General features: G+C 44.4%; 1 long non-coding RNA gene and 2 other non-coding genes across 5 annotated transcripts; 1 reads left to right on the forward strand and 2 right to left on the reverse strand.

Moving 5' to 3' along the window:
- Positions 1 to 2,539: 2,539 nt before the first annotated feature.
- On the forward strand, positions 2,540 to 2,621 carry trnas-acu (transfer RNA serine (anticodon ACU)). The gene has a single exon. It is a non-coding gene; the product is annotated as a tRNA-Ser (tRNA).
- An 11,937-nt stretch (positions 2,622 to 14,558) lies between these two features.
- trnah-gug (transfer RNA histidin (anticodon GUG)) lies at positions 14,559 to 14,630 on the reverse strand. The gene has a single exon. It is a non-coding gene; the product is annotated as a tRNA-His (tRNA).
- Positions 14,631 to 26,389: 11,759 nt separating this feature from the next.
- On the reverse strand, positions 26,390 to 59,414 carry LOC132809166 (uncharacterized). 3 transcript variants are annotated; one of them, XR_009642236.1, is made up of 6 exons: positions 59,385 to 59,414; positions 48,810 to 48,916; positions 40,093 to 40,201; positions 36,066 to 36,171; positions 27,142 to 27,270; positions 26,390 to 26,646 (listed from the first exon to the last, which is right to left on the reverse strand). It is a non-coding gene; the product is annotated as an uncharacterized LOC132809166 (long non-coding RNA). The 3 variants fall into 3 exon arrangements; XR_009642235.1 differs by lacking the exon at positions 59,385 to 59,414 and adding an exon at positions 53,840 to 53,919; XR_009642237.1 differs by lacking the exons at positions 48,810 to 48,916; positions 59,385 to 59,414 and adding an exon at positions 42,241 to 42,421.
- Between the last annotated feature and the right edge of the window lie 10,697 nt (positions 59,415 to 70,111).

Below are 70,111 nucleotides of genomic sequence, written 5' to 3' on the forward strand. Positions count from 1 at the left end.
TTCATGAACTGGATAGATAATAATTTACCTTATTGGAGGTTATTACAGAGAGGCGTCATATTAAAAAGCAAAGAGTTCATAGTGTAACTGTGAAATCTGTAGGTCACCCTCGTGGGAACATTGTGTGTATTCCTTGTCCTCATGCTCCACCAAAAACATGTACAGAGGCACAGACTCTGTTTCCTGGATAGCAAGATATTAGAACGCCAATGACGTTGTTTACTGAGACATAAGGATTCAGAAGAATACAAATGGATGATAAAAGAATGAAGGAGTTTATTCACAAGATTTGGAAATGCTGGTGCAGAAACACGCAGTGTTGAGGTAAACAAATGAGATTTTCACAAAATGTGAGGGTTGAATGACTAAATCGGGGAAACCCCTTCTTTCGTGTGTGAATCAATAACTTCAGTTAGGTCTTAAAAACCATGAGTGTGAATGTTTGGATGAGAGTTTCTTCCACTCAATAGAGTTAGTCAAATTGCGAACGACTTTCCAGAAATAAAGTGTAGAATCTGATTTCACAGTGTTTTAAAAGATACCTGAAAAAACATACAAGGAGAAAGTCTTACATTGAGAGAAATTCAGTGTGGTTGCGTAAAAATTTCGAATTTGGTTGAGTTCAGACACAAAGACATTTCATGAACAGTACAACTGAATAAGATTGAGTATAAAAAGTTAATGGATTGATAAGGTGTGGCGTATTATTCAAGGTGAAACTCTGTAAATGGAGCTGATGTCCTAAAGTAACTGCAGACAGAAGTTATAACCTAATGATAGGAATTGAATCGTCACTTGGACTTTAAAGATTTGACCACATTCACATGACGTTACGTATATTTCCTACATTCTTAACTCAACCTAAGAAATGCACCAAGAAGATTCTGTCCTTTTGTGTTGTTAACCCGCTGTACTTCTCTGCAGCACGCTATTGAAGATAAAATCTGCTCAAACCAACATTCAATTCAATACGAAATTCGAACGGTCCTATGTGTGTTTTTTTCTTTTGATTATTGCAATAACCTTTGTGAGTTTGTAACAAACTGCATAACATGAAACCAGTTCAGCATCTATTTTCCCGGAATTTAACGCAGTGCACATGCCAAACGTTATTCATCTGCTGAAAAATCAACTTTGCCTCTCTCTCCACACCTGTCTCTTCACGTTTTAAATACTTGTTTGTTGATCAAGGAGTCATTATCCAGAAAGGGACGTTTGCCAATCCACAAACACGGGTATTTTCCCATAAACTTGGCTTTGCTCAATATCATCTTCCATCCGTACCCCTCAAGACAATGAATAATTGAAGCTGCTCCATGTGAGGCTCAAATTTAAAACTTCGGAGGGCACAGCCCATTATACTGGCACAGAGATACTGTGCACTGCCCACCTGCAGCACAGGAGCAACACATTAATGCTTACCTCCACATTCCTGGTTGTACCTTAACGTTTGGGAAACTGAGTTTCTCTGATTCCATGGCTAGTAACGATCATCTTCACCAGTGGTTCTGTACCTGAGTGAGGAAAGTGGTGAGCTGCTCATTGCAAAGATGGGTAGATTGTTGAAATATACAATGTCAACATTTGCCTTCACTAACCAATGTACATTTTATTTTGTTTTTTATCTGTAAAAATCTTAAAAATTTCATCTTTAACAGACTCAATGACAGGTCTCCATTGTGACTCTGGCATCAAATTCCAATTTGTAAACCCCCTCTGAATTCTTCCACCACAGTCCGTTGTTTGGGAAGTGTTCCTCTTGTGGGAAATGCACTTCCCCGTGTGTCAACTGCTGCTCCCAGCATTCTCTCTGGTACTGCACTCATTTTCCTTCTGACACTTGCTCACTGTGTTGCTGTGATCATACAGTGACTTGTTGTAGCATGGCCCAGGAAAATGACACAGATCAAGGTTTTTGCATTGTTGAATTCAATTGTCAGTTTAACCTCATTTAGGATTTTGAAGTTGTCTGTTCTGTACACAGGTGCGTGTCAAAAATATCTGAGCAGAAGAAAGGTGTTCCAAATAATGACATTGAGCACTATGCACTCTCCTCCAGTCCGGAAAACAATTCCTTACAGGCAATTTAATCGACAATAGACAATAGGTGCAGGAGTAGGCCATTCTACCCTTCCAGCCAGCACTACCATTCATTATGATTATGGATGATCATTCTCAATTAGTATCCTGTTCCTGCCTTATCCGCATAACACTTGATTACACTACCCTTATGAGCTCTATCCAACTCTTTCTTGAAAGAACACCTCCTGCTTTTTCAGGTTCTTCATTCCGTTGACTTCACATATTCACAGATTTCAACAGACTTTGTTACATAGTCTTTTCTTCATTTTTGTTCAGATCACTGTGAGCAGAGTGTCACAGTGGGAATGCCGTTGCCCCACAACCCAGAGGTCAGACCATAGTCTTGGGACCGTACTGTGCTATTTAGCATTTCACTGGACCAGGGAGAAATATCTACTGTTCAGCATAATTTACGCAATTCACTTATTCATAAGTTCATACACATGCCAGCATATGTGACGAGGTGGCCGAGAGGTTAAGGTGATGGACTACTAATCCATTGCGCTCTGCGCGCGTGGGTTAGAATTCCACTCTCGTCGCTGTTTTCAATGTTGCTATTTTTGTATGTTGACACCTGTCTTATTGAAATTGGAACTCCAATGGTCAATTTATATGCATCGACGCTATCATAAAATCTCAAAGAATAATTTGAGTCAGTTGCCTAAACTGCATTGAAACGTAGATCACATCGGGATAATGAAAAGCAACGCGATTTTCTTTTTCAAGTCGAGCAGCTGGGACCTTTTATCGTATGAAAGAGATCCAGGAAAACCAAAATACAAGAGATGTGAAGGGCGTGTTTATGTAATGGGATTCTTAATGACTGTTTTGTCAAATGAAATCTGGAACAGGTTGAGTAGAAGTGATTCATCTTGGTGAGAAGAGCACAGAAAAACTGCACAAAATAATGGAAATATTTCAAAAGGGGCAGGGCGTGGGTGTTGGGGCACCGAGAACTGACTATAAATGCACAGTAGAGAATTGCAGATGTGGGTGCCATGCATAAGTACGGAAAGACTTACACATTGGTCTCTTCCTCGCCCGTTGCTCTCGCCATTGATGAAGGCTGGGAACAAGGCACAGATAAACACAAGATGTGGGAATCAAGCTCCAAAACGTTATGCACACACTGGATGCATCACATTGAACTATGAACAACTGGAGAAGTCAGCATGTTGACTGTAGGGACTGAACCTAAACTGTGGATCAATAATCGCAAATTCATGCAGAATTAGCACGAAAAATGATTTAATGTGCCTTTATATGCATGTCATTAATAGACGTTTCTTTCTAATACCCGTGTGGTTGAAAGAAGAGGACACCACATGTCAAGATGGATGACAACGTAGTTCACCCATGAATGCCCTCTGACTCAGTTCACGGTGAATTAAGAATGAATAACAGATCCTCTTCAGACCAATGATTACAATCCCTGGGAGAATAAGGAAGAATAAAAATACATGGATAATGCGGAAAATGGGAATCGTGCCTTTGTGGACTCGAATTCAATTGATTATCAAACTAAACAGACACAAGAATACCCGCAGTACCAAGCAGTCAGGGCCATGGGGTGTCTGCAGGAAGGGATTCAATTACCTGCTCATGTTAAAAGTCACTTGCTCAGTCACAATACACACAGGTCATTCACCACTCTCATACGTGAGAAGTGATCACTCTGGAGACCAACTGACGGAGTCACTAGCAAGTTTACAAATGACAGCAGGAATTAAATTCTACTGTAATTGCAGCTGTTAATCCCAACCAGCAATGAACCCTGTTTGGATGGGTGTTTCCAGTGGAGTTCCACAGTTTTCTGATGTAGACCAAATATTTAGACTTAGTTATAGGAGCCATGGTTCAGAGGTTTGCTGACGATGCAACAATTGGTCGCGTAGTTGACTATTATGAAGAATGTCAGAGAATGCAGGGATGCATCCATCAGGTGGAAAGGAAAAAAGTCGAACAGAATTGAATCCAGACCAATGAGTGTTAAAGAAATTTGGGAGAAGGAACAATAACAGTGAGTATCCTATGTGGTGTAGACAGACAAAGAGATCTTGGAATGGACATTCATGATCACTGAAGATCAATGGACAGGGGAATCAGTTGTACTGAAGTGCGTACTGTAGATGCTGGAGATCAGAGTCAAGATTAGAGTGGTGCTGAAGAAGCACAGCAGGTCAGGCAGCATCCGAGTTGCAGAAAGAAATGACGTTTTGGGCAAAAGCCTTCATCAGGAATAAGGCTGGGAGCCTCGAGGTTGGAGAGATAAATGGGAGGGCTGGGGTTTGGGAGAATTTGGCTGACAGTGCAATAGGTGGATGGAGGAGGGGATAAGAGTGTTAGGTCGGAGAAGAAGGTGGAGCGGATAGGTGGGAATGAAAATAGACAGGTGAGACAGGTCAGCAGGACGGTGCCAAGCTGGAAGGTTGGAACTAAGGAAAGGTGAGGGAGAGGAAATGAGGAAACTGGAGAAATCCACATTGATGCAATGGGGTTGAAGTGTCATAAGGCAGAAGATGAGACATTCTTCCACCAGGCGTCGGGTGGTGAGGGAGTGGTGGTGGAGGATGCCCAGGACCTGCATGTCCTCGGGAGAGTGGCGGGGGAGTTGAAATGTTCAGTCACGGGCATTGGGGTTGATTGTTGCCGGTGTCCTGGAGATGTTCTCTGAAGCGCTCTGTGAGAAGGTGTCTGGCGGCCCCACTCTAGAGGAAACTGCATCGATAACAACGAATGCAATAAATGACATGTGTGGAAGTGCAGGTGAAATTTTGATGGATGTGGAAGGCTTCTTTGGGGCATTTGGCGGAGGTGGAGGGTGCGTGGGCTCAGGGTTTGCAATTCTTGTGGTGACAGAGGAAGGTGTTGGGAGGGAGGTTGGGTCATTAAAGGGCGTGGACTTGACTAGGTAGTCGTGGAGGGAACTGTCTTGTCGGAAAGTGGATGGGGTGAGGAGGGAAAAATATCTTTGGAGGTCAGTGTTACTGATTTCTTTTGCAAAGCCACTGACTCCCACAGCTATCTGGATTACACCACCTCCCAAACCACCTACTGCATAAATACTATCCTGTGTTCAGAACTCCTCCACCGCAACCGTATCTGCTCCCAGAAGACCAGTTCCAACCTAGAACACACCTGATGGCCTCCTTCTTTAAGGAGCGGAACGTCCCCTCCCATGTGTTTGAAGATGTTCTCTAACGCATCCCAGCCATGCCCTGCACCTCCATCCATGAACCCCACACCTCAAAACACGGCCAGGACAGAACAAGGACAGAGGAAGGGCCTCACCTTCCATTCCACCAACCTCCGCATAAATCAATTATCGCCCGATATTTTCACCACCTCTAAATTGACCCCACCAGCCGGGATATATTTCCCTTCCCCAAACCTATCCACTTTCCTCAAAGACCTTTCCAATGGACGACCATTTCCTCCCGGCACCTTTCTCTGCCACCGCGGGAATGCAAAACCTGAGTCCACATCTTGCCCCTCACCTCTGTCCAAGGCTCCAATGGAGACTTCCACATCCATCAAAAGTTCACCTGTACTTCCACACATATCACTCGTTACACCTGCTGCTCCAGATGCGGTCTCCTCTAAATTGGGTAGAGCGATGTCTTCTAACAGAGCACTTCAGAGAACATCTGCAGAACACCTGCAAGAATCAATTCCACTGCCCCATGGTCAAACATTTCAACTCCCCCTCCCTCTCCCCTGAGGACTCGCAGATCCTGGACCACCTCCATCGCCATTCCCTCACCACCTGACACCTGGTGGAAGAACGCCTCATCTTCTTCCTCGGGATCCTTCAACCCCATGGCATCAATGTGGACTTCATCATTTTCCTCAATTCCTCTCACCCATCTTACCCCAGTTCTAAACTTCTAGATCAGCACCGTCCTCCTGACCTGTCCCACCTGTGTATCTTCATTCTTATCTATCCGCTCTACCCTCCTCTCTGACATATCACCTTCACCTACTCCCCTATCTACCTACTGCACTCTCAGCGACCTTCTCCCCAGACCTAGGCCCTCCCATTTATCTCTCCACCCCTAGGCTCACAGTCTTGTTCCTGATGAAGGGCATCTGCCTGAAACATTGAATTTTCCTCAGATGCTGCTGGACCTGTTGGACATCTCCAGCACCACTTTCATCTTGAGGAGAATCAGTTGAATGAGATGTTTTTTGGATATTTTCGATGGTTGACCACAGGTTGAGGACGATAGTAGAATTTAGCACACACCAGTATAGCGAATAGCTGAAGGACTGAGCACAAGTCTGGTCACTGCGTTAATCAACATTTATTAAATTTTAAGATAAAAGATGGAGGTCTGAAGTATGCAACTTTGCCCATCAAGACTGCTTTACTATTCAATGACTTTATCACTGATTTCTATCCAAGTCAGGGTGCTATGGGCCTTGGAGGGGAACTTTCAAATGGTAGTGTTTCGTTGCATCTTCCAACCTTGTCCTTCGAGTCAGTACTGTTGTTGAGCTTTGAAGGTTCTGTCAAAAATGCCCGGATGACTTACGCCAGTGCATTGTGTAGTTGGTGCATTCTCTGCAATTGTGCCTTAGCGGTGAAAGGACTAAATATTCAGGTATTGAAGAGGGTACAATCAAGTGACTGCATTGTCGTGGATGGTGCCTAGTACCTTAAGTGTTATTGAAGTTACACCCATCTAGGCAAATAGAGAGAGTTATGTTCCACATCTCATTTGTGCCTTATAAACGATGTAGGATTCATGGAGCAATGAGTTAGAACGTAGAGCATAGAACAAGGAACAATACAGCACAGAACAGGCCCTTCGGCACACGATGTTGTGCCGAACAATTGTCTTAGCGTAAGCATCTATCCATGTACCTATCCAATTGCCGCTTAACGGTCACCAGTAATGCTGACTTGGCCACTCTCACAGGCAGGGCATTCCATGCCCCCATCACTCTCTGGGTAAAGAAACTACCCCTGACATCTCCCCATACCTTCAACCCTTCACCTTAAATATATGTCCCCTTGTTACACTCTATTGTACCCGGGAAAAAAAGTCTCTGACTGTCTACTCTATCTATTTCCCTGATCATCTTATAAACCTCTATCAAGTCATTCCTCATCCTTCGCCGTTCCAATGAGAAAAAGCCTAGCACTCTCACCTATCCTCGTACAACCTATTCTCCATCCCAGGCAACATATTGTTAAATCTCCTCTGCACCCTCTCTAAAGCTTCCACATCTTTCCGAAAGTGAGGCGACGATAACTGCACACAGTACTCCAAGTGTGGCCTTACTAAGGTCCTGTACAGCTGCAGCATCACCTCACGACTCTTGAATTCAATCCCTCTGCTAATGAACGCTAATACACCATAGGCCTTCTTACAAACTCTATCCACTTGAGTGGCAACTTTCAAAAAGCTATGAACATAGACCCCAAGATCCCTCTGCTCCTCCACCTTACTAAGAACCCTACTGTTAACCCTGTATTCTGCATTCTTATTTGTCCTTCCAAAATGGACAACCTCACACTTGACAGGGTTGCACTCCATCTGCCTCTCCTCAGCCCAGCTCTGCATCATATCTAAGTCTCTTTCAAGCCGACAACAGCCCTACTCACTATCCACAACTCCACCAATCTTCGTATCGTCTGCAAATTTATTGACCCACCCTTCGACTCCCTCTTCCAAGTCATTAATAAAAATTACAAACAGCAGAGGACCCATAACTGAACCCTTCGGAACTCCACTTGTAACTGGGCCTCAGGCTGAATATTTACCATCTACCACCACTCTGACTTCGACTGGTTAGCCAGTTCTCTATCCAACTGGCCAAATTTCCCACTCTCCTCGGCCTCCTGACTTTCCACAAGCCACCATAGGGAACCTTATTAAATGCCTTATTAAAATCCATGTACACTACATCCACTGCTCTACCCTCATCCACATGCTTGCTCACCTCCTCAAAAAAATCAATAAGTTGAGTTTATAATCAAAAACTGGCTATCAACGAACATGTTTTTTGGTGACAGAGTGTTTATGTGGAGTAATAGAGTCATAGAGATGTACAGCATGGAAACATACCCTTCGGTCCAATCCATCCATGCCAAACAGATATCCCTAACCAATTTAATTACACCTGCCTGCACCCAGCCCATATCGCTCCAAACCCTTCCTATTCATATACCCATCCAAATGCCTCTGAAAGTTGCAATTGTCCCAGCCTCCACCACATCGTCCGGCAGAGCACTCCATAAACATCCTACCCTCTGCGTGAAAACGTTGCCCCTTAGGTCTCTTTTATATCTTTCCCCCCACCCTAAACCTATGCCCTCTAGTTCTGGATTCCCCAACACGAGGGGAAAAACCTTGTCTTTTTATCTTATCCATGCCCCACATAATTGTGTAAACCTCTATAAGGTCCCCCCCCCGTTAGCTCTGACGCTCCAGGGAAAACATCCCCAGCCTGTTCAGCCCTCCCTGTAGCTCAAATCCTCCAACCCTGGCAACATCCTTGCAAATCTTTTCTGAACCCTTTCAAGTTTCACAACATCTTTCAGATAGGAAGGAGACAAGGAATGCACGCAATATTCCAACAGTGGCCTAACCAATGTCCTGTGCAGCCGCAACATGACCTTGCAACTCCTGTACTCAGTACTCTGACCAATAAAGAAAGCATACCAAACGCCTTCTTCACTATCGTATCTACCGGCGATTCCACTTTCAAGGAGCTATGAACCTGCACTCCAAAGTCTCTTTGTTATGCAACACTCCCTAGGACCTTACCATTAAGTGTATAAGTCCTGCTAAGATTTGCTTTCCCAAAATGCAGCACCTCACATTTATCTGAATGAAACTCCATCTGCCACTTCTCAGCCCATTGACCCATCTGGCCCAGATCCTATTGTAATCTGAGGTAACCCTCTTCACTGTCCACGACACCTCCAATTTTGGTTACATCTGAAAACTTTCTATCTGTACCTCTGATGCTCGCATAAAAATCATTTATGTAAATGACAAAACATAGAGGATCCAGCACCCATGCTTGTGGCACTCCACTGGTCACAGGCCTCCAGTCTGAAAAACAACCCTCCACCACCACCCTCTGTCTTCAACCTTTGAGGCAGTTCTGTATCCAAGTGGCTAGTTCTCTCTGTATTCTGTGAGATCTAACCTTGCTAATCAGTCTCCATGCGGACTCTAGTCGAACGCCTTACTGAAGTCCATATAGATCACATCTACTGCTCAGCCCTCATCAATATTCTTTGTTAATTAGTCAAAAAACTGAATCAAGTTTGTGAAACATGATTTCCCACGCACAAAGCTATGTTGACTATCCCAAATCAGTCCTTACCTTTCCAAATACATGTATATCCTGTCCCTCAGGATTCCCTCCAACAACTTGCCCACCATCGAGGTTAGGCTAATAGCCAGTCTCAATCTCTTTTTCCTAAATACTAGCTCCGTGGACGATTACTCAGGGGAACTGGGTTACAGTAAAACCATTGAGTGCCAATGGGATACGATTAGGTTCTCATTTGTCAGAGTTATCATTACTCTATTTCATCCTTGTGTGGACAAATCTGATTCCAATCGCTGTCTGATTTCAATTTCCAACTCCCTCTGTGCTTGAAATTTCAACCGTTGCCTTACATAACTGTCTCCACCTGCCTTAATAATATATAAGGCAGCTGCAGGGGACAGCAGAGATTTACGAGGATGTTGTCAACACCGGAGAAAATGGAGCTCAGTGGAATTTTTTTTAAGGCTGGGATTATTCTCCTTGAAGCAAAGGAGGCGGAGGGGAGCTCTATAAACACATAATTACGTTTATAAACATTCAATATTCGTGGGACCTTGACAGGGTAGATATGGGCAGGTGGTTAACCCTCAGGTATGAAGCGCACCAGAGGACATGAATTCAGAATTAGTTATTGCCTATTTAGTTCAGAAATGAGGATTAATTTCTTTGCTCAGGGGCCAGTGAATCATTGGAACTCCTAACCAAAAACTGTTGTTGAGGCTGAGTTTTCTGTATTTCCAAACTGTACCAGACTGATATTTAACCAGAAAGACGATGAAGCTCTGTCGAGGTAAGGCAGGAGAATGGAGTTGAGGATTATCAGATCAGCCATGAATTCATTGAATGGTGGAGCAGACTCGATGGGCTCAATGGCCGACTTGCAATTCTACATCATTTTGTCTAACACATTATTTAGTGATAAGTTTAGAATTCTGTAGTGATGGGATGTAGTGATAGAAAAGTTTTCTCAAACTGATCAGACAGATCAGCAACGAGGCTCATAAGCTGATGAACAAGAAATGTGCTGTCGCCTGGAAACAACAAATGGCATTGTGCACACCACAGATGGATATGTGCAGAAGGTGTGATTGCTGATAAAATTGGGGGAATCTAATGTTGTTGGCAAGATGGTGATCATGCTGGATGATGGATCGCGGTATGAATCACACAGCAATAGTTTGTGAAAGAATGTAAAATTTGTTTCATTAAAGAAGTTTTCTGCAGTTCCAATTCCACTTGACTGTTTAAAATACTGATCAGACCTTTATGTGGAATGTTACATCAAAATATTCATTCACAACACCACTGGATAAACTATTGATCTAATCTCTCCTTATTTGTTTCATTTGATGTAAATTCAGAGAAAGTCAAGATGGAATGAAAGGATGAACGGAATGTTGCACTCAATTTTATTATCCCAATTTAACTTACAACAGAAATAAATTGCTTTATTTCGACTTTGATGTGGTATAGATTTATCACAAATCTCCGGTGCAATGAAGGGCAAGAGCAAATTTCTCCATCCAATGTCTACTAAAGATGCGAGGCACGGAGGGAAACCACAGCTGCGTTTGATAGAAGTAACAGCCAGAGTAGGATTCAAATCCACACATGCATAAAAAAATGCAACCATCGCTTTAACCTTTGGGCCACTTTAGCCCGTGGCAAAGGGCGAATCCACATCATTATGCTTCTGCTTTCAGCGGGACAATAGTACCAGCAAAATCCAATGAATTTACATCGTCCTTGGAAGGAATACCTGTCCTTGATTCATTCCGATTCGGAATTGTCTCAGAATGAACCAGCGAACAAGAAATTCCCGTCACATTCACACGCACATTTAGTCTTGACTCATAATTTCTTCACATAGTTTCTCTCTCACGTGAAGAAGTATATATGGAGAGAGAAGTGAAGGTGATGTATTAGCTCGATAGTCTTTCTCATATGACTGAACCCGGACTGGGTAAAATTCCCAGAAAAGCAGTTTTGTTCATTTCATTTTATTAATTTTGCTGCAACCTCACTCTGTTCATTGCAATGATCGGAAGTGAATTGGATTTCTATCATTGGAACGTTTAATGTTGTATTCAATTTTGCTCCGAAAATATTTCAGTTTAAATGAAATACTGATGAGAAAAACAGAAGGTTGAACTACAAGAAAAGATATCAGTTTTGATGCTTAATTACTTTGGCAGATTTCAGTGGGTATCAAATGAACCCAACATCACGGCGAATATCCTCCATTTAAGGCATATGATTAAAGCAGGAAATCGATATTCAAGAGACGAGTCACTTCCTGTTCATTATTGAAGATCTTCCCTTGACAATATACCAAATCGGCTCTGTTGCATTTATAATACTTCATGGGGAATATTAATTTAAATCTTTCAAAACTCTTAATTTTTTTGCTGAATCTTTTTTAGCTGCATACGTTTCCGATTTTTCTTTACATCTAAAGTTATCCAAAGTAGACTTTGTTTCCTCGCACCTTCCATCCTCCACACCCCTCTTTTACACTTTTACCTGGCCACAGGCTGTCTCTCTCTCCTGGTGAAACTCACTGCTTGTGTGTCTCGAAATATGCCTTTCCAAATATTTTGGAAACGGATTCTCAGAGTGACAGAAATTCTATTCCCATCATTTCTTTGTCCTACATCGATATTCTTGAAAGAGTGACGTTCAGATATTTACCGAATTGAAATAGAGAATTTACCACCTATTTCCTCTCTCCAAACCTCACATACTCTGGAAAACTTACATTCGGTTTTATTTTGTTCAGTTTCAAATTTTCAAACACACAAATAAATAAAATTCTATCCCCACTAAACGCTGTCAGCATAATATCTAATGTCTTTGTACCCCAGTAAGCGCTGGCATTGTCCTCTCTCTGATAGAATCACGGATTCCCTACAATGAAGAAAGTACAATTCAGCCAATCGAGTCTGTAAGGACACTCTGAAGAAAATCTCAACCAGACCTAGCTCCAGTCTCTATCCCCGCATACCTCTGGCTTGTTATTTCAAATAAACCTACTGAAATAAAAACCTGGCATCGTGTGACTTTATCACTGCGTTCCCTATGACTAATTCACTTAACTTATTGAATTCACTCCCTGGACACATCAGCGCAATTTAACATGGCCAATCCACCTAACCTACAGACTTAACAGCAGAGTGAAATACTGAGCAAAGGTACCATCACATTGAACACTATCTGTATCATGTTTAATGGCTTTACACACTGGTAACTCAGCCTAGTGAAAGCAAGCTGCGCCCATCGACCCGAATTCAATGCATCCAAACGCGGTTCTACGCTGTACAACCTCATTAGTGCTGCTGGAAATGATTCTGCACTCAGATCTGAATGGGTTTACTCTGTTTTCTTCCTCAGATTCCTGCTTTAAATAAACATATCAGTCAGGAACAACTCTATATAATGGTTTTCATTGCAGCACAAACACAATGTGCAGTTTGCAGAAGTTACGTGTTAGCACTTTCACTGACACACTCTCTCCCAGGAGCTGCAGTCCTTCCCCAGCTGATTCTGACAGCACTGTCCTTCCTGTGACACGTCCCACCGAGAATGGAAGGCCAGGCATTAATAACCTTCACTGGATAACAGAGTGACAGATTTAAAACATTTTCGATGCCCCCAGCGGAGAATTGAGTCCTGAGACAGGAGGGGACACTAACCACGATACTGTGGAGGACAACAACATCGAAGGAAGCCCTTCAGCCTGTTGTGCCCGCACTTGTCCAACACAACTGCTCAACGACCTCAATCAAGTTTTCCATCGTTTCGCCCATAGACTTACATTCCTTGTCATCACAAATTCACATCTGAATTTTTTTCAGGTTAAAAATGTTTCCGCCTCTCTGACCCTTTCCGCACATATAATCAAACCTTTCTGCCTTTTCCCGAAATCTCTTGGCCCCAGTGTTCGATCCCTCCTTTAACAGCAAACGCTTCTTTCAGTCTATCCTATCCATATCCGTCATTATTTTGTACATCTCAGTTATGTCTTCTCCAATCTCCTCTGCTCGGCGACAAACAACCCCAGTCTGTCCAATCTCTCCTCATAAGTGAAACTCTTCTGCCCAGACAATATCCCATTGAATCTTTCCTGCAACGTTCGCAGTGACATCACATCATTGCTATACTGTGAGTTGCAGAACTGCACACAGGAATCTAGCGAGAGCTAAATTAACTTTTTCCTATTCTGTTACAGAATGAGGGCGTGACTGTCTCGGGAGTATTGATTACGATCCCTAATTGCACAGCGGGTAGTCGAGACTCAACCGTATAGCAGTGAGTCTGGAGTCACATCGAGGCCTGACCAGGTAAGAATAGCAGGTTCCTTCCTCAAAGGACGTCAGTGAACACGATGGTTTTGTTTTTTTCAACAATTGGCCATGTATTTATAGGTGTTATTAGATTCGTAATTCCAGATAAGTATTGTATCCCAATTCTAACACCTGGCATGGTTGGAGTCAAACCCGGGTCTCTGGTCCATTTGCTCTGTATCTGAGTTAACAGTTCCGTGGTAACAGTGCTCGGCCATTGCGGAAAAGCCGTGAAACTAATCTGTCTGAAAGAAGTCGCTTTTCCTCGATATTGTCCTGTGTCATTTTCCTGAGCTTGACCGCCCATAATCGCAAGTCCATATCAGTAAAAGCTGCTACCTGAGGATTGGCCACACAACAGCCGTAACCAAATGGATCAGTTGATCTGCAGGTCCCGATGGTGGGGTTGGGGCACGTTCACCCAGCAACGGTGACCGCAGCAGCACAGACTGAACACTATCAATGTGAGAGTCTGTGTTCGATTCTGCAATGCCTTAATGAAATAGGAAATGACTCCGCAACCACATGATGAAAGAGCAGTGCTCCGAAAACTAGTGCTCAGTTAAACCTGTTAGACTCCAACCTGGCGTTGTATGGTTTTTAACTTTTTACACCATAGTCCAACACCGGCATCTCTAAATTAATGTAATGGGGCTGTGGGATGAAAAGTTCAGTTAGTGATGGTAGGAGGGAGTGAAATCTCTGAGAACGGGTGGATTTGAATTCTGACATATGAAATACAGAGATGTGAGCGAGCAGAATTTGAAGGGAAAAAATTACCTTACCCAAACAACTGATTCCTTGGTGTTGCCCAAGAGCTGCAGCAGATAGAGGAATTACTGCCGTGACTCGGATTCGAACCGAGGTTGCTGCGGCCACAACGCAGAGTACTAACCACTATACGATCACAGCACCCCACAGATGAGAGCGCTGATAGCGTGCAATAAATACAGTCTCATAGGACATATTAGGCAGCGCAAATAATGCACAATATTAGTGCTAAGCGAACAGTGGCAGATATGTGGGAACTCAGAATGGGCTGACCGTTTAATATCGGTTCCCCCAGAGGCTGTGGTGATTCCATCATTAATATGCTGAAGGCTGAGATAAGTAGATTTCTCCAAAACATCAAAAACTCCGGGGACAGTACAGGTGTTGTTGAAATGTATGCTTCAATAGTAATGCAGTTTAACATTGGCTACTTCACCAGTTTCCCCCCACAAGGCAGTAACCACTGCTGCCACATAGTCCCAATTCCCAGCCACAGATTCAGAGGAACTGAGTAGCGCAGTCGCGAAGATGTACAAAAAAGCTTTATCAGCCAGTGGGTGGTTGGAATTTGGAATATACTATCTGCATTGTTCAGAGCGACAGAAACCCTTACAACCTGAATAAATATTCAGATGTGAGCTTGTGATGCCAAGACATATAAGTCTGTGGAGTAAGAATTGTGAAATGTGATTCAGTTCATTAGGCAGTTGTATTTGAGAAGTGTGGCCACATTTGGTTGAAGGGCCTCCTTTGACACTCTTGTTCTCGGTAGTATAGTAGTTAGTATCCCCGCCTGTCACTGGGCTCAATTCTCCACTGGGGACAGTGTAAATATTTTAAAACTGTCGCTCCATTCCCAAGTGTGGGTATTGATACCTGTCCTTCTATTCTAGATGGGGCATGTCACAGGAAGGACAGTGCTGCCTGAATAAAGGTGGGGAAGGACTGCAGCTCTCAGGAAGGCTGTGTGTCAGTGAACGGCCAAACACGTGCCTTCTGCAAACTTCACCTTGTGACTGTGTTGGAATGAAAAGTATTTGACAGACTTCTTCCGGATTCAAGTGTTTACTAGAAGCAGGAAGCTGAGGAAGAAACAACGTAAACACATTCAAATATGAGTGCAGAAGCATTTCCCGCAGCACGAATGAAATTGTAAAGGACAGAGTACCGTTTCGATACATTGAATTTGGGTTCATTTATTCTGATGAGGCTGTTACCAGGGTATAAAACCATTACAAAATGATACAGCATTTAATCAGTATGATGGAACATTGTCTCAGTAATTCGCACTGGTGTTCAGAGGGAGGGTTGGGTTGATTGGCAAGTTGCCCTCTCCTGTCCAGGGAGTGAATTAAGTAAGTTAAGTGAATTAGCCATGGGAAATGTGGGGATAAGGTCAGAAATCACAGGACGTCAGATTATACTCCAAAAGGTTTATTTGAAATCATAAGGGGGGAGGGATTCCCCTTCTTCAGGTGAAATATATGGAAATAGGGAGGGGAGGTGGGACTAGGTGAGATGCTCTTCAGAGAGTCGATACCGGCCCGATTAACTGAAATGCTCTTTACGCACTGTAGGGTTCTGTGATTCCATGAATTGATAATGACGGGGTTTACTGGGGTGTAAAGCCATTAGAGAAGATGCTGATGGGGGTGTACTGAAGATGAGATTTTATTCACTTGTCTTCTTGGAAAACTGAGAACAGTTATCCTTTAATCAAGGAAGACTTAATGTTTTTTTTGTAGGTTATGAAATGTTTGGTCAGAGTAAATAGGTGGAAAATTCCATCTTTCAAGTAAGTAAACATCTAGATATCAGGTGTTCAATGCCTTTAATCAAACCTTTGAAGGAGAAAGAAATGATGAGAACAGAATCGCTGTCACTCCGAGAATCTGGTTTTCAAAATATTTTGAAAGGCACATTTGTTGATATGCAAGGAATAAATTTCACAAGGAGAGACACAGCGTGTGGGTAGGTAAAGGTGTAGGGATGGGGTGTAGTCGGTCGGAAGTTGCAGGGAAACAATGTCTAAATTAGTTGACTTTAAATGTAAAGAAATTCTTTTAATGTGTGCAGCTGAATAAGATTCGGTTCCAAAAGTCTGCATTTTGAAAGATTTGGCTTAATATTCCACCTAAAGCATTGTAAATTGAACTGAGTGAATTTTTATTTATTGTGAAGGGAAGATATTACATAATGAATAGGAAGTGACCAGTTGCTTGGAGAACGACTTCCTGCTTTCATCACATGCGTTCACATACTACAGATCGGGAGCACAGGTTTATCCAGTTGGGTTGTTCATGAGTATTTTAACCTAACACTTCACGCAAAGATCTGATCAGTATTTCAAACAGTCAGTCGGCATTTGAGCCACAGAAAATTTCTCCAATGAAACAAACATTTCATTCTTTCAGAAATTTCTGCTGTCTGTGAATTATACAACGATCCAACATCCAGCGTGATCACTGACTTGCCAACTGTAAAAGATCTAGCAACTTCCTTCAGCAATCACAGCTTCTGTACACAGCCGCCTGTGCTGTGCCCAGTGTCATTTGTTGCCCCCAGGTCACAGCACATTTCTTCTTCCTGAGTTTATGAGCCTTGTTCCTGCTCTGTCTGATCGGTTTAATGAACCTTTTCTGTCACTTCATCCCATCCCCTCACAATTCTGAACTTATGAATAAAATAAGGCGTTAGACGAAATGTTAAACCAAGTGGAAGTATGCTATTCAGCGCAAGGAGTCTGCAAACCATTCAACGAACTCATGGTTGATCTGATTTGGAAATGCTGGTGTTGGAGTCGGGTGTACAAAGTTAAAAATCTCACAACACCAGGTTATAGTCCAACAGGTTTAATTGGAAACACACTAGTTTTCGGAGCGACGCTCCTTCATCAGGTTGCTCATACGTAATAATCATTCAATCCAGTATTTGCTGTAAATGTGGAATTTCCTCTTATTTTACCCAAAGAAACATAGTTGAATGCAAACATTTATTGTACTTCTAATCACAATAAAATTTAAGTATTTTTCATGCAACAAAATCATGTAAAATTCACGCGTTTTGATAAGTCAAATGAAAAAGAGTTAACATGTCTGTATTGTTTCTTTAAACAATGCATTTTGAATTTTTCGAAGTTGAGCATTTTTGCAAAGAAGGGATGTTGTCTTCAGCTGAATAATCACATTGAATGAATAATTCACAGAATCTGCTGTTTATTCGCTTCGAGTTCCCAAGTAACCAAATTAACTAATTTTACTGGTTCTAAATTCCTGGAAAGTATTTGATCATGTTTGAGTCTTAAAGATGAAAAAAAAACAATGTGATTGTACTGATTTCTTTTGATAGAAAGAACTTAATTCAAACATTTCAGGCACATAAATCCTATTCTACAGTGTTACAAAGATGAAAAGCAAGGCAATTTCTTCATCAGTGAAATAAACAAATGTCAATTCCCGTTATTCATTAGTTAGCTCATTCCAAATTTGTAATTAAACAATGCAATTGACCTGAATATTGTTGTGTCCTTTGATCATATTAATTTTCTAATTATTGTTCATTCGTGATTCGTTAGAGCTTTTTATTTTTTGTTTTGCACGTCTCTTACATATTTCACTTCTTGCAAGGGGGCTGGGCATTAGAACAGAGGATCCGTGGTTAGCACTTGTGTCTTACAGTGTTATGCAAATGTGTTTGATTCCATTCTCGGCCACATGTTTGTGTGGAGTTTGCATGTTCTGGTTTTCTCCCACAATTCAAAGATGTGCAGATTAGGTAAATTGGCCATGCTAAGCTGCACAATCTGTTCAGGGATGTGTAGGTTGGGTGCATTAGTCAGGGGTAAATGTCCAGTAATCTGAGAGCAGAATGGTGCTGAGTGGAGTATTCTTTGGAACGTCAGTGTAGACTTGTTGGGCCAAATGGCCTGTTTCCACACAGTAGGAAATCCGTATAAATAGAATTGTGTTTTGCTAAACAAAACTGACATTTAAAAAAATGTTGCCTTTAAAACTTATCTTTAACCGTCAATTGTCAATCTTGTAAAATATCTCAATGTTACTGAAATCAATGTTCAAACAGAACACTGCACATGAAGCCACACAAAGATGTTCATGACCATCTAATTGCTGTTCAGTGGAATAATCACAATAAATATCTTTTTGTTTCTGAGATTAATCACCACTATCACCGAAAGGATCTGGTTATCATTCCCTCCAATAAATGCAATCGTTGTCCTCTGGTATTTCAGTTCAGTCGTTATACACCACACTGGTTGTTCAAAGCATGGTTATTCTTTATTATGAATGGCCAAGGGTTCCAACGGCAAGAGTGTTGTTGGATCTGATTTGTTGCATGTTCTCAAACAGGTTTTCTCTATAAATATTGCAAAAAATGTGTTAACTTGGTCTTGTTCAAGTGCTGATGCTAACCTTTTCAGTTCATGTTCATTAAACATATTTGGAGAAAGTGAGGAAAGCTGAAGCTGAAGATCAGAGCCAAGAGTGTGGCATTGGACAAGGGCAGGCACGTCCAAAGAGCAGAAGGATCGACACTTTGGGCTTTAGGCCATAATCAGAAAATATTCCTGATGAAGGGCTTATGCCCAAAACGTTGATTCTGCTTCTCCTCGAATGCTGCCTGACCTGCTGCACTTTTCTGGCACCACGCTCTTGACATTAGAAAAATTTGACTGAATATTCAGAGATTATACTAAAAGCTGCCTCTGTCAATTTAATTTCCTTTGCTTTCTATTCACTAAAGTTTTCATGTTAATTGTTTCTCCTTTTCTTCTTAAATCGGATACAAATCTCAAAATACAGAACACATTAAAATTCACATGAACTACAAATCTGCATTCTCGACAAGAAAACCAATGGAAGGCGAGATAGAATTCTTGAACAGTTTACACATTCAAATGAAAAAGCAATTCCTTCCAAAAAAATGTTTGCCCGTCTGTATCTCTCTTTCAATTCAATAATCCTGCAAATAGTTTATAATTGTTAATTGATCTCTCTGAATGAGAACCTAATCAATGTCAATGTAACCAGCTGAAACATTAACAACAGATTGATAACTGGGTGTTACAGATTTTATTTGAAGTCAACAAATGTTTGGAATTTACTCGAATTCCACCAGGAAACATTCTTGAATCATAATACAAGAAATGAGATATGTGAGAGACGTGCAAACCTTATTTTTAAATGAACAAACCCCAATATTTTCAAAACATTTCAATCTATCGGTCAAAATGAACAGGTGAATGGAAAAATAAAAACAAGTTTCTGACAATTCATAAACCGAACAAATACAAGTTCACTTTGATAAAAGGACAGAGTAATATTGAGATGAATCACAACATTTAGTTACAAAGTAGGTAACCAGCTGGCTGACATCTAATTAGTGGTTGCATTTGTTAGTTTACTGAAGAAGGTATCAACTTTATTTCAAATTTATATCATGAGAGAATAATGTTTAATGTGTTTCAATTGTTTGGACTTGCCTCTTTGTAACAAAAAAAGATCGATCACATTACTTAGACATCGTTATCTTTAATTCTGCAACATTTTCAAATTTCTCCAGGAACTTATAAGTAACAGAATTAGATACAGGTATCCCCACTATCCGAAAGTAGAGCGTTATTATGAAACCTTACAGAAGCTGAAAAGGGGCAAATCGAAGAAGCATTAATTTAAATGGGAACCATCTCCCCTTTTTTTCGTAAAAGTGAAAATCCTCTTCAGATTTCTTTCAGTTAGAGAAAACAGGGACAGATGTAAGTCTTTTGTAAAAGCAATGTGGCTAAAGTGAAGTTTCCAACACATATTTCTTGATAACCTGACACAAATAAGTATCAGATTTTGTGATTATTGATGTAATAGATAAAAGCAGATCTAATGTTGAATTGAAAAGCAGTTCAGTCTGTGCTTAGGTGCTCTCTAATCACCATTCTTGATATATTTCTGGTGAAGGTGTGATTTGAAACCTTCCCTCGAGTCCAGTAATATAGACACTGCCACAGCTCCACAAGCTCCTTTCATAATGTTCCCACCCAGGACGGGCAGGATTGTAATATTATGTTTAATGTGGTTACACAAATGAAAACTAATCAGCTGTCTATTGCAGTATTCGAATGGGAATTAATTAGGTAGTTTCTGTGTGTAATGGACTGGAAATTAAATAATATTTTACAATAACATTACAATGGTGGTCTTAAATAAAGAGGAATCTCATGACAATTCTTTGAAAGACAGATTGATAAAACTGCATGATCATTGTACTTTGATTTAAAAATGCAATTTCCCTTCCTTTCAACAATGTATAACTTCCACAAATTCAAAATGAACAGTCATCGATAAAGAAAGGAACAAACAGATGTTAATTCTATTTTCTGTACATAAACGTGCGAGGAATTTTAAGTAAGTTATATATATGTAAAAAGAAAGCTCTTATTGTGCTTCGAAATACAATAAATGTTAGCGTGAAATGAAATATAATCAAATCAATTCAACTGTGTTTTCTCAGTTAAAATACAGCTCAATATTCAAAGTAATCGAGTGATTGTACACTGCAATATCTTTACATTAATTCAGTGCTGAGACATAATTCCACATTTATACCCCATATAGTGAAGCAAACTTGTGCTAGGAGTCAGAGGGGATAGGGGATGTCCTTAATGAGTACTTGGCTTCAGTATTCACGAGTGAGTGGGACCTTGTTCCTGTGAGGACAGCGTGAAACAGGCTGATATGGTGGAACAGGTCGATGCTAAGGCGGAGAATGTGCTGAGCATATTGAAAAATCACAGGGATAGATGTCCCCTGGGCCAGAAAGGATATAACTTAGGTTGTTATGGCAAGGGAGGCAAATGATTACTGTGTTTTGGCAATGATCTTTGCATCCTCACTGTCCACTGGAGTCATACCAGATGATTGGAGGGTGGCAAACATTACTCCCTTATTCAAGAAAAGCAATTGAGATAATCCTGGGAATCATCAATGAGTCAGTCTTACATCAGTTGTGGGAAAATTATTGGAGAGGATTCTGAAAGACAGAATTTATGATTATTTGGAAAAGTATTGATTGATTAGAGATGGTCAGCATGGCTTTGCGAGTGGCAGGTTATACCTCACAAACCTTACTGAATTATTTGAGGATGTGACAAACACATTGATGAAGACAGAGTAGTGGATGTGGTGTATATTGATTTTAGCAAGGTGTTTGATTAGGTTCCCCATGGTAGGCTCATTTAGAAAGTAATGAAGCATGGGATACAGGAAAACCTGCCTAGTTAGAAAATAAATTGGATGGCCCATAGAAGACAGGGTGAGATTACATGGATAGTTTTCAGCTTGGAGCACGGTGACCAGTAGTATTCTGAAGGGATTAGTTCTGGGACCTCTGCTTTTTGTGATTTTTATAAATGACTTGGATGAGGAAGTGGAAGGGTGGGTTAGGAAGTTTGCCAATGACACGAGGGTTGGTGGAGTTGTCGATAGTGTGGAGGGCTTTTGTAGGCTGCTAGAGGACATTGGCAGAGCTGGGCTGAGAAGTGGCAGATGGAGTTCAACCTGGGAAAGTGTGAAGTTATTCATTTTGGAATTTCAAATTTGAGTGCATATTTTCGGATTAAATGCAGGATTCATGACAATGTGGAGGAACAGAGGGATCGTGGGGTGCACGTCCATACATCCCTCATGGCTGACATCCAAGGTGATAGGTTTATTGAGACGGTATATGCTGTGTTGGCTTTCATTCGCAGGAAAATTGAGTTTAAGAGACACGAGGTTATGCTGCAGCTCTATGGATCCCTGGTGAGACTACACTTGGAATATTGTGTTCAGTTCTGATCACCTCATTTTACATAGAATGAGGAAGCTTTAGAAAAGGTGCAGATGAGATTTACCAAGATGCTGCCTGGACTAGAAGGCTTGTCTTATGAAAAAAAAGGTTGAGGGAGCTGGGGCTTTGGTCATTGAGGTGAAAGAGGGTGAGAGTTTGCTTGATAGATTTTTATAAGATGATGAGGCATAGATAGAGTAGATAATGAAAGAGTTTTCCCCACAAAGTGGCATAATTTTAAGGTGAATGGGGGAAGTTGTGGGGAGATGTCAGAGATAGTTTCTTTATAGATAGTGGCGGGTGCGTGGAATGCCCTGCCAGTGGTGGCAGTAGATTCAGATCCATCAGCGACTCTTGGATAGGCACATGGATGATAGGAAATGAAGGGCGTGTTGGTTAGTTTGATCTTAGAGTAGGTTATTCAACTCAGATACATATGCTTCCTTTATGGTTCTGTGGGTGCTCACTCACTCCTTCCCTTCAGTTTTACATCAATTTCACACTGACTGTGAGGGTGGGAATGAATTTGTAAATATAAATACTCCAACCGAAACCCCTCACAGGTCAGGAACTGTTTTTGCTACTTTCATCACTCACAAGGAACAGGAAAATAAAGGTTCAGTCACAAATCTTACAGGAACATAGCGGTTATAATCACCAGGAAAGGCTGAACAGCTCAAAACGCTTTTCTCAAGGAAAGAGGAGGCTCAGAGAAAACGAGTAGAAAGCTTTGTGTCTGTGTTTTCAGAGATTTGAGGTTGAAATCATTGGGTTGAAAGCATGCTTCATTGTCCCAGATCATCAAAGGTGCGATCTAAATGTGCATCTTGCTTACTATCTGTCTGAGTTAACAATCAGACGAACAGGTCAGTGTCTGTGTGTTTTTCCAAATCCCTGATTGAATCTGTCTCCCCCAACAAACTCAGGTGCCTCACCACACTCTGTGTTACGGAGAAACTCTGCCATTACAATGAGAACTATCTTTGCTGTCACCTCTCCTCGGGATTCCGCCTAATCCCCACTTCCCTTCATTAAATCCCAGCTGCCTCTAGTCCACCCACATGGACATGTTGAAGAGCTTAACAGGAGATTGGATTGAAACCGAGAGTTCAATCGACACAATGAAAGAGGAAGAAGGAAATAAACGGTGATTGTGAATCCCAGCGGATACAGACTCCAGGATTAATCCTTGTCGGCATTCCTGCAGTAATATGAGACAGCACTCGATGATGAGAGTTAAACCCGGGTGGCAGGAGAGGGAGCCACTGAGCATTAGCAGGTTTAGTTCAAACACAGGAGGTTTGTTCAGTCAGTAACAGTGTGTTCGATATGAGGGTAAAGTGAGCAGTGAGGGGAAATGTTGCCGAAAGCCGCAGATGGACAACTTTCATTGGAACAGGAGGAGGCCATTCAGCCCCTCAACTTTGCTCTGCCATTCAGGATGATCATAGCTGATGTGTGACCTAACGTACAATTTTTGAAACCCTTTAATTTCATCTGCAACAGGCAAGATGAGCATTGGAAAACTAAACATCTGCAAATGTTGGGAAATCAGAAATAAAAACAGAAATTGCTGGAAAAATTCAGTAGGTCTGGCAGCATCTGTGGAGAGTGAACCTGTCGTGTCCAGTGACCGGTCAGGTGACCAACTGCAGCTGACCATTCTGCCTGTTCTGGAACCCTCTCTGGAACAGGTTCTGGTGCGGGAGGAATGAGATTGTCAATGACAACTGAGACAAACAGTAGGATGCACTCAATTAGAATTAGGAATTTACTTACCCCTCCCAATGGGACACTCACCGACACAGTCACACTGCGGAGAGGCTGTTCACCTGCCCCACGTATGGGGAGGGATTTACTCGATCTCACAATCTGCTGAGGCACCAGAGATGGCACAGTGGGTTTAGACCCTTCACCTGTTCCATGTGTGAGAAAGGATTCATTCAAATCTCTCACCAGCAGAGACATCAGTGCATTCTCACTGGGGAGAGGCCATTCACCTGCTCAGTGTGTGGGAAAGCATTCACTCTGTCCTCTGACCTGCTTAAACACCAGCGAGCTCACTCTGGGGAAAGATCATTCACTTGTTCCCAGTGTGTGGGGAGATTCACTCAAATGCAGCACCTGCGGAGTCCCCAGTGAACCCACACAGGGGAGAGGCCATTCAGATGCTGTGTGAGAGAAGTGATTCAGTGATTCATCCTGCCCCCGAGACCCCAGCGGGTTCACACTGGGTAGGAGCTGTTCACCCCTCTGTGTGACAATGGATTTGCTGCGTCTTCAACACGATTGAGAGCCCAGTGAGTGCTCACAGGGAAGTGGTCATCCACCTGCTCCGCGTGGACTGCAGGACTCTGATTCTGATGTTACTGTTCATCAGACTCAGGAGCGGCCCTTGTACATGATGACACTGTTGCAGTATTGATGTTGTTGTTGTTAACCACATTAACTGGGCTGGGGTTGACTGAACTTACATTGCCACTGTCTAAACCTCAGGATGTCCCTCTGGGCAGGATGTCTCTACAAACAGCAATGGGACAATGAGCAGGGATCATCTGTTTTATTTTAAATTGTGATAATAGCACTCCTGCTTCACAGCACTAGTTACAAGGTTGGAGTCCCCACATTCTCCCCATGATAGTGTGGGTCCCCTCCAGGTGCTCTGGTTTCCTCCCACAGTCCAAAGATGTGCAGGTTAGGTGGATCGGTCGTGCTACCTTGTCCACAGTATCCAGGATTGTGCAGACTAGGTGGACCAGCCATGGGAAATGCAGTGTTACAGGGATGGAGTGCTCTGGGCGTGATGTTCTTCGGATGGTCGGTGGGGTTTGATGGGCCAATGCTCTCCTTCCACACTGTCGGGATTCTATTCCATGATTGAGGATAAAGGCTACACAGCCGGGTGTCCTTGGAGAAGGAGCATGTGGTGTGTATCAATGCTCTTGATGCCTTTAGATAGAGGTGGGTTCCGCAGGGGATACAGTGCTTTATCTCCACCGCTGCCCCCTCCCCACAACTCTACTTTGATTTCGTCCTTTTCTCACTCTGTCACTTGTAATGGTTTGCTTGGCCCGTAATGGGCTTTGTTTGGAAATATTCAATTGGTTACACAAATGGTTTACTGCAGATGATTATATGTCTAGATTAGAGTGACGTTGGAAAATCACAGCAGGTCAGGAGCCGGAAAATCAACATTGTGGCAAAAGCCCTTTTCCAGCACCACTCTAATCTAGGCTCTGGTTTCCAGCATCTGCAGCCCTCACTTTTGCACTGCTGGTGATTATATGTTAATCAAAAGCAAAATGGCGTAATGATGATTTTGATGGTGGGAAGGTTGCTGTGATAATATTTCTGGTCAGAGAAATGGGGAAAAAGAACGCTTCACAGCTCACAGAATGAGAACTGAAAAGCAGTTAAATCAAACCAAAGGTTCAGACAGGGAGGGAATATTTCCCTGGAGCTTGAGTAGCTGGAAAGTGGTGGTGTCCAGGAATAGACAGGATTTTGTTTTACAGAGGTTGAAAGTTTTAAAACTGTTATATTCAGACAAATTATTTTCTTTAATTTTATTTGCTGTTCAAAAAACTTTCACAACATTTTAAAACCAAAATTTATCTTTAACACAAGGTTTGTAAATGTTAAATAAAATCCATCAAACCATCGCTCACTAAAACCTGTTGTGGAAGTGCAATCTCTTGGAGAATCCCTGCGCACTCCTTCCTTCCCGGGCTCCATGGCTATATACATACCTGGGAGATAGCAGCAGGAGGCCATTCGGCCTTTCAATCCTGCTCCACCATTCAATGGGAAACAGCTGACCATCCAGCTCAGTCTCCTGTTCCTGCTGTGTTCCAATCCCCTTTCATGACTCTACCTCAAGAACGATATCTAAGTCCTCCTTTGGTTTTACTGCCTTTTGTTCCAGTGACGTTGTGGTGTTACTGTGTGGGTGTAGGCAGGGGTAATGTGATGGTGCTGCCTCCTGGAGGATGCACTCAGCGTCCCTCATCATCCTGCAGTAACATCAACTGGGGTTCAGCAACTAGAGATAGAACCATTTCCAGGATATGGGCATCACTGGCTCAGCCAGCATTTATTCCCCATCTCTAGTTACCCTTGAGAAGATGGTAGTGAGCTGCTGTCTTGTACCATTCACAGTCCATTTGGTGCAGAGAGACCGACAATGCTGGGAGGGAGAGTGTTGCAGGATTTTGGTGGAGTGATTCTCTATCTTTGGTTCTTCAAATGCTGGTTAACTTAATCACAATCTGCACATGACTTTGAGATTTCAGTCTGCAAATCTTCACCATCTAGCACCCTATATAAAGGAATATGTACAGATTAGAAATTCAGAACAGACAATTCTAGTTTCTCTGGAATATCTTTTACCCCTTTCTTCCCCCGAAGCTGTAACCCGCCAACCCACTTTCTCTCTCCCACCATTCTGACTCTGCTACCCCCTAATGTACACCCTCCCCATTCTCATGGAGTTACTGATAAACAGATCCATTCCACCACTTCCCGTCCCTGGTTAGACTACACCCTTTCTGGGTTCACTTCCTTTCCCTTCAGTTGCTGCAAGTCAATAATGTAACAGCAGAATGAAACAAAAGTAAACAGAAAGGGAGGTGGCAGATCCTAGACAGAAGAGGAACCTTCAGTCTGGGAGAATGGGTCAGATCCTTCCTTGTTTCCCATTGGTCGATGCCCAGTGTTATGACGAGTTGAGGATGGCCTTTGGCCCCACATGGGTGTAATGACACTTTGACCTCCTGCCCCCCAACCGATATGTTCATCCTCAAAGTATACTTACCCAAAGCACATGTTCCAAAACCCGCTCACATTCTGCACATGTAGCGTGCAGGGTTTCCCCACACACGTGCGGTCCCTGCCACAGGTACTGTGGGAGTTGTAGCCCCCATGAAGTCACTGGAGCCTGTCTCTGGAATGTGAATGAAAAGTATAGGCTGGAGGATGTTGTGTATAGGATCCCCATTCAGACAGACAGGACCTGTGGGCTGTCACTGGGTTTTACTGAGACACCTGCTTCCACAACCTGATTTTCTGATGTAAGGAATATAGATTCAGCCAACTGGGGCGTGGGAAGTGAATAGGAGGAGCAGATTTTAAGCAGAGGTGGTTCAATGGTTAGCATTGCTGACTCTCAGCGTCAGGGACCTGGATTTGATTCCAGCCTTCGGTGACTGTGTGGAGTTTACACGTTCTCCCCGTGTCTGTGCGAGTTTCCTCTGGCTGCTCCAGTTTCATCCCACAGTCCAAAGATGTGCAGGTTAAGTGGATCGGCTATGCTACATTGCCCACAGTATCCATGCATGTGCAGGTTAAACTGTTAACCATGGGAAATACAGGGAATGGGTGAGTCTGAATGGGATGCTCATTAGAGTATTGGTGTGGACTCCATGGATGATTATCTCGATGTGTTGTGAATCTGTGGAATTCCCTATTCAAAATGCGGTGGATGCCAGGACAATGAGCAGATTTAATGAAGAGATACAGATGTTGAATTTGCAATGAGATGAAGGGTGAGAGAGAGCAGGTGGGAAAACCCAGCTGAGACCGAGGTGAGCTCAATCATCACCGTATTAAATGGTGGGGCTGGTTCGAAGGGCTGCATTGCCTCTCCTGTGCCCAGTGCTCATCTTCTTACGGTAATAACTGGAAAGCTGCATCCAAAACTCACCACCTTCATCTTTTGGAAAAAGCAGGATAGTCAGGTGGATTAGCGTTCCAAACTTAGATAGTGAGGAAGCGTGTAGGAGATAATGATTTTGCAATTTTAAACTGAGGGGAGACAGTGATTTATGGTTTTAGACTGTGAGGACATTCACACCGTCCAGAATACTCTGTTGTGAACATCCATCCTGTACTTTAATACAAAGCCAAGGTCTTCGACAATGGAACACAAAACACCCAGGAAACATTGCCTCACCTCGTAATCTGATAAAAGACTTCTGATAAATCTGGTTGAACTTAGAACACAGCTGGAAAGCTGGAAGATTAAATCTAATCCAAGATCCAGTGCTTAAACAAAGGAAACTACAATAGGATGAGGCAGGAGTTGGCTAATGTAGACTGGAAGCAAAGACTTTACCGTGGGAAAGTTGACGGACAACGGGGGAATTTTTCGAAGTGCTCAGCAAAAGTATCTATCAGGGAAAAGGAAGGACTGTAGGAAAAGGAGTAATCTGCCATGAGTGGCTCAGGAAATAAGGGAGTCTATCAAATTGAAATAGAAGGCATACAAATTGGCAATAACCAAGGAGAAACTAGGAGATTAGAAAAAAACTTTAAAGACCAACAGAAAGCTAGATGGGATTGGGGGAGAAAAGTGATGAGTAGCTGTCCCCAGGGCCGGAATAGCAGTTTACACTGGTAAAGGGGAACCTATTGTGTGGGGAAATGTGGCGTCTCATTGTTGAAGCACTTAACTGTTACCATAGAGATAATCCTGATCATGTTACAAATCACAGCACACTCCAAAAGCTTGTACTTCCAAATAAACCTGTTGGACTATAACCTAGTGTTGTGTGATTTATAAGTTTGTCCACCCCATCCCAACACCAGCTCCTCCATATCTGAATCCTGATAGACAGCCCCACTGAAACTGAAGTGCTTGTCAGATACTTGAGGGAGCCACAGGGGTGTATGTTTTAACCACAAAGTGCGAAACTGAAGTAGACTTTCTAACTGACTGTTGCCGTGGAGATAATACTGAGAGACAGAATCTATTCAAAGTCCCAAACCACAAAAGGTATAAGAATGGGAGCTTTACACCAGACAGGTGGGGCTTTACCTGTTGCTGCCTGGTGGTGTTCTGCATGTACACTATCCAGGTAACTGCCATGTCTCATCAATAAAGACTCTAAGAAGACCTCTCAGAGTTCTGTGCCTAGTTATTCCTATCCAGCAGGGTTCAGGAATATGAGGACACCGCAGTCAGTCTTCACAGTGGAGGATACTAAGAACATGCCAGTAATTGATAAGGAAACTGAGGAAGGTGAGGACCTAGAAACAACCATTATCATGAAAGAGTTAGAGCTGGGCAAGCTAATGGAGCTAAAGGTAGATAAGTCTCCTTGCCCTGATGGAATACATCCCAGGATACCAACAGTGTTAGTGGGAGAAATAGCATCCTGCAGCAGAGACAGGCCCTTTGGCCCAAACTGGCCCATGCCGACCAGAATGTCCATCCACACTAACCCCATTTCCCTGCACTTGGCCCATCTGCTTCTGACCCTTTGCTATCCATGTATTTGTCCAAATGTCTTTTACCTGTTGTTAATGTACCCGCCTCAACCACTTCCACTGGCAGCTCTGTCCATATACATACCACCCTTTGTGTAAAACAGGTGTCTCACAGCTTCCCTTTTATTCTTTCCCCTCTAACCTCCAACTGATGCCCTCCAGTCCTGGATTCCCTGGGAAAAAGACTGAATGCATTCACCTTATCCATGCCCCTCATGGTCTTATACACTTCTCGAACAGTACCCACTCAGTTTCCTCTGCTCTAAACAAAACAATCCTCGCTTGTCCAACCTCTCCCTATAACTCAGACCCCTGAGCCCTGAGAACATCCTTTTTAAATTGTTCTGCACTTCTTACAGTTTAATAACTGAAACCTACACTGCATTCATCATATTTCCAGTGCTTCCCCACGGCACTGGAACCAACGTGACAACGCCAATGGATTACAATCCATGATCGAGAATGAACTCCTTTACAACAATCCAGTTTTCATAGTATTTCCCATGGTGCAGGTATCCTTGTGTCTTTCTGGTTGTATGGTTAATTAAAGACTTGTCCTTCTACAAAGAAAAGCTATGGCTTAATTGTTCCTGGGAAACATGCCATGATTTTTCAGACTTTCAAAAACAAATGAACTCACTCTCCACAATCACCACCCTAACATGGACTTGGCTGTACCTCAGTATTTTTTTCCAGTCACACTGAGATTTGGAATATTCACCCACGGACAGAATACACACCTTTCCTTCCACATGAAAAGGCCAATGAATATTCAGATCGGCACGGATCAAGTAACTATCAGATCTGAACATGAAGTTCAATTTGAATTTCTCATCCACAAATCCACCCTTTCAGTACCCTACACCTGAGAACACAACTCACCATATTAATACTGGATGGATCTTTATAAGACAATTATAGTATTAAATTGTAGTTTCATCTTTTCCAAAGTTTTAACTTTCAGTCTAACAATTGCTTTCATCTGTGAACTGAAATCCAAACCAACCTCCTCACTCCTTCCCTCCACACCCAGTTCTCACACTCTCTCTCCTCTCTTTGAATTCAGTTTCCTAGCTCTTGTCTGCGGACGAAGAACCAAATCAATGAGTCTGATTCTGAGTCCACCAGGGTGGGGTGGGGGGGGGGGGGGGGGGGGGGCGTTGTTGGTGAATCCTCTGACGACAACCACCCTGCATACACTGCTTCCTGCACACTCTGGCCGAAACCCGTCTTACTGAAATGAACCAAATTGGGACTCTAATTGCAGGCCCATCCTGGTCACTTTCCATAAAAACCCTGAATCTTCACAAAAGAGTTCTGATAACTTTCTGCAAAACGCTGCACCACTGATAGTCTGATCACAGTGTCGGGGGGGGGGGGGGGGGGAAGGGGCCATTCCCCTGGGTCCTGCTCCCAGAGGGAGGAAGCTGCCAATGAAGCTGCCAAGTCCATACTGACCCTCCAAACAGTAACTTACGCAGACCCATTCCCCTACCCTATATTTACCCCTGACTAATGTAACTAATACTATAGGCAATTTAGAATGGCCAATTCACCTGTCCTGCACATCTTTGGATTGGGGGAGGAAACCCGCTCAGACACGGGGAGAATGTACAAACTGCACACAGACAGTTGCCAGAGGCTGGAATCGAAACCGAGTACCTGATGCTGTGAGGCAGCAGGGCTAACCTTCCCGTCTTCTTCTCTATAGACGGGAAGGAGTGGGGCTGGAGAACTGGGGTAATGTGATTGCAAACAATGAATGAATGTGGAGGACACTGGGGGATGGACAGGTCAGTGAGGGACACGAGCAATGCAGCAGCAGAACGGGATCCTGGACAAACTGAGCAATGGGAGAGTCTGACAGGAGAGAAATTACAGGAAGGTTCTGTTTAGAGGCTGAGGCAGGGACAGCTGGGAGACAGTATGGCCTGGTGGCTTGGGCAGGTTTTCTAATCATCCTCTTCAAAGATGCTGTTCCTCAACTCTGAGCCCGATCCTCCTGGTCCAGAGGTAAAGACACTGCCACCATTTCCTGGTGGGCAAGGGATACGGGGACTACCGTTCAAAAGGAACTCAACTGTGTTGGTAACATTAACAAGACTCAATACATAGTCACTGACAAAATGCTGGTGTACTTGAACTTCATCCCGAATATTAACACCTATAACTGGGCAACGCAGACCCCGATGTACAGAGTTAAATCCTGGATATTAATAACAGTTTTGTGCATGGGAAATCATGTCTCATGAATCTGACTCAGGTTTTTTGAAGAAGTAACAAAGAGGATTGATGAGGGCAGAGCATGGACATGATCTACATGGACTTCAGTCAGGCGTTTGACAAGGTTCCTCATGGGAGACTGGTCAGCAAGGTTAGATCGTATGGAGTACAGAACTGGCCCGAAGGTAGAAGGCAGAGGGTGCTTTTCAGGCTGGAGGCCTGTGACCAGTGGAGTGTCACAAGGATCGGTGCTGGATCCATTACGTTTCGCCATTTACATACATGATTTGGATGTGAACATAAGAGGTATTGTAAATAAGTGTGCGGATGATACCAAAATGGGAGGTGTGGTAGACAGGGAAAAAGATTACCTCAGAGTACAAGAGGATCTGGATCAGATGGGTAATGGGCTGAGGAGTTCAGTTTAGAAAAATGCGAGCTGCTGCATTTTGGAAAAACAAACTTTTGCAGGACTTACAGTTTACAGTAAGTTCCAGGGTAGTGCTGCTAAACAAAGAGTCCTTGGAGTGCAGGTTCATAGTTCCTTAAAAGTAGAGCAGCAAGTAGATAGAATAGTGAAGGTGGCAGTTGGTCTGCTTGCCTTTATTGGTCAGAGCATTGAGTATAGGGGTTGGGAGGGCATATTGCGGCTGTACAGGACATTGATTCGGCAACTTTTGTAATATTCCATGCAATTCTGGTCTCCTTCCTATCAGATGGATGTTCTCAAACTTGAAAGGGGTCAGAAAAGAATTGTAGGATGTTGCCAGGGCTGGATAGGCTGTTTTCCCTGGAGCATCAGAGGCTGAACGGTGAGTGGAAAGAATTTTTTAAAATCAGGCCGGGCATGGATAGGGTAAATAGACAAGATATTTTCCCTGCGGAGGGGGGAGTACAGAACTAGGGGAATGGGAGGGGAGGGTAGACAGAGAGGGGGTGGATCGAGAGGGTTGGGACAGAAATGGGTGGGGGCAGAGAGGGGGATAGAGAGGGGAGGCACAGAAATGGATGAGGGCAGAAAGCGGGATTAGAGGGGAGGGGAACAGACGGGGGCTACAGAGGGGGCGACCGACGGTTGGGGGGGGACAGACGGAGGGGGAAAAGAGATGTGCGATCGACAGGGGGGCGACTGACAGAGGGGGGGAAAGACCAACAGTTTGTGGGACAGACCAACAGGGTAGTGCGACCGACGAGGTGGGGGAGGCGCGACAAAGGACTGACCGCCGGGGGTGGGGGAGGGGAAACCAGACAGAGTGTGGGGAGACGGGGGGGAACAGAGAGGGGGAAGATGCAGAGTTATTTTATTGATCTACAACTCAACCCTGTTCCTGTTTTCTCCTCCTCGCATTAATTCCCTCTGAAGGGCTCAGAACAACTGCATAGTTCCTGGAAAGTGGGGTTTCAGGGAGATCAGGTGCTGAATGCGGCATTTGGGACACTGACCTTTAATGGAATGCGCTGGTCAATAAATGGACTCTGGTTCGACTCCACTGTCTGTGTGGTGTTTGCACATTCTCCCTGTGTGTCTGGGTGGGCTTCCTCTTGGTGTTCTTAATTTCCTCCCACAAATCCGAAGACGTGCAGGTTAGCTGGATTAGCTTTGGGTAATGATAGGTTACAGAGTTAGGGTGGAATGCTGTTCCGATGGTTGGTATGGTCTCATGGGGCGAAAGGCCTGCTTCCACACTGTGGGGATTCTGTCACTGAGTACAGGGGTTAGGAGGTCACGTTGTGGCTGAGTAGAGCATTGGTCAGGCCAGTGTTAGAATACTGCATTCAATTGTAGTCTCCCTCATTTCAGAAAGATGTTACCAGAATAGGACTCAACTTCTCAAAGAAAAGTTCCTGGGAAGTGTTGACAAACAAACAGACCGTGCAGTGTGGGTTGATAGTTCCTTGAAAGTGGGGTTGAAGGTAGACAGGTCGGTGAAGGTGGTGTGCGGTATGCTAGCTGTTATTGGGCAGTGCAGTGAGGATAGGAGTTGGGAGATCATGTTTCGGTTGTACAGTTTATTGGCTCGGCCACTTTTGGAATCCCGAGACTGCTTTCAATTCCAGTCTCCCTGTTACAGAAAAGATGTTGGGAAACTTGCACGAGTTCAGAAAAGTTTACTAGGATGTTGCCAGTATTGGAACATTTGAACCATAGGGAGAGGCTGAATAGGCTGAGGCTATTTCTCTGCAGCACTGGACACTTTAGGTGGCTTTATCGAACTGTATAAAATTATAAGGAGCAATGATAGGGTGACTAGTCATGGTTTCTTTTTTCCCAGGGTAGTGGAGACCAAACAAATGTGAATCTTTTTCCCAAGGTGGAAATGACAAATCCTAAGGAGAGATGGCAAGTTTAAATGATATGAAAACCGAACCAACTGAAGATGCTGTAAACCAGGAAGAGAAACAGAATTTTCTGGAAAAGCTCAGCAGGTCTAGCAGGAGGTGTGAAAAGAAATTAGAGTTAATGTATCTGAGGAAGGATGACCAGACCCGAAACTTTAACTGATTTTTCTTCACAGATGCTGCATGACCTGCTGAGCATTTCAACATCAGTGCAAGTTTAAAGGGAGTGGTTTGGAGTATATACCTGAGAGGAACTTTATGAAGTTTATAAATTGAAGTGAGACCACATCTGGGATTAATGACAGAAGTTTTGGTCCCTTTATTTAAGGAAATACATCATTTCATCAGAGGCATTTCACAGAAACCTGACTGGGATGAACCCTGGTTCGCAGGGATTATCTTTTAAGAAAAGGCTGAAGTAGTTGGGACTCCACCCACTGGATTTGGGAAGAATGAGAGGTGATCTCATTGTAACATGTAGAATTCTTAAGGAATTTGACAGGTTAAATACCGAGAGGATGTTTCCCATCATGAGGGAGTCTGGAAGCAGATTTTGGGTCAGTCACGGAATCACGGATTCTGTTTTAGATTCGTCAAGTTTAAGGCAACACCAACACGGGTCAGGGGTTTCAGTAGCAATGGAGCTGGGGTGAGGTGGAGACAAGCAACATTTTAGAGATTGGAATTCCTGGTGTTTGTGATTGTGTAGATATCTGATCAGAAGGTCAACTTGGGGTTACAGATATGACAGCAATATTGTGAAGAGTATGGTTCTATCTCAGATAGTTCCCAGGGAGAGGAAGGGGGTTAGCAGTAAGGGAAAGGAATTTGTAATAGCAACTGAAGGCAATGAGTTTAACCACTACAATGTTTCATTGGGGGAAACTGCAGCCAATCGCGTAGTGGGAGTGTGATGAGCAGTTTGATAACTGAGTAATGGAGAGGGATGATGGGGAGGGAGAGCTGGGCATTGTCAGTGTACATGTGAAACCTAACACGGTGCTTTTGGACGATGTCACCTCCTGGCAGTATGTAGGTGAGAAACAGGAGGGACCAAGGAGAGATCCTGGAGGGACACCAAATACAAGGAATTCAGAAAGAAAAGGGAGAGTGGAGATGGAGGAGGTGTTTGCAACAACGGTGAGGTCAAATATTAGTTTGTAGCAGAATGGGAGAGAAGGACATAACCAGAAAAGAGAGACAGATAGAACAAAGAACAATATCTGTGACTTAGTGAGGGGGAGTGGTGAGGAGGAGGCGCAGCCTAACACCAAAAACACTATTTCTACATTAGTGACGTCACCCAACTCCACCCTAGTCTCAGCTCATTTACTGAAACACTCGTCCATCCCTGTGTTATCTCCAGACTTCGTTATCAAACACACTCTTTGCCAACCTCCCACATTCAACTTACATGCAATCTCAAGAGTATCTAAAACCCTACTGTCCAAGTGCTCACTTGTACCAAAATTTGTGGATCCATCAACAAGCAACAATTTAAAATTCTCACCCTTGATGTAATTCCTGGCTGTGAACATCCCTGTCTCCCTGCACCACACAACCTGTGAGACCCCGAGAACTCATTTTCTTTCAGATTCCCAACGATATGTTTATTCATTGCTTCACCTGTCTGGCTGTTTCTACTGTTGCCAAGGCAACACTGTCTGGAATTCCCACCCTAACCCTCTCAGACCTGCTTTCCTCCTTTCAGGTATTCCTGAAAACCTGTTTATTTGGCAGTTCTTTTGATCACCTGACCTAATATCCCCATCTGTGGCTTTATGTCAGAAGCTCTCAATAGTATTTCTGTGGAATTATAAACTTAAAAAAAAACAAACTGTTGTTGATTTGCACATACATTGTCAACTCTTCACTGTCGCTGAGTGAATAATCTATAACAGCTCTTACCCAACCACATTGTGGGAGCACCTTCACCACATGAATTGCAGCTGTACAGGAAGTCAAACATCACCCTCTCCCCAGGCAATGGGGCTTTGGCACTGATCACTGGGATCTGTGGAGGGAGAAACAGTTGATATTTCAGGGAGTGTAAAATGCATTATAGGGAGGGAAAATGGTGCAGCATTTGGGATTTTCAAATTGGTGTTTTACAATGTGCACTACGTTCTGTAAAACCTCTCATTCCATACCGTGAAAATTTCCTTCTCTTTCTGGTCAATACGTCTTTCCTTTCCCCTGCCCTGCACCTTCACACATTTCCAATGTCTTGGTCACAACACACTGTGCTGTCCGTGAAGTTTACCACGTGGTTGAGTATTGTCCCGCCCCTCATTCACTCCGATTGGTTGAAGCAACAACTAGCACCTCTGGCCCCCGTTCCCGAATTAACATCAATAATCCGAGGCCCATTGTGGGCTGGAGCATGCTCAGTGCTTCCTGCTTTTGCTGCTGTTCATCAGGTATAAGAGAGAGAGGGCTCATCCCTGTTTCTCCTGATGTCAGACAATAACAACAACTACCTGCATTGTATGGAGCCTTTCACATTGACAAATCTCCTAAAATGCTTCACGGATGATGGAAACGTTGATTAAAGAGAACGATTTTTAGATACATCTTTAAGGTGGACAGAGGGGGTTAGGGAGGATATTCCAAAGGTTTGTGTCCTCGGCAGCTCCAATTGTGGAGTGATATAGGTGGGCAACAGCTTACAATGGAGACAGTTAGGGGCTAACCATAGGTTAAGAACCCCATGTCGAAGCCCCCTACCCCACACACCAGACCTTGTCCTCACAGCCTGTCATTACACACTACCTAAGGTTAGCCACTAACAGTCTCCATTAACAGCTAGTCACCCTCCCCCAGCCACATTGTTATCCACTCCTTTATCCAACCGTTCTTCTCACTCTATTCCCACCTTTACTCCTTATATCCTCCCCCCACACGATCTTCTGCAAATAAACTGACTTTTTTTCCTCAGTAACATCTGTTCTGTGGAAGGGACACCGGATCTTAAACTTTAACTCTGATTTCTCTTCACAGATGCTGCCAGACCTGTTGAGATTTTCCAGACCCTCCTGGTTGTTGTTTCTGTTTTACATCTTCCGCAGTTCTTTTGGTTTTAATTTACCGGGAGTTTGTAATTCAGGTCCAACAGCCTCTTTCCCAGTCCCTGCTGTCTCTCCCACCCCCACCCAGTGACACTGCACCTGCACAGCTCATGGACAGGTGTTGTCTTGCTGGCCACACCCCTCATTCACTCCCATTGGCTGCAGGACCACACAGACTCTCCTCCTATTGGTCTGGAGCTGCCATCAATCAGCCGGGCACCATTGTCATGAGAGTGGTTGGCTCCTCCCTCTCTCTGCCCTGGGATGAACTTCATCATTCACAGTGAATAGAGCAGTATCACCCAGCACATGGGCTGGGGGCTATTCAGCCCATTGGGGCTGTATTCTCTCTCTCTCTGGAGATGCTGCAAATCTGTCCCAAGTCCCCTCCCATGAGCCCATAGCCTCCCAAATCTTTCCTTAAAAAGTAAAATTCCAAGTCTGTTTCAGAATACCTGCTGAATCTGTGTCGTTCAGACTGTTCCAGATGCTCAGAACTTACTGAGTAAAATAGCGTTCACATTTTCACCTTGTATTATTTGCCAATTACTTGAAAATAGTTACTAAAAATTGTGACAGTGTTAACAATTCCTCTCTCTCTCTGTAAATTCAAGACCTTGCAACCAAATCTGCACAAGATCGAAATCACTGCTTCACCTTCTCAGCTCCAAGGATAATTATCTGTGCTTCAGCTAGCTCTGCACAAAAGAGAGGAATGCATCTTAAATTATCAACATCAAAGAAACAGACCTTCGGTCCAATTCGTCTGTGCCAACAAGGAATCCTAAACTAATGGATTCCCATTTACCATCTATTGGCCTGTATCCATCAAATCCCTTCCTATTCATGTATCCAATTGGAAGCCTTTTAAATGTCGGGATTTTATCAGCCTCCACTACGTCATCTGGTAGCCCCTCCCATACACACACCACACTCAGCTTGAAAACGTTGCCACTTAGATCCCTTTTAAATCTTTGCCCTCTCAACTTAAACCCAGGTGCTCTAGTTTTGGACCCACCTAACCTGAGGAAATAGGACCCCAGCTGCTCACCTTATCCACGCCCCTCGTGATTTTATAAATCTCAATGAAGTCACCTCTCAGTCTTTGACTCACCTGAGAAAATAGCCACAGCCTATTCAGCCTCTCCCTGTAGCCCAAATCCTCCAATCCTGGCAACGTTTTTGTAAATCTTGTCCAAACCTTTTCAAATTTCACAACATCCTTCCCAGAACAGGGAAATTCAAACTGAAAACAGAACTCCAGAAGTGGCTTAATCAACATCCTGTCCAGCCACAATATGACGTCCCAGTTTCTGTATTCAATGCATTGACCAATAACGAAGAGCGTTAATGGAGTCCCATTTGCCAGCGGTTCACCCTTATCCCTCTAAATCCTCCCTCTTCATGTACCCAATCAGATGCCTGATTCCAAGAACAGGGAGATTGGAACTGAAAACAGAATTCCAGAAGGGCCTTCATCAGTGTCCTGTCCAGCCACAATATGACAGCACAACAGCTGCATTCAATGCATTGACCAATAACGGGGAGCGTACCAAATGCTGCATTCACTCCCCTGCCTACCTGTGACTCTACTTTCAAGGAACTATGAACCTGCACTCCAAGGTCCCTTTGTTCAGCAACGCCCCTCAGGACTTTACCATTAAGTGTATAAGTCCTGCTCTGATTTGCCTTTTCAAAATACAACAGCTCACATTTATCTAAATTGAACTCCGTCTGCCATTCCTTGCTCCAATGGCCCATCTGATCAAGATCCTGTTGTATTCTGAACTAACCTTCTTCACTGTCCATGACATCTCCAATTTTGGTGTCTTCTGTAAACCTACTGACCATACCTCATATATTCACATCCAAGTCATTTATTTAAGGGCCCAATATCCATCCTTGCAGCACATTACTGCTCACAGGCCTCCGGTCCGCAAAGCAACCCTCCATCATCATCCTCTGTCTCCTACCTTCAAGGCAGTTTTGTAATGGCTTGCTCTCCCTGCATTCCATGTGATCTAACCCTGCTAACCAGTCTGCTTTGTGGAACCTTGTTGAATGTCCATATAAACAACATTCACTGCCTGGCTTAATCAATTTTTTTCGTCACTTCAAAATACTCACTCAAGTTAGTGAGACCCAATTGTGCATGTACAAAGCCACATTGACTCTCCCTGATCATTTCTGTCCCGCTGCGCCTTCCTTGTTCGGTCCACACCCTCCCACCAACCCACGCTCCACACCCTTGACCCTCCCTTGCCACCACGGGAGATGTAAAACATGCGGCCACACCTCCCTCTGACCTCTGTCCAAGACCCCAAAATGATCTTTTCACATCAGGCAGAGATTTGCCTGCACATCCCAAAACCTCATCTTCTGAATATGGGAAATTTAACATGGTTCATCCAACTAACCTACACATCTTTGGACTGTGGGAGCAAACTGGAACACCCGAAGGAAATCCTCACAGACACTGGGGAGAATGTGTCAACTCCAACACAGACAGTTGCCCGAGGCTGGAATCAAACCCAGGTCCCCGGTGCTGAGGAAGCAGCACAAACCACTGAGCCACAATACTGTGGGATCTTTGATGCTGATGAGCTGCCCCACTAATACCTCAGTCACTCATCCTGCCTCATTTCCTAAGAGGCAGCGATGACGGAGTGAAATTAGACAGTTAATTCAGAGACCCAGATAACGTTCTGGGGACAAGGGTTTGAATCCCATCACGGCAGATTTTGGAACGTGAATTCAATAAATATCTGGAAAAAATAATCTAGTGATGACAGGAATCCATTGTCAATTGTTGGAAAAACCAATGTGGCTCACTCATGACCTTTAGGGAAGGAAAATGCCATCCTTACCTGGTCTGGTCTGCATGGGACTCCAGACCTATAGCAACGCAGTTGACTCTTAACTGCCCTCTGGGTAAACGCAGCAATAAATGCTGGCCGAGCCAGTGACAGCCTCATCCTGTGAATGAATAAAGAAAACAGGTCAGGTTTTGTTCCTTCTCTAGTAGGTACATCCTACAAACTCAATCAGAAATGTTCTCGTACACACTGAACAAATACCTTTCCATCCAAGCCCTTAAAACTACAGCATTCTGAGGCTATGTTGGTAAAGTTAAAACCACTTATCATTGCATACATATTATTCTTACAGATATCTGAGGTCTCCTGGTAAAATTGTGTCTCAATTCCCTGCTGACTATTGGGAGAGGGTCTATAACACAATCCCAGTACGATGGTCATCCCTTTCGTATTTCTCAGTACCAACCAAATAACTTGCCTGGATGTACTCCCAGGAATATCCTCCGAAGCCCAGCCATAATGTTATCCCTAATCAAAAACACCTCTCCCACTGCGCTGTTGGTCCCTTTCTATCCTTACTATAGCATCTATACCCTGGAACATTAATCTGCTAGTCCTATCCATCCCTGAGTGATGCCTCTGTAATTGCTGTAATATCCCAGTCACATGTTCAAAACCATACCCTGAGCTCATCTGCCTTCCCCGTCAGGTCTCTTGCATTGAAATAAAAGCAGTGCAACTGGTCCGTCGCACCTCATTCTGTGACTTGCTCTTGCCTGCCTTGACAGTCTGACCGGTGAACAGTACCAGCCTCAGACTCACCTCTTTTCTCACTATCTCTTTAGGATTACCCCGACTCCCTCACTGGTTTAATGCCTCCCGAGTGGCACTAGCAAATCTCCCTGCTCATCAGGACCCCATGCTTTCCCCTTCCTATGCCATTGGTACCAATGTACAATGTCCTCCCACTGGTTATTCTCCCTTTTGAGAATATTCTGCTCCCTCTGTGAGACACTGGCACCAGGGCAGCACCACCCCATTCTGATGTCTCACTGTCAGCTGCAGAAATGGCAGACTGTGCCCCTGACTAGAGAGTCCCCCATCACTATCGATCGTGTGGAAATGGATATACTTCACATTATGTTAGAAGCCAGTCTCAGTACCAGTAACTTGGCTGTCAGTGCTACATTCCCCTGAAAGTCTATTACCACCTACATTTTTCAAAACCGTGTACTTGTCTGAGATGGGGATAGCCACAGGAGACTCCTGCAGTACCTACCTACCCCTCCTAGCTTTCCTGGAGGTAACGCATCTACCTGACTGTATCTGCAGTATCTTGCAATCCTGAGACGGCCACATATCACACCCCCGCCTCCTGTTAACTCCTCACTGCCTTTAATCACTCCTCCACCAATCCATGCGTTCCAATAGGATTTGCAATCACACTTCCTGCAGACATAATCATCAGGATCATTGAGACTCTCCCTAATCTCCCACATCCGACAGGAACAGCACGCCACTCTACAACAGGCCATCTCTCCGCCTTCACAACCTACAGACCAAGTCAAAGACACAGTCTTACTTCTCAAAAAATACTGCCCGAGATTAGCAATGCTTACATTTTATATCTTAAACATTTAATCAAGAGACCCAAAGACATTAAAAAGAAATCCTCACCTTACTCACTATTGTAGATTTAATAAAATGAAGACGACTAAGATTGATATTTGAAGAGACTGAAACTCACTGAGCTGATCCCGGCTCTGAGTACTTCCAAGGGTGAGGTCTCTCTGAGGGCAGCTGTGAAATGTCACTGTTTCTCTTCTCTGCCCGCTCCATTTTCAGAGAGGTTTTTAACATCACAGCCAGTCAGCTCAGAGAGGTCACTGCTTGGTTTTATTCACTGGGGTTGCCTTTGCTGCCCAGACCAGTATTTATTGGCCACCTTCACTTGTCTTGGAGAAAGTGGTGGTTAACCGCCTCCCTGAAATGCTGCAGTCCATTTACACCACAGTGATGTTTGGACAACAGTCCCCCTCTGGCCCCACAACCCTCCCTGTCTCAGTAATCCCCCTCCGCCTTCAGAAATTACATGTCCGTGGCATCAGATTTTTATTTAGATTCATTTTTGTTTAATAAACACCCCTCCCCCCAAAAAAGTGAAATATTTCACCCCCAAACAAATTTCTGTTGATTAACCTTTTGGAGAGGCCGACACATGGACGTTGCACATTGTTCACGTAGAATGATGGAACTTTCTTTAAACATTGCTAAAAAGGGGAGGCAATGGCTTAATGGTATTCCTGCCAGATGAGTGACATGTGCAATGTTCCGAGGATTAGGGTTAGAATCCCAACATGGCTGTGCGGACATCAGAATCCAATACAATCTAGAGTGAAAAGGCAAATGATGACCATGAAACTATTGTCGATTGTCAGAAAACCCATCTGGTTCACTCATGTCCTGTAGGGAAGGAAACGGTCATCCTCACCTGGTCTGGCCTACATGTGACTCCAGACCCACAGCAATGTGGGTAGCTCTCAACTGCCCTCAGGAAAACTACATTAAACACTGTTAACAAATACTCCGCAGGAATCATTGAAAAACTGTCTGTTCCCTGAACTAAAACGGAGTTTCAGCTTCACCTTCTCCCTGTCTCCCCTCGCTCTGTTTACACCCAACTCCAAAACACTCTCATTGAGCCAAGCAGCCCTCACAGTGCAGCCCTGTCATTTTCATTGTCTGCTCACACCTACACTGCCCTCAGCCTCCTGTACTGTTCCAATGCATCTCAATGGGAGCTCAGGGACAGCATCTCATCTTTCAATGCAGCCCTTTGTAACCCCAGAGTCAACATGGACCTCAGCAGTTTCTGAATGAACAGACCGTTGTCAGAATCTGGAACGTTCCACCTGAAATGGTGCTGGAATTCGAGTCCAAAAGGACTTTTGATGGGAAGTTTGCAGTTAATTGAAAATATGAAGTTTACAGGTTAACATCATGAAGTGAGTGATTGTAAGATCACTCAGATTTAGACCCAAAGAGACCAGGTGTAATTTGGATAAATCTGTGCTCCCTCTCAGGCCAATAGCTCCTTCCTCAGCTGCAGGGCCCACAACATAGCGCACACCCAAAGGGTGATCCAACCACGAATTTGTACATCTTCCTGCTTAACAAAAATATTGGAGATATTTTCCACAAACCTTTCTCCTTCCACATTTAAACGTCAATGATATTCAGATCCTGATGACTCCATTGACTGTAAAAACTTACTTTTGAGATCCCAGCCTCAATTATTCTGATTTAATATCCTATGAAATGAATTCTCAAAACAAAACTCAGAGCCAGTGCAGGAAGAATACAAGACATATTTTTCTCTTGGTATGTGACTGATGTGTAAATGCCTCTCTTCAAATCGTACACCACCCCACCCCCCCCCCCACCTCCCCCATCCCAGAAAGAGGACATGTCCATGCCCCTCACTGTACCTTGCCCCCAATAAAGATGGCGGCCATATCCCAGGACCTGTCACCGCCTGAGGGCCGCAGCCATTTACCCATCTGCTGCAAACGCGGGAAAGAGTTTCTAATTCAGATTAATGACCCGCACAGAGTGTAATTAAGACTTCCCAGTCAAAAGTGACTCATTGTCTCCGTCTCCGAGGCCACTCTCCCCTTCCCTGTTTGCCTCTCCCACATTCACCAACGGCTGAGTCACGTGACACTGCACAGGCGGAGTTACTGATCACGTGTCATCCCACTGGCCACGCCCCTCATTCAATCCCATTGTTTGGATGACCAGCTGGTTCCACTTTGTCCACCAGTCCCACCCCCTTTTCCTATTGGTCCGAAGCTGCCATCAATCAGCTGGACCCCATTGTGAGGTCAGTGGTGGGATCCTCCCCCTGCCTGAATCAAACCCGGAAGGTGGATGGATGGGGTCAATCAGGAACAACAAGCAGGAGGTGCTGGGAAAGCTCAGCAGGTCTGGCAGCATCTGGGAACAGGAATCTGTCCAGTGGCCCTTCCTCAGGACCGATGGGAGCTGGGAAAATTAGAATCCTGGCAGTGTGGAAACAGGCCATTCGGCCCAAAAGTCCACAGCGTCCCTCCGAAGGGTATCCCACCCAGACCCATTCCCCTCCCCTATTACTGTATATTCCTCCTGACTAATGCACCTCACCTACACATCCCTGAGCATTATGGGAAATTTAGCTTGGCCAATTCAACTAACCTGCAGATCTTTATACTGCAGGAGATAGGGATTAATGAGTAAATAATAGGTAGGGACAGGACCCAGAGAGAGACCGGAACATTTGGAAAGACAAAGGAGTGGATTACGATCTGGCTGGGAGGGTGCATAGCTGTTAATGGAGGGGACAGGAACCTGTGTCTGGCAGCATCTCAGTGGAGGTGGCGGAAATGGCGACTGATGATCGACGTTCTGCTGCAAAACAGACCCCGAGCTTCCAGCTGCCTGTCACTATAACACACCTGGCCAACACCTCTGTCTCATGCTTACTGCAGTGTTCCAGTGAAGCCAGAACATACCAAAATACCAAATATTTCAAGGACTGCAATTTCCCCTCCCATGTGGTCAATACCATCCAATGTATCTCCTCCACTTCCTGCACCTCTGCCTTTGAAACCCACACCTCCAACTGCAACAAGGATAGAACACCCCGCAAGCTCCCCCCACCCACCCCAAGTCCTTACCTTCCACCCAGATACAACACATCAGCTTCTGCCATTCCACCAGCTACAATCAGACCGCACCACCAGATTCTGAAGGGGTTTGACAGAATAAATACTGATGTGTCTGAGGGTAAATACTGAGGGGGGAGTCTGAAACCAGATTCTGAGCCAGTCACAGAATCAAGGGTTCTGTTTCGGATTCATCACGTTTAAGGCAACACAGACACGGGTAAGGGGTTTCAGTAGCAATGGAGCTGGAGTGAGGAGGGGACAAACAACGTTTAAGAGATTGGAATTCCTGGTGTTTGGGATTGTGTAAACGTCTAATCAGAAGGTCAGCTTCGCGTCAGAAACAACTGCAATATTGTGAAGAGTGAACTGCAATATTGTGAAGAGTGTAGTTCTGCTGTATAGTTCTCAGTGAGAGGGAGGGGCTCAGCAGTAAGGGAAAGGAATTGGTCAGGCAACGGGTTTAACCATGACAATGTTTCATTGGAGGAAACTGCACCTAATCGAGTAGTGGGAATGTGGTTAGCAGCTTGATAACTGAGTAACAGTGGAGTAATGGAGAGGGATGACGGGGAGGGAGAGCTGGGCATTGTCAGTGTACATGTGAAACCCAACATGGTGCTTTTGCACAATGTCACCTCCTGTCAGTATGTAGAGGAGATACAAGAGGGGCCAAGGATAGATCCATGAGGGACACCAAATGCAAGGAATTCAGAAAGGAAAGGGAGAGTGGAGATGGAGCAGGATTTTTCAACAACCATGAGGTCAAATATTAGTTTTTCACAGAATGGGAGAGAAGGACATAACCAGAAAAGACAGAACAAGGAACAATATCTGTGAATCGGTGACGGAGACTGATGAGGAGGGGGAGAAAAGAGAGTTGGAAACTCTATGGTTTACTGAGATGAGGGTAAAAGGGTCAAGATGAGCTCTGATAAGGCTTGACCGGGATTGGAGAAAGTTTGGACAAAATCCGGGAACACCACGTGAGGCAGTTTGACTCAGTGGGAGGGAGGGAAGCAGCAGATCGGATTGTCTCAGTCTTAGTGACAGAGAAACTCCATGTGCTCCAAACTCTTGTTGGTGGAGAGAAGGATGGAGGAGACAGGATGATGGACAGTGTTTCACAAAGAAACAAAACCTGGGTAAGTGATATTTAAAGTGAGTGAACAAACCTAATGTATTTAACTTTTACCCAAAATATTAAAACCAATGACAGAAATCCTGGTTCGAATCCCAACTTGGCAGATGGTGGAATCTGAATTCAAGAAAAAATAACTGGAATTAGGAATCTCCTAATCTCCATGGAACCATTGTCAATGGTGGAAAAATATCCTGCCAACCTGACAGTGGCCCAGCCAGCTACTCACTGTATTAATCACTGCAAAGTCTCAACAAAGGAATGAAACTGGATGGACCACTCAGCATCTGACAAGGCACCAGAAAATACAACCACAGAATCAGCCCTCTCGATGGTGCAACGTCCTCCAGACTAACATCTGGAGTTTGGTGTCAAAATGTGCAGAGCTGTCTCACAGACCAATCAAGGAACAGCCTGACATACTCATACTCATGGAATCAACTCTTACAGACAATGTTGAAAATGTGTTGCTGGAAAAGCGCAGCAGGTCAGACAGCATCAAAGGAGCAGGAGAATCGACGTTTCGGATATGAGCCCTTCTTCAGGAGCCCTTTTACAGACAATGACCAGATACCACCATCACCGTCCCTAGATATCGAGAGTGTGATGATGGAAAAGCACAACAGGTCAGGCAGCATCCGAGGAGCAGGAGAATCGACGTTTCGAGCCTAAGCCCTTCATCAGCCTGACCTGCTGTGCTTTTCCAGCACCACACTCTCGACTCTGATCTCCAGCATCTGCAGTCTTCACTTTCTCCTGAAATCTCTGGATATGTCCTGTCCCACCAGCAGGACAGACCAGGCAGAGGTGGTGGCACAGACAGGGAGGATTTGCCCTCTGAGTACTCAGCATTGACTCCGGACACCAGGAAGTCTCATGGCTCCTGCTGATTACCACGCTCCGTCCTCCCTTGGCTGATGAATCACTTCTCCTTCATGTTGAACAACATTTGGAGGAAGCACTGAGGAAGTAAAATGGTGTCAAACGTACTCTGGGTACAGGATTTCAATCTCCACAATCGAGACTAGCTCTGCAACAGAATTACTGACTGAGCTGGTCAGGTCCTAAAGGATATAGCTGCTCAACTGAGTCTGCAGCAGGTGGTGAGGGAACCAACAACAGGGAAAAACATACTTGATCTCATTGTTATGAACTGACCAGCTACAGATACATCTGTCCATGACAGTATCGGTACGAGCGACCATTGCACATTCTTTTTGGAGACACAAGTCTTGGCTTAAAGTTGAGAAAAACTTCCATTGTGTTGAGTGACACTATCACCGTTCTAAATGGGACAGACTTTGATGAGATGTAGGAACGTAAATTGGATCTCCCTGAGGCACTGTGGGACATCAACAACAGCAGAACTGTACTCCAGCACAATCTGTAATCTCATGGGTTTGTAAATCCTGCTCTCACCCATCACAAAGGACAGGAAAGGAGGGCATGCCCAGAGCAGCACCAGGCATAACTAAAAATGAAGTGCCAACCTGAAGCTACCAAACAGAACCATCTGCATATCAAACAGCATCAGCACCAAGCAACAGAGTTAAGTGATCCCACAACCAATGGATCAGATCAGAGCTCTGCAGTACTGCCACACCCAGTTGTAAACGGTGATGGACAATAAAACAACTCACTGCAGGAAGCATCACAGATATCCCCACCCTTACTGATGGAGGGGCCTCACACATCCATGCACCAGATAAGTCAACAGCATTTGCAGCCAGAAGTGGGATGCTCCATCTCAGCCTTCTCCAGTGGTTTCCAACATCACAGATGTGAGTTTTAAGCCAGTTTCATTCAGTTTGAATAACATCAAGAAGTGGTTAAGTAGTGCAAAGGCTACGGGCCCTGCCAATATCCTGGCAATAATACTAATGGCTTGTGCTCCAGAACTTGCCACCCGCCAAGCCAAGTACCGCTCCAGCACTGGCATCTACTGACATTGTGGAACATTGCCCAGGCATGTTCAACAGAAAACACAGGGCAATCCAACCAAGCCAATTTCCCTCCGTCAGTCCACACTCGATCAGCAGTAAAGTGATGGAAGATGTCACCAACAGGGCTACCAAGCAGCAGCTGCTCAGCAACAGCCAGCTGAGTGACACTCATTTCAGGCTCCACCATGGCCACTCAGCTCCCGATTGTGTTACCGCCTGATTCACAACCTGACAACCAGCTGAATCCCAGAGGTGTGGTGAGGTGAGGGGGACAAGACCACTATTTCGAGCTGATTCTAACATTGTATTAGCTCATATACTCTCATTCACCTTGTGTTATCTCCAGACTTCCTTATACAAACACACTCCTGGCCAACTTCCCACATTCAACCTCCCTGTTATCTCAAGAAAAACTAAATCTCTGCCCAAGTACTTCCTCGTACCAAAACTTGTTGATCCATCAAAAGGCTGCTATTCATAATCAACAACATAGAGCCACAGAGATGTACAGCATGGAAACAGACCTTTCGACCCAACCTGTCCATGCCGAACAGATATCCCAACCCAATCTAGTCTCACCTGCCAGCATCCGGCCCACATCCCTCAATTTAAAATTCTCACCCTTGATATAATTCCTGGTTGTGACCATCCCTAGCTCGCTGCATCACACACCCTTTGAGAACTCGACAACCCATTCTGTTCGAGACTCCCAATGATCTGTTAATTCATTACCTCACCTGTGTGGCTGCTTTTACAGTTGCCAAAGCAACAAGGTCTGAAATTCACAGCCAAAACCTCACAGGTCTGCTTTCCTCCTTTAAGACATTCCTCAAAACCTACTTCTCTGGCCTTGTCTAAAGTTTCCAATAATAGTTTTGTGAAATTATAAGCATGATAATAAAACTACAAACTGTTCCTGATTTGGACATTATCTTCAAATCATCACTGTTGCTGTAATGAATAATCTGTAATGTCTCTTACCCAACCACATTGTGGGAGCACCTTCACCACACAAACTGCAGCTGTACAAGAAAGTCAAACATCACCCTCTCCCCAGGCAACAGGGCTTTGGCATTAATCACTGGGATCTGTGGAAGGAGAAACACAGTTGATGCTTCAGGGAGTGCAAAACGGATTACAGGGAACGAAAATGATGCAGAATTTATAGTCAGAAACGGAAGGAAAATACACTTGCTCATCGGAAAAAAAGAATTCTTGACTGTCAAAAATTTTCCAGAAAAAAAATTAATAAGCAGCACATGGTCAGGGGCTGGGCGGCAGTGAAAAATTAACGTATAAAAATGTCTGTAGAAGTAATAGTAAAATACACCCATTGTTCGAGACTGAGGAAGCTAGACATTAACAAAGTGGTCATGAGGGAGCCCAGAGATGAAGCAGAGCAGTATAAGCTGTTATGATCCCACAGTCAGAGATGGATAGCGCCGACACAGACTCTTCGGTCTAACTCATCCATGACAACCAGGTATCTGAACCTAATCTATTCCCATTTGCCAGCACTTGGCCCATATCCCTGTAAACGCTTACTCATCATATCATGTGTCTATTTAGACGCCTTTAACAAGTTTTATCTGTACTAGCCTCCACCACTTCCTCTGGCAGCTCATTCCACCCACTGCATGAGAGTTGTCCTTTAGGCCCCTTTGAAATTTTATCCGTTCATCCTAAAGCAATGCCTCTACTTCTGGACACCATCACTCCAAGGAAAACACCTTGTTCATTTACTCCATTCATGCCCCTCTTGATAGTATAAACCTCCATAACATCACAGCTCAGCCTATTGCACTCCAGGGAAAACAGCCCAGCCTCCAACCTCAAATCCTCCAACACTAACAACATTCTTGGAAGTCTTTTTTGAAACCTTTCAAGTTTCACAGCACCCTTCTGATAGGAGGCAGGCCAGAATTCCACACACTATTCCAAACGTGGCCTAACGAATGTCCTGTACAGCAACATGACCTCCCACATCCTGTACTCAATGCTCGAACCAATAAAGGAATATAAACTGAACACCTTCTTCACCATCCTATCTGCCTGCAACTTGACTTGCAAGAAACTATGAACCTGCAGTCCAAGGTCTCTTTGTTCCGCAAACGTCTCCAGGGCCTGGCCATTCAGTGTATAAGTCCTGCACTGATTTGCTTTTCCAAAATGCAGCACCTCACATTTATCTAAATTAAACCCCATCTGATCAATATCTCAGTGTAATCTGAGGTAACCTTCTTCATTATCCACAATACCTCCAATTTTGTATGACCTGCAAACTCATTTCCGATACCAAATCATTTAAATGAATGACAAAACAAATCCAGAAATAAACATCCATTTCTCTGAGTTTGAATGTGCTCTGTAAATCCTGCCCAATGACTCTGTACCACAGAAAGGCTGCACATGCGCCTGGCCGCACCTTGCCCCCTACAAAGCTGGCAGTTCCGCATGTATCCAGTGAATTCTTGCCCCGAATAAAGATGGTGATGCGTACACATACCTGCAGCCACACTGAGGCAATTCCCCATTTACTGAAAACACGAGACTGGGACGTTACAAAATGTGTGTTTTCCGATGCGCACATTGTGTTTGTAAAACCTCTCCGCTCACACAGAACCTCTCTCACCTCCTGCGGTTCCACAGACAGCCTTGATGTTTGCGGGTACCTATTCTCTGCCTGGTTACTCGTTTGTCCTTAGTGTATTTATACAATCACTTTGGATTCTCCTTAAACCCATTTCCGAAAGCTATCTCATATCCCCTTTTTGCCCTCCTGGTTTACCTCGAGTATACTCCTACTGCCCCTATACTCCTCTAGGGATTCTCACAAACACAGATCTCTGTCCCTGCCAAATGCCTCCTTCATTTTCCTGACCAGGCCCTCAATTTCTTTCGACAGGCAGCATTCCCTACACCTACCAGCCTTGGCCTTAACAGGAACATACTGTCTATATACTCTCATTCTGGCAGGCCTGTGGAGGCAATGGCAGATGAGGACAGAGAAACAATCATTCCCAGTAAAGAGGCAATGTTGGGAAAGATAACAGCCTCAAGGTAGCTGGGTCTCCTGGCCCTGATGGAATGCATTCGAGGGACTAAAGGAGATGGGGTGGGGGGGGGGCGGGGAAGTATAACAAATAAACTCGTGATAATTCACTAAAATTTGTTGGATTCTGGAATGGTTTTGACAGACTGGAAGCTGCAAATGCGGTACCACTATTTTTCAAAAAGGACCTGTTAGCTTAACTTCTGCAGTGGAGAAAATGCTTGAATCTCTCAAGGAAGTAGTGGTGAGATATCTGGGTAGAAATTGTCTCATTTCGCAGACACAGCATGGATTCATGAAAGGCAGGTCATGTCTAACACATTTACTGGAATTATTTGAGGATACAATGAGCGCGTTGGACAAGGGGGAACCGGTGGATGTGGTGTACCTGGATTTCCAGAAGGTATTCGATAAGTTGCCACACAAAAGGCTGCTGTATAAGGTAAAGATGCACAGCATTATGGGTAATTATCATTGATACAGGATCGGTTCACCAACATAATAAATAATGGGGATAAACGGGTGTTTGGATTAGTGTTGACACTACAACTGTTTGCAATTTACACAAATGTTTTGGAATTGAGGACCAAGTGTACGGTGTCAGAGTTCACATTTGATACAAAGATGAGTAAAGCAATGTCTGCAGAGTCCATTGCAAGTCTGCACAGGGATACAGATCAATTAAGTGAGTGGGCAAGGATCTGGCAGATGGAGTTCAATGTTGGGATATGTGAGGTCATCCATTTTAGTCGGACTAACAGCAAACTGGATGATGAAATGGTGAAAACATGCAGCATGCTGCTGTACAGAGGAAGCTGGGTGTCCTTGTGCATGAATCACAGGAAGTTGGTTTGCAGGTACAGCAGGTAATTAAGGCAGTGAAGGGAATATTGTCCTTCATTGCCAGAGGGATGGTTATGCTGCAGCTGTACAGGGGGCTGGGGAGGCCACACCTGGAGTACTGTGTACAGGTTTGATCCCCTTACATTAGCAAGGATGTACTGGCACTGGAGGGAGTGCAGAGGAGGGTCACTAGTTTGAGTTGGGAGTTGAGAGGGTTGGTGTATGTGGAGAGATTGAGAAAACATGTTCTATACTCATTGTAATTTAGAAGAATGGGACGTTGGATAGGAAACAAATAAAATTATGAGGGGAGGAGATAAGACAGAAGCAGGGAGGCTATTTCCACTGGGGACGGGTCCAACTCCAGAGCCTCAAAATAAGCGGGAGCAGATTTAGGACTGAGATCAGGAGGAGCTTCTTCAGCTAAAGGGTTGTGAATCTGTGGCATTCCCTGCTGACTGCAGCATTTGAATGCCTTTCAGGCAAAATGTAGATTTGTGAACAGGAAAGGAATTAAGGGTTATGGTGGGAGATCGGGAACGTGGAGCTGAGGCCATGAAAAGATCAGCCCTGATCTTATTGAATGGTAGAGCAGGCTGGAGGGGCCAGGTGAAAGTTCTTGCCTCGTGCCATCAAAATCAGCCTTTGTCCAATTCAGAACCTTAACATGTAGATCTGGTCTATTATTTTCTGTAACTATTTTAAAACTAGTAGAATTATCAGAGAATCCGAACAGTGTGGAAGCAGGTCATTCAGTCCATCACATTGATACTGACCCTGAGAGCCTCCTCACCTCCCCCAGTAACATTGCATTTCCCAGGGCCACCCAACCTACACATGCCTGAACATTACGGACAATTCAGCCTGGACAATCCACCCAACCTGCACATCCCTGAACACTGTGGACAATTCAGCCTGGATAATCCAACCTATCCTGCACATCTTTGGACTGTGAGAGGAAACCAGAGAACCCAGACAAAATCCATGCAGAATACCCCAATAAGGTGGTCATCCCTTTCTTATTTCCCAGTTCCAACGAAACAACTTCACTGGGCGTACTCCCAGCAATATCTTCCCTCAGCAAAAACATAATGCTATCCTGAATCAAAAATGCTACTCCCCCTCCTCTCTTGTCCCCCTTTCTATTCTTCCTATAGCATCTATACCCTGGAACATTAAGCTGCCAGTCCTATCCATCCCTGAGTGATACCTCTGTAGTTACTATAATATCCCAGTGCCATGTTCAAAACCATACCCTGAGCTCATCTGCCTTCCCTGTCAGGCCTCTTCTATTGAAGTAAATGCAGTGCAACTGCTCAGTCCGACTTCATTCTGTGCCTTGCCCTTGCCTGCCTTGACTATTTGACTTCTGAACTGTACCAGTCTCAGACATACTCTTTCCTCACTATCTTATTGGGTTTACACCCACTCCCTCACTGGTTTAATGCCTCCCGAGTATCACTAATATCTCCCTGTCTGGATGTTAACACCTTCCAATTCAGGTACAATCCATCCTTCTTATGCAGGTCAACTCTACTCCAGAGGAGATCACAATGATCCAAAAAAAAAAATGTGAATCCTTTTCCCCTGCAGCAGCTCCTTAGCCACTCATCCAGCATCTCCTCCTCCTCTGTAATATGGACATTTTTCAAGATGTCACCATTTATTTCCCCACATTCTATATCTCCCATGTACTTCTTCACAGTAAACACTGGCTTTCTATCTTGCCCATCGCCTGCAGCTCCACACACTGGCTGCCTTGCTGATCTTTGAGGATCTCTATTTTCTCCCTAGTTAGCCTTTTATTCTTCATGTATTTACAAAAGCCCTTTGGATTATCCTTAACCCTATTCGCCAAAGCTATGTCACATCCCTTTTTTGCCTCCTGATTTCCCTCTGAATTATACTCCTATTGCCTTTATACTCAAAAGGACTTTTTGGATTGGAGTAAATGCAAAATATAACATCCTGACAAAACAAACGAGGGCAGGACTTACACTCAATAAAAGTAGGGCCCTGAGTAGTGATATGGGAACAAAGAGACCGAGGGCTTCACGTCTTTGAAGTTTGTGTGACATGTAGACAGGGTGGTTAAAAAGGCGCTTAGCACACTGACCTTCATTGTTCAGACCTTGGAGTACAGGAGTTGGGATGTTATGTTGAGGATGTACTGGATGTTGGGAGGCCTCTTCTGGAATACTCTGTCCAGTTCTGGTTGTGCTGTTATAGGAAGGATATTAGTAAATTGGAGCAGGTTCAGAAGAGATTTACCAGCATGTTGCCATGAATGGAGGGATTGTGTTCTAAGGAGAGGCTGGATAGGCTGGGAATTTTTTTCACTGGCGTGCACGAGGTTGAGGGGTGACCTTATTAGAGGTTTATAAAATCAGAAAGAGTTTAGATAAGGGGGATAGCCGGGGGAGAGGGGGATTCAAAACTCGGGTGCATTCATTTTGAGAAGAAATGAGAAAGATTTGAGATAAGACATTAGGGTTTTTAAAAAATTTATACACGTGAAATGAAGTTCCAGAGGAAGTGGTAGCTGTGAATACAATTACAATATTTGAAAGACATTCAGATAAGGACATAAATAGGAAATATTTGGATGGATGTGGACCAAGCAGAGGCAGGTACAATTAGTTCAGTTTGGAATTATGGTCGGCATGGACTGGTTGGACCACAGGGCCTGTTTCCTTGCTGTATAACATTATGACTCTAATCCTCACTAACTCTAAATTTCTCCACCCTCACCTCTCCCGATCACTGTCACCTCATCCACCCTCACAACTCTTTCTCATTTATATAATTCCTCTCCAGCCACAGAACGCTCCCTATCTCACGTCCTCCAGTTTCTCAAATCTCTGCGATATGTGCCTTTCTTTAATGTGCCTGTCTTCAGTTCCAGCCTTGAGGATGCCCTCATTCACTCCGATTGGTTAGAGGACAAACTGGTACGACCTGGTGCTCTAGTACTGCCCTCTGTCCCCTATTGGCCAGCGCTGACATCAATCATCCGAGGCCCATTGTGAGGTGAGTGGTGGGATCCTCCCTCTCTCTGCCCTGGGGTGAGCTTCAACATTCACAGTCAATGGGGCAGTATCACAGAGCACAGGTGCTGGGGGCTATTCAGCCCATTGGGGCTGTACCCTCTCACTCTGGAGATGCTGCAAATCTGTCCTAATTCCCTTTCCATTTGCCCATAGCCCCCCAGTCTTCCCTTAAAATGTAAAATTCCAAATCTGTTTATGAATAACTGCTGAGTCGGTGTCCAGCTGCTATTCAGACTGTTCCAGATGCTCAGAACTTACTGAATAAAATAATGTTCACATATTCACATACTATCTACAAATTACCTGAAAATAGTTACTAAAATTGTGACATTGTTAACAATTCCCCTCTCTCTGCAAATTAAATATCCTAGATACAAATTTGCAGCTGGTCAAAATCACTGCTTAACCTTCTCAGCTCCAAGGACAATTATCTGTGCTTCTGCTAGCTCTCCACAAAAGAGGGACACATCTTATTTTCATTTATTAGTGTCATAGAGATGTACAGCACAGAAACAGACCTTTGGTCCAATTTGTCCATGCCAACCAGGAATCCTCAACAAATGGAGCCCCATTTGCCAGCATTAGAAGCTCTTCCTATTCATGTACCCAATCGGATGCCTTTCAAATGTTGTAATTGTATCAGCCTCCACTACATCATCTGGCAGCTCATTCCACACACACAGCACACACAGCTTGAAAACTTTGCCCCTTAGATCTGTTTTAAATCTTTGCCCTCTCAAAGTAAGCCCATGTGATTTTGTTTTGAACCCACCTAACCTGGGGGGAAGAGACCCTGGCTGTGCACCTTATCCACGTCCCTCATGATTTTATAAATCTCCATGAAGTCACCTTTCAGTCTTTGACTCTTCAGGGAAATTAACCCTGGCCTATTCAGCCTCTCCCTGTAGCCCAAATCCTCCAATCCTAGCAAAGTCTTTGTCAATCTTGTCTGAACTCTTTCAAGATTCACAACATCCTTTCCAGACAGGGAATTTCAAACTTAAAACAGAATTCCTGAAATGGCTTAATCAATGCCCTGTCCAGCCACAATTTGACATCCCATCTTCTGCACTCAATGCATTGACCAATAAATAAGCATACCAAACACTACCTTCACTAGTCTGCCTACCTGCGACTCTAATTTCAAGGAACAATGAACCTGCACTCCATGGTCTCTATGTTCAGCAACATTCCCAAGGACTTTACCATTAAGTGTATAAGTCCTGCCCTGATTTGCCTTTCCAAAATCCAACAGCTTACATTTGTCTAAATTGAACCCAGTCTGCCATTCCTCGCCCCAATGGCCCATCTGGTCAAGATCCTGTTGCATTCTGAACTAACCTTCTTCATTGTCCACTCCACCTCCAATTTTAGTGTCTTCTGTAAACCTACTGATCATATCTCATATATTCACATCCAAGTCAATTATTTAAGGACCCAATATCCACTCCTGCAGCACGCTGCTGCTCACAGGCCTCCAGTCGACAAAGCAACCTTCTTTCAACAACCTCTGCCTCCTACCTTCAAGCCAGTTTTGTATCCATATGGCTAGTTCTCCCAACATTTCATGTTATCTAACCTTGCTAACCAGTCTGCTTTGTGGAACACCATTCAATGTCCATATAGACAATGTCCACAGTCTGCCTTCATCAATCATCTTTGTCACATCTTCAAAAAACTCAATCAAGTTCGAGAGAGAGAGAGAGAGAGAGAGAGAGAGAGAGAGAGAGAGAATTTCCCACACACAAAGCCATGTTAACTATCCCTAATCATTCCTCGTCTTTCCAAATACATGTAAATCCTATCCCTCAGAATCCATTCCAACAATTTGCCTGCCACTGACTTCAGGCTCACTGTTCTCTTGATCCCTGGCCTTTCCTAACCATCCAGTACTACCTCCTCTGTAACATGGCCAGGAGCTGGGCAACAGTGGACAATTCATTTACAGAAAGGTCTTTGAACATAATAGTAAAATACTGAACAGAGCAAAAATACACTCAGAGACTGAGGAAGCTAGATAATGAACAAGTAGACATCAAGGAGCTCAGAGGCGAATCAGAGCAGTGTTCACTTTTATGATCCCACAGTCAGAGACGTCTAGCACAGAAACAGACTCTTCAGTCCAACCAGTCTATGCCAACTAGATATTCGAACCTAATCTATTCCCATTTGCCAGCACTTGGCCGACATCCCTCTGAACCCTTCCTATTCAAATGTCTTTGAAATGTCACAATTTTTGTTGCTTTTTCGGCTCCTGTTCAATTTTCCCCTCTCACCCTAAACCTATATACTCTAGTTCTGGGCTCCACCACCCCAGGGTAAACACCTTGTCTATTCACGCTATCCATGCCCCTCACTATTATATAAACCTCTTCAACATCACCTCAGCCGATGACACTCCAGGGAAAATGGCCCTAGCCTATTATGCCTCTCCCTGCAACTGAAATCCTCCAACTGGTTAGTCTCTACTTCTGTGGTAGGCAAAGTAATGGAAAGGGTACTGAGGGATAGGATTTATGAGTATCTGGAAACACACTGCTTGATTAGGGACAGCCAGCACGGATTTGTGAAGGGTAGGTCTTGCCTTACAAGTCTTATTGAATTCTTTGAGGAGGTGACCAAGCATGTGGATGAGGGTAGAGCAGTGGATGTAGTGTACATGGATTTTAGTAAGGCATTGATAAGGTTCCCCATGGTAGGCTTAAGCGGAAAGTCAGGAGGCATGGGATAGAGGGAAACTTGGCCAATTGGATTGAAAACTGGCTAACCGGTCGAAGTCAGAGAGTGGTGGTAGATGGTAAATATTCAGCCTGGAGCCTAGTTACAAGCGGAGTTCCGTAGGGATCAGTTCTGGGTCCTCTGCTGTTTGTAATTTTTATTAATGACTTGGATGAGGGAGTCGAAGGGTGGGTCAGTAAATTTGCAGATGATACGAAGATTGGTGGAGTTGTGGAGAGTGAGGAGGGCTGTTGTCGTTTGCAAAGGGACTTAGATATGATGCAGAGCTGGGCTGAGGAGTGGCAGATGGAGTTCAACCCTGCCAAGTGTGAGGTTGTCCATTTTGGAAGAAATAAGAATGCGGAATACAGGGTTAACAGTAGAGTTCTTAGGCAGGTGGAGGAACAGAGGGATCTTGGGGTCTATGTACATAGATCTTTGAAAGTTGCCACTCAGGTGGATAGAGCTTGTAAGAAGGCCTATGGTGTATTAGCGTTCATTAGCAGAGGGATTGAATTCAAGAGTCATGAAGTGATGTTGCAGCTGTACAGGACCTTGGTTAGGCCACATTTGGAGTACTGTGTGCAGTTCTGGTCGCCTCACTTTAGGAAAGATGTGGAAGCTTTGGAGAGGGTGCAGAGAAGATTTACCAGGATGCTGCCTGGAATGGAGAATAGGTCGTACGAGGATAGGTTGAGAGTTCTCGGCCTTTTCTCGTTGGAACGGCGAAGGATGAGGGGTGACTTGATAGAGGTTTATAAGATGATCAGAGGAATAGATAGAGTAGACAGAAACTTTTTCCCCGGGTACAACAAAGTATTACAAGGGGACATAAATTTAAGGTGAAGGGTGGAAGGTATAGGGGAGATGTCAGGGGTGGATTCTTTACCCAGAGAGTGGTGGGGGCATGGAATGCGCTGCCCGTGGGAGTGGTAGAGTCAGAATCATTGGCGACCTTTAAGCGGCAATTGGATAGATACATGGACGGGTGCTTAATGTAGGATAGATGTTCGGCACAACATCGTGGGCTGAAGGGCCTGTTCTGTGCTGTGCTGTACTGTTTTATGTTCTAACCCTGGCAACATCCTTGAAAATCAATTCTCAAACCTTTCAAGTTTCAGTGCCTCCTTCTAACAAGAGGGAGACCAGAATTGCAGACAAAATACCAAAAGTGGCCTAACCAATGTCCTGGTCAGCTCCTTTACTCAATGCTCTTACCAATAAAGGGAAGCTGTCCTATCGACCTGTGTCTCTACTTTCAAGGAACTGTGAACCTGCATTCCAAGGTCTCTTTGTTCAACAAGACTCTCCAAGACCTTACAATTCAGTGAGTCCTGCTCTGATTTGCTTTTCTAAAATGCAGCACCTCACATTTATCTAAATTAAACCCTATCTGCCACTCCCCAGCCCATTGGCCCATCTGATCAATATCCCATTGTATTCTGAGACCACCTTTATCACTGACCATAATACCAACAATTTTGGTGTCACCTGCAAACTTACTAACTGTACCGCCTCTATTCACATCCAAATAATTTCAATGAATGACGAAACAAATCCGGAGGAAAAAAATCCATTTCCCTGTGTGTGAATGTGCTCTGTGTAAATCCTGCCCCATGACTCTCTATCAGGGAGAGCTGCACATACTCCCCTCTGAACTTTGCCCCCTACAAAGATGGCGGCTGCACGTGTCCAGTGAATCATTGCCCCGAATAAAGATGGCGGCACTTACATGAGTCAATCGCGAGATGAGGCATTTTCCCGTTTACTGCAAAAACGAGACTGTAAGTTTCAAATTAGTATTTTCCGATGTGCACCAAATGTTCGCAAAACCTCTCAGCCCAGACCAACACCATTTCCCTCCCGCTTCCTGCTGTTTGTTTCTTTCCTTACCGACAGCTCTTCGCCCGCACAGCCGCGCTGGTCACGTGATATAATCAAGTCCCGCCTCTCATTCACTCTGATTGGTCAGAAGGCCATCCGCCCCGCAGGTCCTCCAGCTCCGCCCCTGTCCTTCCATTGGTCCGCCACTGACATCAATCATCCGGGGACCTTTGCTGGCTGGAGCATGCGCACTGCTTCGTGGCTTTTGTTGCTTTGCATAAGAGTGAGGGACAAAGTGAAAAACACACAACCACCTGATGCTGCAGTAGCAGCAACGCTGGTGCTTCCCAATAAACCTGTTGGACTATAACCTGGTGTTCTGGGAATTTTAATTTTGTCCATCCTAATCCAACACCAGCACCTCCAAGTCACGAGTGAGGGAGGAATGTATAACATAAGAACTAGGAACAGGAGAAGGTCATCCTGCCCTTTGAGCTTGCTCTGCCATTCAATACGATCATGGCTGATCATTTCATGGACGCAGAACCATTTACCCAAGTTCTCACCGTATTCCTTAATTAATTATTTCTTTTTTAAAAAAAAGCTACCTTAGCTTTAAAAACGTTTACTGAACGAGCATCAACTACTTCCCTGGGCAATGAACTCCATTGAGGTTCAGAAGTTCCTTCTCAATTCAGTCCTAAATTTGCTGCCTCTAATCTTGAGTTGATACCCTCTTGTCCTAGATTTACCTGCCAATGGAAACATCCTCTCTACTTCTATTTTATCCATTTCATTCATTATTTTATATGTTTCCATTCTTCTGAATGCCAACTAATATAATCCCAATCTACTCAGTCTCTGTTAAGCCAACCCCCTCAACTCTGGAATCAACCTATTTCACCTCCACTGCACCCCCTCTCGTGCCAGTACATCCTTTCTCAACTAAAGACATAAAAACTACATGGAGTACTCCAGGTGTGGCCTCACCAGCACCCAATACAGCTGGAACATAATCTCTGCTTTTAAGCACACTCCCTTCAGCAAAGAAGGACAAAATTGCATTTGCCTTCTGAATTGATTGTTATACCTGGTGACCAACCTTCATGCAGAAGGATACTCACGTACCTCTGCTAAGCAAATAATGCAACTTTTTAAAATTCAAGTAATAATCTCTTTTTAATGTTACTCCAACCAAACAGTATGACATTACATTTATGAACATCATATTCCATATGACCGACCATTGCCCACTCACTCAATGTATCTATGTTCCTCTGTAAAGTTTCACAGTCCTCCGCATACTTTGTCCTGCTACTCATCTTAGTGTCATATGCAAACTTTGACACCCTACATGTGGTTCCCAACTCCAACTCAACTGTATCAATTCTAAATAATCGCAGTCTCAACACTGATCCCTGAGGCACACTTAGTCACTGATTGCCAGCCAGGATAATATGCATTTATCCCCACACTTTGCTTCCTATCAATCAACCAATCATCTCCCATGCTAATACTCTACCCCTTACACCATGCACCCTTATATTATGCAACAGCCTCTCGCATAGCACCTTGTTGAAGGCCTTTTGGAAATCCAGGTACACCTGGGTCCTCGTTGTCCAACTTGCTCGAAATGTCTTCATAGAATTCCAAAAGATTTGTCAAGCATGACCTGCACTTCATGAACCCATGCTGTGCCAATCCAATGGGACAATTTATATTGAGTCCCTGCTATTTCTTCCTTGATAATAGTCCCAAACATCTTTCCCACTCCAGTGAATAAGCTAACTTGTGTATAATTCTCCACCTTTTGTCCACCTCCTTTTTAAAACATTGACGTTACTTTTGCTGCATTCCAATCTGCTGGGACTGCCACAGAGTCCAGTGAATTTTGGAAAATTACTGCCAGTGCATTTGCTATTTCTCCTGGCATCTCGGTTAGTACCCTGGGATGCATTCATGAGACTTTTCTATCATCAGCTCAATTACCTCCAACAGTCCAACGCTAGCTGTTCTCTAATAATGATAGTTTCCAAATCGTCACCTACTTTTGTCTCTTTGTTCATTACTGGCAAGATATTAGTATCCTCCACTGCCATATCCCATAACTAAATGCTCCTTCTCATTTTCCAAAGGACCAACGTTTACTTTAGCCACTCTTTTCTCATTCAATATAAACTTTTGCTATCTGTCTTTATAGTCTGTGCTCGTTTATTTTTCTCATGTTCAATCTAACTTTTCTTTGTAGGTCTTCTGTGGCTTTCTGTTGACCTTTAAAGTTTTCCCAGTTCTAGTTTCATTCTGTTTTTGTCAACTTTATATGCCTTCTCTTTCAATTTGATTGCTTTCCTTAGATACCCATCGCAGAGTATGCCTTTTCTTACAGTCCTTCATTTTCACTGGAATATACCTTTGCTGAACACTTTGTAAAATGTCTTTGAAAATCTTCCAATGCTCATCAACTGTCCCACCATAAAATCTTTGTTTCCAGTCTACGTTATCCAGGTTCTCCCTCATTCTATTGTAGATCCCTGTGTTCAAGCACAGGAACCAGGTATTAGATTTTATCTTCACACTCTCCATATGTATTCTAAATTCAACCATACAGTGATCACTTCTTCCAAGAGGATCCCTAACTCTGAGGTCACTAATTATTCCTGTCTCATTGCACAGGGCCAGACCTTGGGTACCTTGCTACCTTGTCAGTTCTATTTCATACTGGTCAAAAAATACTATCATGGATACATGTAATGAACTCCTCATGCTACCCTGATTGAGCTGGTTTGACCAATCTACATGGAGACTAAAATCACCCATGATAATAGCTGCACCATTTTTACAGGCATTAGTTATTTCTTTGTTTATTGCCCATTCCAATGTGATGTTATTATTTGGTGGCCTGCACACTACACCTATCAGTGACTTTCTTGTTAGAATTTTGAATGCATCATTCCTGTTTCTCCTAATGTACGGCAATAACAACAACTAATTGCATTGTATGGAATCTTTCACAATGGCAAATCTCCTAAGGTGCTTCATGGATGAGCAAAACATTGATTAAAGAGAATGATCTAAAACATCTTAAAGGAGGATAGAAAAGGCTATTTGACAGACTTCTGCCCTTGACATCTCCAATTGTGGAGTGATGCAGGTGGGGTGGGTTGGAAAGGGAACATGCAAAGGGGAAACGGAGGAGTGCAGGCAGTGCATAATGTCTTAAGGACAGAGGAGGTTCCAGACTGAGTCTGTCTGTCATAGAGAGTATGGCTGCCTCATGGTGTTTGAGACACTGCAATGGGTCCATGCATGTCATGTTAGTCAAGGATAGTATAACGGGGATGAGAGAACTTTTGATTAGGACCTGTCTCCTGAGGTAGTGTGGGCTGAGGTTAGAAATAGGAGAGGAGAGGTGACACTGCTTGGAGCTTTTTATAGGCCTCCACAGAGTTCCAGGGAAGTGGAAGAGAGGATTAGCAAAATTAGTCTGGGTAAGAGCAAAAGTACCAGGGTGGTCATTATGGGGGACTTTAGCTTCCCCAACATTGACTGGAAATGTGATAACTCCAGTACGTCGGATGGATGTTTTTGACCAGTGTGTACGGAGGGTTTCCTGACACAGTATGTCGAAGCGCCGACAACAGAGGAGGCCACATTGGATCTGGTGCTTGGTAATGAACCAGAGCAGGTGTTTGATTTAGTTTTAGGTGACCAATTTGGAGAAGTGACCATAATTCAGATACTTTTAGTTTAGCGATGGAAAGGTACAGGTACATGCCACAGGGCAAGAGTTATCAATGGGGCAAGGACAATTATAATGCAATTAGGCAGGAATTAGGATGCATAGAATAGGGTAGCAAAATGCAGGGGATGGAGACAATGAAAATGTGGAACTGGCTTAAGGAACAGATGTTGTGGTTCTGTTCACTGAGCTGGGAATTTGTGTGGCAGAAGTTTCGTCCCCTGTCTAGGTGACATCCTCAGTGCTTGGGAGCTTCCTGTGAAGCGCTTCTGTGATCTTTTCTCTGGCATTTGTAGTGGTTTGAATCTGCCGCTTCCAGTTGTCAGTTCCAGCTGTCCGCTGCAGTGGTCGGTATATTGGGTGCAGGTCGATGTGCTTATTGATTGAATCTGTGGATGAGTGCTATGTCTCTAGGAATTCCCTGGATGTTCTCTTTTTGGCCTGTCCTATAATAGTAGTGTTGTCCCAGTCGATTTCATGCTGCTTGTCATCTGCGTGTGTGGCTACTAAGGATAGCTGGTCATGTCGTTTCGTGGCTCATTGGTGTTCATGGATGTGGATCGTTAGATGTCTTCCGGTTTGTCCTATGTAGTGTTTTGTGCAGTCCTTGCATTCGCCAAAAACGGATACCCGCGTAATTTCATCAACAGATGCCTAAGGGAAAGACAACGGAATGAGGACATGCCGCAACCCAAAGGACTAGCCACACTACCATATATCAAGAACATTTCTGAACTTACAGCCAAACTACTGCGACAACTAGGACTCATAACGGCACACAAACCAACAGCCACTCTCAGACAACAACTCACCGGGACGAAGGACCCGATACCCAGCATGAGCAAAACCAATGTAGTGTACAAAATCCCATGCAAGGACTGCACAAAACACTACATACGACAAACAGAAAGACAGCTAACGACCCCCATGATTCACCCATGATTCCGTGCAGTTATGAATATTCTCTATAAACTCACCGATAACCTCAGACGCACGCGCAGTTTGGTTTCTATGTGGAGCATGCGCAGTGTCACATTGATCAGGACAGAGAGACATGGAGCTGCTTTCTCCGGCAGCGGCTGCGATCGGCTTCAGAGAGCGGCGCTCAGAGCCGGGGTGTGGGAGCCTCGCTGGGAGAAAGGAGCGGAGAGAACTCACAAGTCCCCGATAATGGTTAAAAAACAACAAAAAAGCCCCTCCAGGCCCGGGGAAGGAGGTGGCGGTCTCTGATCAGGGAAGCGGCCCAGGGTCACGGCCGCCATTTGTTTGAGGGAAGAGGGAGCGCTCTGGGCCGCCATTTTGAGAAGGTCAAGGTGCAGGAGGGCGGGGCTCTCGGGGTCTGTAGAACAATCAGAGGAAAGGGAAGCCCCATTGTTACTGATGAATTCCATGAACACAGCGTCACTGGGCGGTCCCGCAGGAATCTCCTCTCTCAGTCCCTGCTGTGATGTTTCACCCCAATCACAACCAGCAGCTCTCCTCCTCTCTCAGCTCCCCTTCTGTCCTTCCTGCAGCATCTGTCCCCTGGGGCATTGAGCTGCCTGTCCTGTCCCTCCCTCAGCTGTTGTTCTGTAATACCTGTGATATCCCAGTCCCATCTTAGATTACTTCACTAAAGACATCAATGCACCCGATGGATTTCTCTTAACATCAGCAATTGTTTAATACTCACTTACAGGTTTTTAATTGCATCTTTTTTGAAGAGTTCAATTCACATTAATTCAGTGCAATGGTTTCTGGATAAATTGCCTCACAATAATGGCATTAGACCATCACTTCGTCTGCTCCCAGGTTGTGCATCCTATTGTAGCATGAATTGAAACCCTTTGTTCCTGCACAATTGTTTGATCCTGTGCTCTGGTAATATCACTCAGTATCCCTCCATGTGGTATCCCTCCCTGTGTGGGTCTAATTGCTGCCTCTGTCAGCGTCTCTCTCTCTTGCAGCTACTCCAGATCCTGAGCCAACAGAATTCTCCATAGAGATGAGGAAACACAGACCAGGAATGGAGACTGGGATTTTCCAGATCTCTATGGGCTCAGTGCCATTCTACATGTGTATCCCTCACAGCATCAGTCTAATTTCCCATTCTGTCTGTTTCTGTGTCTTCTACAGGTATTCAGGAAGTTCCTGATTCAATAGACTTGCCAGCTGCTGGTTGGGAAGATGATTGGTCAGCCAGAGAGATAACAGTCAGGAGCCTTCAATAAATCCTGCCGCCAGGTGAGATCATTCCAGTGTGCAGAGCAGAAAGCAATGAGAGAGCTCTAAACATCAGCTAACAGGACATGACATAGATGTAGTGCTGAAGGCAGAACACAGTACAGACACACTGAAGGCGCAATCACCACCTTTACTTTAAGTTTGTTGTACTGAGACAGTATCGGGAATTCCCATTTTTCAATCCAGGCATGTGCTGTCTTGGTGAGCACCAGGACAATTCAGGGGAAAGCAGGCCTGCAATCAGAGGGTGGTAATGCTGCCTGGGATCTTTCTGTTCCCTATTCCTTTTCCAACACTGTATCTATGGCTTGTCTTTTGGACCAGTGTCTTCAATCATTCTAATTCCTATAACAGTTCCTATCTCGGTCATCTCCTCACTAATTACTTCACATATTTGAAACCTCCAGTCCAGATGACCATCCATATTGCTGTAACTTGATTCAGTCTCTACAACATGCCTTGTCTCGATAGTCTCCTCCTCCAACAACTGGAGACATAGGGTCTGTTTCTGTGCTGCATGACTCTTCGGCTGAGGTTTCTGAAATGGAATGAGTCGCATTTGCCTGAGTTTGGCCCATATCCCTTCAAATCCTCTCCTCTCCATGTACCTGGCCAAGTGTCTTTTCCATGTTGTAATTGTACTTGCTTCTACCATTCCCTCTGGCAGTCCATTCCGTCTATGCACCATCCTCTGTGGATAATGTTGCCCCCCAGCTCCCTCTTTAAATCCTTGCTCTCTTACCTCACGTTTATGCCTCTAGCTTTGGACTCACCTACCCTTGGCTGTTCACTTTACTTAGGCCCTACATGGTTTCATAAACTTTTATAACGTCGCCCCGTGATGGCCTCTGCACAGGAGAAATATTGACGACAATGTTACAAATGTCCAACTCATGTACTCAATGCTCTGACCAATGAAGACAAGTGTGCCCAAATGCCACTTCCCCCTTCCTGTCCCCCTGTGATGCCAGTCCAAGAAACAATGTAACTGCACCCCTTGGGCTCTCTCTGTCCAGGACCCGACCATTAACTGTATTAGTCCTCCCTGGTTTGTCTGAACTAAATCCAACACCTGAATGCATCTCCATCTTCCATTCCTTGGCCCACTGGCCCAGTTGATTAACATCCCCTTCAATAACTATATTCCCTGCCCATTCTTCCACTATTGGTATTCGCAAACATACTAATCGGGACTCCTATGTTTTCACTCAAATTGTTTACATAAATGGTGTGCAACAGTGGTCCCAGCACCAATCCTTCCAGCACACCGCTGGTCAGCAGTCTAAACAACAACCCTCTCCCACCACCCTCTGTCTCCCACTGTCATCCCATTGTGTATCCCATTGCTGGCTAGCTCTCCCTGACCCCTTGTGATCTACGAGGAGAAAGTGAGGACTGCAGATGCTGGAGATCAGAGCTGAAAATGTGTTGCTGGAAAAGTGCAGCAGGTCAGGCAGCATCCAAGGAACAGGAGATTCGACGTTCCGGGCCTGAGCCCTTCTTCAGGAAGGGCTGAAGAAGGGCTTATTCCTGAAGAAGGGCTTATGCCCGAAATGTTTAATCTCCTATTCCTTGGATGCTGCCTGACCTGCTGTGCTTTTCCGGCAACACATTTTCAGCCCTTGTGATCTACCCTTACTAACCAATGTATCATGCTACACCCAGACAAAGGGTTTGCTGAAGCCAGAAACAACGTCTGTTGCTCTGCCGTGTTCTATCTTCTTGGTCACATCTTGAACAAACTCAAGTCAAGTTTGTGAGACATGTTTTCCCACGCACAAAGCCATGCTGGCTGTTCGTAATCAGTCCTTATCTTTCCAAATGCATGTAAGTCCTACCTCTCAGAATGACCTCCAACAACTGACCCTCCTAGCAGAGCGCTTTAGGGAACATCTCCGGGACACCCACACCAATCAACCACACAGCTCCATGGCCCAACATTTCAACTCCCCCTCCCATTTTGCCGAGGACATGGAGGTCCTGGGCCTCCTTCACCGCCGCTCCCTCACCACCAGACGCCTGGAGGAAGAATGCTTCGTCTTCCGCCTCGGAACACTTCAACCCCAGGGCATCACTGTGGACTTTAACAGTTTCCTCATTTCCCTTCCCCACACCTCACCCCAGTTCCAAACTTCCAGCTCAGCACCATCCCCATGACTTGTCCTACCTGCCTGTCTTCTTTTCCACCTATCCACTCCACCTCCCCCAGAGCTATCACCTTCATCCCCTCCCCACTCACCTATTGTACTCTATGCTACTTTCTCCTCACCCCCACCCTCAGGCTCTCTGCCTTTATTCCTGATGAAGTGATTTTGCCTGAAACGTCGATTTCTCTGCACTTTGGACGCTGCCTGAACTGCTGTGTTCTTCCAGCACCACTGACCCAGAATCTGGTTTCCAGCATCTGCAGTCATTGTTTTTACCCTGTTTTTACCAACAACTGACCCACCCTGATGTCTGGCTCATCAGTCTGTAGTTCCCTGGCTTTCTCTTGCAACCTTTGTTAATTAATGAGATAACATTATGATCCTAGTCAGAGAGTCATACCGCACTGTTTGGTAAACGCTAACCATACTCTAAAACTGATCTCCTACCACCTGCCTGTTCCTTGATCATATCCCTTCAAACCTTTCCTATTCCTGTCCTAATCCTAGTGTCTTTTAAACATTGTAATTCCCATGTTCACCTCTTCCTTGGGAAGTTCATTCAAACACAACCCACCCTCTGTGTAACAACGTGCCTCTCATGTCTTTTTGTTAACTTTGTATTTTAAAACCTCCAGCACCTCCTTTTCTATAATGTGGAGGTTTTTCAATGTCATTTCAAGACATTGGCTCATAGAGATGTACAGCACGGAAACAGATCCTTTGGACCAACTCCTGCATGACGTATCTAGTCACATTTGCCAGAACTTTGCCAATATCCCTCTAAACCCTTCCTACTCATACACCCACCCACATGCCTTTTAAATGTATTTCTATCATCCTCCACTATTTCCTCGGCAGCTTATTCCATACACTCTGCAGGAACCAATTGTCCTTTAGCTCCCTTTGAAACGTTCCCCTTGCACTTTAAAGCTATTCCCTGTTGGTTTAGAATCCTCCAGCCCTTGGGAAAAGACCTTGTCGATTGACCCTATCGCTGACCATCATGATTTTAAACACCTTTATCAGGTAACTCCTCAGCCTCCCATGTTCAAGTGAAAACAGCCCCAGCTTATTCAGGCTTTTCCCTGAAGCGCAAACCCTCCAACCCTGGCAACATCCTTGTTCATTTCTTCTGAACCCTTTCATGTTCCATAACATCCTTCCTGTGGCATTGAGACCAGAATTGCACACCGTGTTCCAATCATAGTCAGGACAAACACTGTTTAGTTCCCTGAGCTCCCCAGTCTTTATCCACAGTAAGGTCCAAAATGAAATATTTGTTTTGCATCTTGTAATTCCACACATCGTTGGCTTCATTGATCATTAAGGATACCGGTTTTGTCCCTTGCTCTTCTTTTGCTCTTAATACACTTGTAGAATCTCTTTCAGTTCTCCTTAACTTTCTCTGCCAAAGCTATCTCATGTTCCCTTTTTGCATTCCTGATTTCCATCCTAAGTGTATTTCTACAGCCCCGATGCTCCTGAGGGGATTCCCTTGAGTCAGCCAGTTATATCTGACATGTGCCCCCTTTTTCCTGACCAGAGCCTCGAAACTCAGCCAGTGTTTCCTAATTCTGTCAGCATTGTGCTGCACACTAACAGGAACATGCTGGTGCTGAACGCTCCTTTTATCTCGGTTTTAAGATATTCCTACTTGCCAGACTTCCCTTTACCTGCAAATAGCCTCCCCAGATCTACTTTAAAAATTCCTGTCTAATCCTATCTTGCTCCATTGTATAACTTGAACTTGTGGACCAGGCCTGTCCTTTTCCATCGCAATTTTCCATCGCAATGACTGGGAGTTTCTGGAACAGGCTGAACAAATTCCTCCCATCCAAATGCTCAACACTGCAGCAGTCCCAGTCCAGGTCTGGAAAGGTTAAAATCTCCGACTGCTACAAACCTAATATTCGAACAGATATCTGCGATCTCATGACATATTTGCTCCTCCATCTCCCATTGCCTATCGCTGTAGTACGACCGTAGCAAACTGATGACCAATTTCTATTTCTCAGTTCCACCAATATCGCTTAACTGGGCGATCCTGCATGAATACTCCCTCTAGGTACTGCTGGGAGTTTTCCCCCCAATCAAAACCACCAGCCCTCCTACTGTTTTGCCTCCTGTTCTATCCTTCCTGCAGCATCTGTCCCCTGGAACATTGAGCTGCTGGTCCTGTCGCTCCCTCAGCTGTGTTTCTGTCATATCTACAACATCGCAGTCCCATGTTCCCATCCATGCTCTGGGTTCATCTGCCTTATCTGTCCGGCCCTTTGCATTGAAATAAATGCAGTTTAATTCATCAATTTTCCCTCATTGCCTGCTATGTTCTTGCCTGCCTTGTCTATTTATATTGCTCTCTTGAACATCTGTGCCAACCTCAAATTTCTTTCTGGCCTTACGACTGTTTGGGGTCCCACACCCCTGCCAGATGAGTTTAAATCCTCTCGAGCAGCTCCAGCAACTCTCCCAACCAGGATACGGGTCCCCCTCCTGCTCCCAGTTCAGGTGTCTTCCCCACCCTGTCTGCTTGTGCTGACATATTCAGACATCTAGAGATTTGTCCACCAATGTCCTGCCCTGCCCTCCCCACCACACTCTCCCCCTCCCTTCCCCTCCTCTCGCCCTCCCTCCCCTCCCCTCCACTCTATCGCCCTCCCCTCCCCTCCCCTCCTCTCACCCTCCCC

Source organism: Hemiscyllium ocellatum, unplaced genomic scaffold (genome assembly GCF_020745735.1).
Source record: "Hemiscyllium ocellatum isolate sHemOce1 unplaced genomic scaffold, sHemOce1.pat.X.cur. scaffold_1014_rpt, whole genome shotgun sequence".
NCBI classification, from domain to species: domain Eukaryota; kingdom Metazoa; phylum Chordata; class Chondrichthyes; order Orectolobiformes; family Hemiscylliidae; genus Hemiscyllium; species Hemiscyllium ocellatum.